The sequence below is a fragment of the Vidua chalybeata genome, chromosome Z (assembly GCF_026979565.1).
Source record: "Vidua chalybeata isolate OUT-0048 chromosome Z, bVidCha1 merged haplotype, whole genome shotgun sequence".
NCBI classification, from domain to species: domain Eukaryota; kingdom Metazoa; phylum Chordata; class Aves; order Passeriformes; family Viduidae; genus Vidua; species Vidua chalybeata.
In genome coordinates this window covers 35497635-35569723 of record NC_071570.1, presented here as the reverse complement: position 1 = coordinate 35569723, position 72089 = coordinate 35497635, and the positions used below count along the sequence as shown (strand labels likewise).

General features: G+C 38.1%; 1 protein-coding gene across 2 annotated transcripts; it reads right to left on the bottom strand.

Annotated features, from left to right (window-relative positions):
• Nucleotides 1-34334: 34334 nt before the first annotated feature.
• EMB (embigin) lies at nt 34335-61813 on the bottom strand. Of its 2 annotated transcripts, none has more exons than XM_053932693.1 (10): nt 61303-61813; nt 55534-55614; nt 52487-52567; nt 49757-49916; nt 48431-48519; nt 44872-44996; nt 43657-43933; nt 42950-42983; nt 41211-41278; nt 34335-38623 (listed from the first exon to the last, which is right to left on the bottom strand). In XM_053932693.1, exons 1-9 carry the CDS (start codon nt 61382-61384, stop codon nt 41242-41244), a joined length of 966 nt encoding a protein of 321 aa, XP_053788668.1. In that variant the 5' UTR covers nt 61385-61813; the 3' UTR covers nt 34335-38623; nt 41211-41241. The 2 variants fall into 2 exon arrangements, with proteins under 2 accessions (XP_053788668.1, XP_053788667.1); XM_053932692.1 differs by lacking the exon at nt 61303-61813 and adding an exon at nt 60885-61099.
• Between the last annotated feature and the right edge of the window lie 10276 nt (nt 61814-72089).

Here is a 72089-nt window from a genome sequence, read left to right as displayed (position 1 = left end):
AAACCCCCACAAATTACTGTAAGATGCAGATGTGACAAATCTTTTGGGGCTTGAACACTGCACATGCATGGATGTCTTGTACAACACTACTGAGGTTTTTCCTTACTTAACAAGAAAAAAAGTGATAATAATATTTGAGAAAAATCTCTAGTATCAAGGCAATGGGAAAATGTCTTGGGAAATCTTTAAAAGAAGTTCCAGGCTGTGAATGAAAGAATACTGGAGATAATGTTAAGCCTTTAAATTGAAATCTCTAACACCTTGATAGATACAGCAAGGTGGGTAAATCTTTACTTTGAGTAAATCTACATAAGCACACAAATATGACATGCTTCAAGTAGATGTCACAAATCTATTTTTCTTTTATCCTGTCTTCCAAATCAGTAAATAAAATGTCCTTATGATCTCCACAGAGTAGAAAAGAAATAAAAGGGTGAATGAACACTGTTCTAAAGAAAGTCCTGTTCCTTAGAGATTAAAGGCTAAGAGGTTACAGTGTAAGGCCTGAACAAAGCTTCTTTTTCTCTCTGGGTCCTAAGCTCTCCCAGTTAAATTATCTGGTATTTGATGAGTAACCTATCAGTTTTCCCTCTGTGGGAGTACTGAAATACTGTTTTTCACACAATTTTTGTGAGTTCAATACTGTTTCCATCAGCTGTGGCTGAACTGGACCAGCATGTTCAAAGGTTATCACAGGATCTTGGGTACACATTTCCACAAAATTCATTTGCAAAGGAAAATGAAACAGTAATTTTAATGAGTAAAGAGTCCATTGCACTAGCTGCAACACTCCTGGGTGATAGAAAACACTCAAAGAAAACACCCCCAAAACTCAAGTTAAAACACAACAGAATATCTATCTACATACCAGAATTATTCCAGATGAATTTACATCGGTACTCATAGTAGTTTACTTAAACCAGTTATTAAACATCCTTCTTTGGATTGCTAAACTGAACTAATACTATTGGTTATAACAGATTGCAACTGGCCAGGACTCAATCTACACAAAATCAGAATACTTCATTAAATGACAATCTATTTATTGGATAGTTCATACTGTATTCACAGTATGGGATTTTTGGTCAAGAATTTCCATCATGTTGGCAGTATATTTTTAACTCATCATATTCAGCCCTCTCCCTCCCCCAAAAAAATAAAAATATTAAATGTAACAATTAACTACAGAAAATTTAATATTAGACAAATTTTAAAGTCAGGTTAGAATGAAAGTCCTCTGGATCTAAGCTTAAAAGTGGTGAATTAAGTAACTGTAGATTTAAAAAAATCTAGAATGCGATATCAAGGGATGAACAAAAACAGTGCTTAGAAAAGTTGATGATTTGGGAGTCGTTGCTCTCAAAAGGAAAACTGAAACCCTGGGAATTATGCCAGACGTGAAGTAAGTGTAAGAGGAGACTGAATTCTGAGTGTCTGTACATACTGAGATGAAAGAGTTCACATAAACAAACCGTGGGTATATCTCTGTAGGACAGTTTTTCCACAGTACAAGTATTAGTACCTAATCCTGCAGTGAGTGAGATGATTATTTAATACTTTATTTCTTGCTGATATTTTCATTCTTTCTTTCTTCCTGCTTCCTTTTAAAGGGTCTCCCTATTTGTTAAAAGTAGGCTGTTATAAGATCTTTGGATTGTACCTGAGGAAATGTGGGTGTTTCTGAACCTGCAAGGATTGTGGAATGAGAGAAAAGATGCAATTCATCACCTGCCTGACTCTGGCAGAGTTAAATTTTAAGTGTTCTCTTTCAGCAAGAGCCACATGCTGGAGGCACAAATCTGGAGCTGACTCAGTGGACATAACTTGCCACAAGTCACTCTGATGGCAGCTAGAAAATAGCCTTTTTTTCTTGCTACAGCTCTTAATGTACAGATAACAACTGACCTCCTGCCACAGTTTGACTTGCCTGTGGATCATCTCTGTAGCTGATGGTTACTGCTATTCCTACCTACTTACTGTTTTGCTTAAAGACAGTGGAACAAAGGGAGGAGAACTGCCCCTAATTAGTATCAGAAAGGTCTGACCATGAAAATATTTTAGTTATTTTTTCTTAAATGGTTATATAAAATAGTATATGTAGATAACAATGTTTTGCAGGACTGAAACCTACCTGTTTCATTCAATTTTGATGTTGCTATCAATTTTGATGTCTGCCACTTTTAAGGAGCCAGTAGAGGTACAATGTTAATCAGGGAAATCAGTCTATTGGAGCATTTCATTCTCAGTCATCTTGTTTTCTTCAGGCTGCTTTGATCACTATGTCCTGTCACTATCACCAGGCCCAGATCTTCTTGCCAGAATCATTTTGTTGCTGATCTAATTCAGATTTGCTGGCATCTTTAAATATATAATTAAATTCTGTAGGTATGAAAACTGGATGTATTAAAAGAAGTCCCAATATAGATAAACATAGATACACCAAAACAAATGTAATTCAACAAAAACTTATTTTCAGACCACTATGAAGTGGTAAAATGGTCTAAAATGGGCATGTATTTGAAATTGGCATGATATAATTAGCAGGGCACTTCAACATAAGTGGTGTCCTTATGATTTTTGCTGATTTCATCATAATACTTTAAATTTTTAGAATCTCCAAGAGTAAATAGAAAAGTAAACCTAAAAATAATGATTAAATGCTTCTTGCTCTATTCTTGACCTTCAAAATGTTAAAGAGAGAAAAAAATATTAATTATATTAGGGAGGCTCTAGGACACCATGTATCTATCTGAACACTTGCAATATTTTTGCAGAAACATTTTTATAACAAGTTCCTTCTCTTTCTCTCTCTGAATACTTGCCTATGTGTTTCTTATATTCAGGGATTATTCAGAATTAATTCTATAGAGAAATTAGTGCTCTGGAAACTGGGTTTGTGCAAATCAGCTTTCAATTTTAAAGAAATTGAGACACTAACTACTTGTGACAGTACAGTAGCATGTGCTTGGGGCTTTACTAAGCCCTCTTGATGACCTTTTTAAAAGTACCAAGTGATTTTTCCTGAATGCATGATGAGCTTATCATAATTGTGTGGGAAATTACTGAACTACTCAACAAATATTTAAAATATTGTCCTGAAATTGACTGCAGAGAATGCTGATGGGCCCAATACTCTGACCCAATGTAAAAAATCCCCAGAAATAAAGCTTTTGAAGTTGTTGCTTTAAGAGTAGAGAAATTTGACAGCAAGTAAACCCCCTTGTATGTTGCTTGACCAAATTCTCTTCAAATGCATTTTTCTAGAGATTCTTAAGCAAGGAAATAACAAGAGTTCCAAATTAAGATAACTTATTCATTACAAGGAGGTAACATGCCCACTGGAAAACTGAAGGCTAAGAAAACCAAACATTTTTTGATGAGATATGGAAATAGAAGTCACCTCTAACTGAAAGTACTAGATACTCAGATACTGGATATTTTATTGATAAGACATCATACTGCATTCTAATTTCACAGAAAATCTGTTATTTCTTAAAATTTTGTATAAAACTGAATTTTAAAAATCGTGTTAAAACATCTGAGATATTCAAATGTAATTTATTTACATGATCACTTTTGGTATTACATAGAAGAATCCCTTTTTTAAAGGAGGCCTGAAATTCAAATGGAAGCAAGAATTTTAATAGCAAACCAAGAAATTTCATATTCATTGAAGGGATCTTGACTTACTTTGCCACTTTTAAGCTTTGAAGGAGATAGTAAAGTGTTTGTAAACAAAGTATTTCTGCAGTTTTTGTTTATATTTCCCCTTCTACCTGCTTTTAATAAAGTTTTGAGATTTCCATAACTTTTCACAGCAGCACTGGCTGATAACTGAATTTTTTTTTCCCTAGTGACAAGAAATTAATTAGCAAAAATTCTGTGCTGCTTTGAAATAATATTTCATTATATTTTCCTTTGCTGCTAATTGCATCTAATTGTATTGAAAAACAGATGTAAAACACTTCTTTTTCAATTCTCAGTTTTATGTAATTACTCTCATTTGAAGCAATGAAATGCAAATTAATTAATCTATATTTTGTTCTTCACAGACTACAAAGAGTAGATAATACATGCTTTATGCAGATATAGATGTGCAAATGAGAAGAATTCTGTAGACATGTGGAAAGATTACCTGTCCTTCCAATGAAATTTGCATTTACTCAGAAGTCTTGCCTGTGTGGTATACAGCTTAGCCTTTCTTATGGCTTTATGGTTCAGATATTCAAGCAATAGTATGAAAACTTTTACACAAATGCACATATGCAATCTTTTATTCTTCCTTTTTTTTTTGGTTTTGTGTTTTTTGTTTTGTTTTGGGTTTTTTGTTTTGTTTTGTTTTTGTTTTTGTTTAATCCTATAGCTCTGGGTCTGTAAACATGTTGTAGTAGAAATAGTCTCACAAAGGACATGTGAAGAAATGATGTTTTCCAAGTGAAATCATAGAATCAGTCAGGTTGGAAAAGAACTTTAAGATCATTCAAGTCCATAACTAATACTTTGAATTTGGAGAGCACAGATTTCTTTATAATTTTTTTTTTAATTCCTTAGGTTTTCATTTGAATCTAATTATCTTCACTAGAAAACTGCATTGGTATCTAACATACTTCTAATATGTGTCTGAGTGGAAACTGTATCAGGAAACCACAGATCTGAATAAAATTTAATTCCTGATTTTAATTTGTTATATTCCAACACTCTTCTTATCTATTCCTTTTCAGATTAACACCTATCTTGTTCATTTTGGGAAGAACAGAAGCTTTAACAAGATACTATGGCAAGCGATAATAGCACTTTCTTACATTTATTCATGTGCAGATTATCTGTTCCTCAGCCCCTAAGCTTTTTCGTGTTAGACCTGACATTTATGGATGAAAGGTTCCCCTTTCTTATTTTCAACTTTCTCTAGAACTGTTTTTCCCCTTAGGAATGCTAATATTCTGGTAACATCACTTCTGCTATCTGCCACACATTCTTTCACAGACATTTTTTAAATGCAGAAAGCATGGAAGGATATTTTTCTAACTCGAATAAGCAGATTATACAAATAATCATACTAGGAATTTCAACAGTGTTTTAAATTATTTCATTATTTCAGCAGACTGAATGTGAATTTTGCAAAATTATCTGTCACTTCAAAAACAAAGGTTTGAATGTCTATTTACACATTTGCAGACTAATATTGACAAAAGTGAAGCTCATTAATGTACTCCAATGCTATTTCTGGTGATGTGAACAGATAGCCACCTTCTTTGTGTTCTGCATTGCAAGATAATGGTTTATTATTCACAGAGAAGTGCTGTTTTCCAACAGTCTGATGGAGATTGAAGTTCTGAAGCTGGTGGATTAGACTGGACAGATGTTGCAAACTGCAATGTTTAATGTCTTCTAAGAGGACATGGCACAAAATCTGTGATACTTCTTTAATGTTTAGTTCAAAATTTCATTACTGTTTCTGTTCTGGGATAATAACATTTGGTTAGTCTATCAGCCAGGCTAACTAATTTGCTTTATATTATCTCTATAAATAGTTCCAGATTGTTTCAGGAGGTGCCAGAGAAGCTTTGTCTGTAAGCACTGGGCAAAAATACATCTACAGATTGCCAAGACTGTTTTTCAGGCACTTAGGGAAATGTCTGACATGGGTTGTTAAGAGTACTATGTGAAAAAATGCCTTGGTCTTTAAATGCGTATGTGTGAACTTGTTAAATACAACATGGATCTGAAAAATGAGGGATTCTGTACATTAATGGAGATAGAAGAGGAAATTATCCTATATCAGTGTAGTAATAAAGGAAGACAACTATGGCTCATAGAGAATGAGAGAGAGAGAGAGAGGAAAAAAAGTGTCAAAAGGTCAAATCTATCCCAACAAAACAGTGGTGATATGTAGAGTTGGTGCATAGCGTCTTCTATCCCCCAAAATATAATTTAGGTGAGAAATAGACTGAAGGAAACAACCCATCCTAGTAATCAAGGTGCATTCAAGGGAGAAAATTATTTTTTACTTCATTTGGAATATTCTATTTGCAACTTCTGCTTGGATAAAATCTGGGTTTTAGTGTAAAAACTTTTATTTTAAGGTTTAAATCATCTTCAGTTTTCTCAAGATGCTTTAAAAAAGGATGGAGGCACATCTGTCTCTAAGTTCTAGCTTGGACTTCTGACACTACTGTCACGCCAAAGAAATTTAGTGAAAAACAATAAATTACCCTCTAAGACAAGAGCAGGGGAGAAAAGATTCTGTTCTTGCTTTCCTGGTATCTCTGTATGTTTTCTGTCACTATGAGAAATAGTATAAGAATCACCTCAGACTTTCTAATCCCACTTTTTGAGACAAGTTATTGTCTGTTTCATAATAAACTGTTTCTGACCTGAGATGTAGCCTGACATTTATACTAAATGTCTTTTTTCCTTCAAACTTGACAGGATTTCAGGACAACAGTACAGATACTGAGAATCTGGTTCTATATGCTACCTTGTTTGAGAATATGGATTATTTCTGCTCCCACAGTTACAGAGACAATAGGTAAAGGAGGTGGAGTCCTCCTAAAAATGAAAGTACCTGCAGAGAACACAGATGAGACCATGAAGCTCTCTTTCCCCCTAAAAAACAAACAAACAAACAAACAAACAAAAACAAAAAGAACAAAAAAAAACACAAAAAAAAAAAGAAAGAAAAAGTACCATCTTTAGTATGTGGTGATGACTTGAATACATTTGAAACTTGCTTTATAGTTGGCAGAGGAAGACACATGTTGCACTAAGGTTCACATTCTGTTTTGTGAAAATATACATTTACTCCAAAGTTGATCCTTTAGAAGACACTGCTCCCAGACTGCTGGACTGCTAAATTAGAAACAGGTCTTATTGAATAGTAGGCAATAATCAAAGAGTAAGAGGTTTTATATCAATATAACAAACAACAGTGATAGCACCCATTGCAAGTATAGAGCAAAAAGTAAACCACGTCCTAACAGAAGACTCGTTCAGCTAATAAAGGTATAGATCAGCTATCACATGGAAGCAATAGATAAAATTGTGTTGTTATTAGATGATAAAAGGAGTAATTTTCCAAGAGGGAAAAAAAAAAAAAAAGGCTTCTGTTTGGAAACATGTTGCTGATGTTTGAAGCCCTTAGTGGGTTGCAAAGGAGAATGACCCAGGACAGAAGGCACTGAGAAAGGAATTCAAATTTCCCGGAAACATGAGAGACGTACAAGTAGATCTATGCTGTTGCTACATATCAAAATGGAAGATTTTTAGATGCTTTCTCTCTCAAAACCCTCCTCGGGTTAAGTTCATAAAAATTTAACAATATAAAAGGAAATAGATCAGCTCCTTGGTCTGTGTGTGTATATATAATGTGAAATACTATATTTCTAGCAGTTCTTATTCATGAAGCAACACTGTGTTATGGTGCCACAAAAAACAGTCCTGCTCACTGAAGGAGTCAACTGGTCTATACTGTTGTCTGACATGCAGTGTCAAGACATAATAACTTTGCACCTTTCAAACTGCATTGTGGAAGCAATATCTTTTCTTTGAGTGCTTTCTAAGGTGTTCTTTGAATATTATCTGATAGCCTTACAATAAACTAATAGATTTTTCTTCCTAATCTCCCAAAACAATTGGGAAGTGTCAATAATTTCCAGACCAAACCAAAGGTTAAAATGAGTTAATTCCCTCTGACTATGTCACAAGGTATCTCTGGACATCAGCAGACAATTCTCTGAACTGCTGAATCTCAGTCCAGTGCCTTAGTCGTTTTCTTTTCTAGGAGGAATTTAAACCTCAGAAAATCTGAGAAATTCTTGTCGATTCTACAGTCAAGAGAGTTTTCAATCTTATGGAAAAGTCACTTTTCTTTTTTGTGGAAAATTAAAAAAAAAAAAAAGAGGACAGACTAGCACTTTATAAAAAATTCAGAAAATATTCACAAAAGCAATTTTAAATCCTGATGTGACTGGATTTGGAGATGCCAGAAAAATCTGTCTTTTATCTACAAATTACCAGGTGCTTGAGCTGAGATAGCAACATCTGAGAAAACTGGCCTAAATATATTTGCACGTTGTGTCCAATCTCATACAGTCAACAGTGCTATGAGATAGATCTGCCTCTATGTTCTTCTAATGACCTCCCCAAAGAAAATGAACAGACATAAAAAAGCAGACAACCTTTATTCGATCATAAATTAAATTCATTAGCTTTTGTTATAGAGATGGCATAAAGAAAATTCAAAGGGAGTAAATGAGAAAAGAAATCAAAAGAGGTTATAAATAACTTCCCCACTGCCCATTCTGTCCTTGCAGGGCAAATACTTGATCTCTGTCAAGGTTTTAAAAACGCAGTGGCTTTCTTTTTTTCCAAGTTCTGCTCTTTTCTCTCTGGTTGTGGACAACTTCCTCCCATGAGGTCTGGCTATTTGCAGTCTACTCCATAGTCCATAGGGTCTGCACCAGCTGCAGGCTCACTTGACTTTACAAATGTTCTTGTTTTACTTCTTCTGTTCTATCACCATCTGAAAAAGAACTATTTCCTTCCATCATTTAGGAGGCTCTGTGATAAACTGACCAACTCTGTGGTAAACATTAGTTCTGTGTAAGAGGAATGGAAACCATTGCTACCGCTCTCTTCTTCATAGTGGTAGCAATGCTGGACAGACATTTGAATGAACCTCTTCAGAGTAATTTCTTACAGAGATCATAACATCCTGGTCCCTCCTGGTGCAAAACACAGACTCCTGAGAGCTGCTAATCAAACCTATCTATTCCATGCTTTAGGCCTGTGAAATAAAATGTGCTTTGCTTGAACAGCATCCAGGACAATTGAAAAAGACTGAAGCTGTCTTTCTTTGACAGGGTAAAGGGCTCAATCAAATAACGGAATGGATTTTAGGGGCCAGTGATGAGACTAGGTGTTTGAGGAATGGGCCCTGCTGTTGTAGAGAAGTGTCACAGAAAGGCTCAGAGTGGTGTGTGTGGAGGATGGCAGGGGCTGTTTGAGTGCAAGGAATCAGCTGGAGGATCCAGCAGGGCAAGGGCTATGAGCTGGACATTCTTGTGGCCTCTGGATAAAAAGGATTTCAGGACCCTCAGCCCAGCTGCTGTTCAAAGGGCTTGGATTATGTGGCCCTGGTACATAGAAAGGGGAGGATGACAGCAGAAATGCCTGCTCTCCTTGACCGCTAACTTTGATGAACATGAAAAAACACTCTGTGAAGAGCTACACTGTATTTATTAGGCTCTCAGGAAACCTGGATGTGCAGTGGAGGCAGTACCAACATACACCAAAGTGGACATGTGCTCTGCCCGCAGGGACAACCACAGGTTCCCCTGTGCTTGGGGGGTTTTGAGCTAGGAAATCCCAGGCACAAATGCCTGCTGGGCAGAGGTGCTTGAGGGGCTTGCACTTCTGACACCACTCAATGCCCGGTTGCTCCTCCCAGGCCTTCTCCCCCAAGCTGGGATGCTGTTCCTCGTGACATACCTGGACAGCACCCAGTGCTGCTGAGGGGATCTGGTCTGGGACCTCTCCCTGGCCTCATTTCTCTGGTGGCATGTGGAAGAGCAAGCTCTGTCCTCTTCTTCCATGCCACCTGATGGCAGCACATGCCAGATATGATCAAAAGACAGTCTGCAGAGAGGGCATGCAGCTCTCATCATAGGCCATCACTGGACAGAGCCAAGGCAGAAGTGATGGAAGCACGAGGCCAAGCAGGCTGTGTTGGTCCTTTCTCCTGGACAGATGGGTTATGGGTCATCTTCTGATGCCTCTTACTGCCCTGCCTGCTCCAGCTGGCTCCTGCTGGCCATCATGGCAGAGCACACTCCTCCAGATCTTCCTCAGCCACTGGCATAAAGTCTTGCAAGGACAGACATGCCATATATTAAGCTTACATGATGCTGAAGGGGAAAGTAGGAAGAACCAAAGCAAGAGGTGGGACAGGGGAGTTCCAGGTCTCCCAAAGACTCCTTCCTTCTTGAGAGCTGACAAGCAGCCACAGCAGCTTGTCACAGGACTCTTTCTGTGGGGCAGTCAACACCAAGGGCTGCTCCCCTCATCTGCCCCTTTGGCTCCCCCAGATAAGCTGAAAACCAATCCAGTTCCCCAGCCTCATTCCCCAGCTTCCAGACAACCACCACAACTTTACCTAGCAGGACCCTTCCTGAAGGAGAAGGTACTCTGTGAAGGCAGAGAAATTTGTTGTCTGCCTTCAATAGGGCTTGTAGCCCTGGGACAGCCACTGTGTGGGACCCACAGCAGGAAGGGGTGGCCTTAACTCAGCATCCAGAGCTGCTATCTCCCCAAAGCTGAGACTCAAGCCCAAGACCAGGGTCTTGGTCAGGTGTGCCCACAGGAGCCCTGAGGAAAATGTGCCAGGACAGTGGCAGGGGCTGCTAAAGAGCTGTGAGGCCATAGGCAGTCACAGGCATTCCGTGGTGACATCCCACAGGGGCTGCCTCTCAGCTGCTGCCCTTTGCTGGTCACAATGGCTCCAAGGGGAATAAGTCCCTGTTTCCCATGACTTCTGCTATTGTAACATGGCACTCATCACCTTAGCTTGTGTGAGAGACTTCAAACCTGAAAGGGTTATTGTAGTCTCAGACACCTGTCAGGGGAGAACAGGAATGTTACTATGCCAGTGAGGGGAAAGTGCAGTTAGAAAAGATGGTCTTGGAGAGGCAGGATAGCACTTTTCTGGGACAGAATTCCTTACTGGGTAACTATCTCAAAAAACAAGTTTGAAACAGGCTTGCACTTATGTATCTGACCAGGGGAAAGGAACTGAAACCAAGAGACTCCCAACCTCCTTTTGAACTGTTCCAGAATAACAAAATGTGTGTGGGTAAGGACTGTTCTACAAGTAGCGCAACTGAGAGGGGCTGTTTGTGCACCCACCATCCATGCACCTATCATCCAGACGAACCATGCCAGAGATGATGCTGGTACCCTGGGTGGTGACCCAGGTCTTTTTATCTCTGTTTTTCTATTTTTCCTTCTTTTTTTCCTTAGAGTTTAAATCACTGCTGCCATGGGCTGTTCAGCCTAATTCATATAAAGTTCAAAGTTTGAACTGCTGCTGCTACAGGCTCTTCCAAAATCATTGTTGTCATGTGCTTGTTCAGAAAAGTTTAAACCTCTGCTGCCACAGGCTGTTCAAAAATGCAAATAATTTCTGCCAGAGGCTGTTCAACCTATCATAAGATTTAAAAGTTGAAGTCATTGCTGCCATAAATAAAACTTTCTAAGTGGTTGTTTGGCATGATTCTGCCATAACTTCACCCAAAGGTATCCTGAAGGTCAGCTTCAGAAAATGCAGCCCTGGACTGTCCTCTCCAGACCCAACATTTTGGATTGGTATCAGACACAGGATACTATTTTTTGTGCTAATAACAGTAGAGGGCACCAGGTTCCTTAGCATAACCCCTTCTCCAAGAGAATCTCCCAGGGAGCAAGAGTACATGTAGGTTTTCCTAGGGCCTCCCCAGGAGGTTCCCTATAGTGACAGGCTTTGCACTCCCCTCCTGCAGAGATCAGAGGCTTACAGTGCCTGGCCTTCTCCCCTTGTCACGACTCTGGCCCACAGCAACTGCTATGATTTACAGTCAGTGGCTGAATTACCATCTTAGCTACTGAGTGAAGGCTGAGATGGGGAAAAGGAAAACCTTCAGCCTCTGTGGTATTGGAGACTGCCTTAGTCACCAGAAAAAGCTCATGAGCAGGCAGAACAGGCAGAAAGTGGAATGATTGAGTCATCAACCAGACATGGCTAAGGCTTTACAGGAATTACTAGGAAATGAGACAGCCTTTCCCTTTGGCTTACTGCTTAACTGGTATCTAAGGGGTTAGGGGACTGTGGGCCACCTTGGTGGAATCATTGGACAGGGAAAAAATACAAAGTTGGAGAGGGCTCATTTCCTCTTTGAAGAGGAGAGAAGAGGGGGTTTAACTTAGCCTATCCATCCAATGACTTACAAAATATGAAGGAATTACAAGCCATGGTGGAAGAGGGGGCCATGATAGGGCCTGATTGAGACAGTGACTGTCACTAACAACCTAGGAGGGGTTCAGCAAGCCACCACATGCACCATCCCTTATTCCTCTAGAGATCTAGCTACAATACAGGAAAAATATTCCCAGGGCCTCCCACGAATCTGAAACCGAATACGTGTGGATGATGCCTCTCACGGTAGGAGAACATCCTAGCGAGGCAGGGCTTGGCAGGATGATTAGACCTCGTGGAGAAGGTCTATTCAATCACCCGCGGCAGGCCATCCCCTGGGAAGTGTGCAGAGAGCAGGTCCTTGAGCTGATAGTGACCGAATGTGTGTTCCGCCACAAGGCTGTTTCGGAGCAGGGTCCCGTCCCGCAGGCAGGCACTCACTGCACGCCGCCCCCCACGCCGCTCGCACGGCGAGTTCAAGGCGGCTCCGCCGGGGAGGCGCGGGGAGCTCCGCCGCTCGCCTCGCCCAAACCGCGGCTGTGTCGGTGTGGGCAGCACCCGAGGGGTGCTGGTGCTCCTCGGCAGCCCCGCGTGGGGTTGTCCGGCAGCCCTTCGAGCCGCGACGGCCGCAGTCCGGGCAGGGGATGCGGCCGCAGTCCGGGCAGGGGATGCGGCCGCAGCTCCCGCCGGCGGGAGAGAGTGGGGACAGGAGCGCACGGCGGGCGCAGCGAATTAAAAATGCCGAGCTTCCAGTCCAAAGGTCGCCACAGCCTCTTCGGAACCATCTGCTCGATGATAATTAATTCATGGAAGACGCGGTCTTTGATTTGAAAGCACTCACAATACCTTTTGCTGATTCACTTCCACAAATCAGAATAAATTGCTATGAAAACCTGTTGCTTGATGAACAGTTTCTTTAGTGGTGAAAAACATGTCATGTAGTGTATGTACAGTCCCCAGATAAATGGAGGCTTTTTCATTCAAATCCATACAAATCAATTGTATCAAGCACGCACATATTCCTGCATCTTCCAAGGGATGTGTGTAAAATGAAACAAAAATAAATAAATTCACATATAATATTTGGATGCAGTTCCTATACCATATTGTTTTAATGATTTAAAAACCAAGTATTTTGGTGGAGACTTCAAACACATCTGATTCAGTGCATAAACACCAGCTAGGGCTCCCAGACCTGGGAATCTCGTGTTCCCAGGATTCATTACTCTCATCAGGAGATCCTTCAGCTCTGTGCTGCACTTCCAATTCATCTCTGTCTCCTGATTTCTGCCCTGGCTGTGACCTTCACCTTCCCCCATCCTGGTATTCCCCATAATGCAGGTTTTAGATGCACAGCACCACAGACTTCTCTCTTCCTTACTATTTGTCTTGCAGGTGAATGTGAAAGAAGTCAGAAGGAAGTTAAGTAGGAGTACCATAATGCTGAACACTGTTAATGAATGCCATCCATCAGCAATTGTCTCTATAAACCAGGTGTCAGAAACAGTTCTCTGTCCCTCATTGCCCTGATTTTTCAATGTCCAAAACTCTCTCTGAAGTCTGAGAATCAATCAGATGATACATTCAGCATCATTACACTGTTCACTAAATGTAAGGATTTCATTACTCCAGCCCATAAATGGGACTTTGTGACAGACTCAGGTATGAACTGATCTTTGCTGTCTAACAGTACTTCAAGTAGTCACAACCCTAACTAAACTGCAAGCAAAATATTAAAGATGGAGCAACTGTGGTCAAGGAGAGAGAGCATGGCTGGCTCTGAGAGATGTCTCTGAATAAGGTCAGAGGAGGTCTGTGTTTCCTCAAATATGGAATCACAGAATCACGAAACAGTTGAGATCAAAAGGGGTGGACAGTTTATAACTCATGATGATGGTTTGTAAGGGAGACATGTTTGGATAGTTTGCGGATTGATTTTTCTGAAACTGCTAAGAATATTTATGCTTAGGGCATAAATACCCCTGCAGCTGCATGCAAGTTCTGGTGACGACATGACTACTACAGCTGCTTCCTCTGAATTTGCCACTGAATACACCTTCAAATTTGGATTTTTAGGCTTTCCCTTGAACACAAGATTACAGGTGCTGCACCTGTCTCCTTCACAGCTCCAGCCCGTGGCACAAAGCTGTTATACTTCCATGGCAGTCTTCATTCCAGCATACAGTCCAATTTCTGGGCTCTGAAGCTTTGCTACACAGAATGGACAAGATAAGGTTGGAAGTCATTAAGTCTTGACTCCCTGCTCAAGCAGGATCCCCTAGAGCATTGGATCAGCATAATTCAGGATTGGATCCAGGCAGCTTTTTAATAGCTCCAATGAGGGATACTCTGTTACTGCTCTGGGCAACCTGTTCCAGCGTGTGTTCATCCACACAGTAAAGTTCTGTGTTGTTTTCAGGTGGGACTTCCTCTGTTCCAGCTTCTGCCTGTTGCCTCTTGTCCCATTACTTGGCACAACCAAGCAGAGCGTGGCTCCATCCTTTTGACATAATCTTTTCAGATACATATAGGCATTGATGAGGTTCCCTCTCAGCCTCAGTCTCTTATGGAGGCTGAGCAGATGCAAAAACTCAGCCTTTCCTTACAAATGAAATGTTCCAGTCTCTTATCAACCTGTGAGGAATCCACAGAGCCAGCACACTCTCAGCCTGCCAGCTACTCACTTTTGTACACTTCAAACAGTAAGACACCAACAGTGAATAAGAGGCCAGTGCAGCCTACGGGGATGTATCTTACTAAGCTAAGGACTAAAGGTTAGCACAAAAGTTCAAGCAGTTCTTCTTTGGCCTTCTCAACCATTTGTTGTTGTTATTTCCTTGTCTGGCGAATTTGTGGTGTCATTCTCCTCTCTTCTCACTTGTTTGATGGATTTATGATGCCATCTTGTTCTCGCTTGTCCTCCCCGAGGCCTTGATTCTTAGTTCCTGCTGGCTATCCTGCAGAGATAGGGTGTATTATGCATATAACAGAGGGGTTGGGGCACCTCTCTTGGCACTAATTCCAAGATCTTGCTGGTTTAGGAATGCTCGCAACAGTACCTTGGCGTTACAGAAGTTCATCTTAGAGTCTTCCGAGACAGCTTGTTTGGATAGCTTTTAAGGACTTTCAGGGAAGAATTTGTGAACACAACCTTCCTGAGCACAAACTGTTTCCATGCTCCTTCATGCTCTCAGAGAAAAACTTATTTCCTTCTGTTCAGGAGAAACCTCCTGTGTTTCAGTTTGTGTCCACTACGTCTTAATGCATAGCAGGGGAAAGAGTCTGGATCTGTTGTCTTTGCACCCTTTGCACTTCAGTTCCATGGAATTCTCCCGAAATTTCTAGGCTGAGCAGTCTGAGCTCTCTCAGCCTTTTCTATTATGAGAGATTTTCCATTCCTTTTACCATCTTAGTGGCCATCCTTCAGACTCCATCTCCAAAATATACATTTCTCTCTTGTACTGGATTTCCCAAAACTGGACATGGTGCCCTCAGCAATACCAATGAAACCTTCAGTCTGCTGGCAACATTCATCCTAATCCATTCCAGGATACTGATAGCCTTGTTTGAGGCAAAAGCACATTGCTGCCTTATGTTCAACTTGGGATCTACCAGGATCTGAACATCCTTTTCTTCAGAACCAGGACGAGTAAGCCACAAAAATTCTGTGCAGGGCTATTGTTGGCTGACAGGGGTCACTGCCTCCAGATCTAGGGGAGACTTTGCAGGATGTGAAGCAAGAGTTGGAGTTGCACAAATGTTCTGAAAATTAGTGACAGTCATCCACTAAAATGTTTGGGGAAGGCCTGAAGGCAAGAGGAATGGGAAGGGCCAATTTGGACAGGAAAGAAAACAGTGTTGGAAGAGAGGAGTAATCATAGATTCATAGGAAATTTTGGTCTGGAAATGACATCAGGAGGTTGCACCCAGTGCAACTGTCTGCTCAAAGCAACATCACTGAGGAGGCCACACCATGTGGCTTGGGGATTTTTCAAGTCTGGTGCTGAAAATCTCCAAAGAGACAAATTGCACAGCCTCTGGGCAGCCTGCACTACTCTGGGCTGTCCCCATGGGAAAAAAAATAGTTTTCCTTTATGTCCAATCTCAAGCTGTGTTGTTTCAACATTTGCCCACTGTCGCTCATGTTGAGAGTTTGGCCTTACCTTCCCAACATGCAAGGTTATAGGTAGGAGATGGCTAATCTGAAGTTCCACCAAAGCCCTTCATTTCCAGGCAGAACAGGCTCCAATCCTTTGGCTCTCCTTGCAGAGCAGGTGGTCTAGTTCCCTCAGCATCCTGGTGGGCCTCTGCTGCACTCCCTTAATCCTGGCACTGTCTTGCCTGAATTGGAGACCCCAGATCAGAGGACACAGTATCTACATCTGCCTTAAAATATGTGGAATTGAGGGGGATCATCATGTCCCTCCTGGAGGCTGTGCTCCTATTCCTCCAGTGTTGGATACTGCTGGCCCTTTCTGCTGGCAGTTTTGCAATGGCTCCTCTGCCACTCACTCTCTCCAGGGTTCTGGCACCATTTGCAGAACTGTTATGCAGACTGACAGTGGTCAGTGCTTTACACAAAATAAGCTTATATTGTTGAAGTGTTTGAGGAGTTATTTCAAGACCTGGCAATTTTCTCAACAATATCTTTTAATAAAGGTTTGACCAGAATAATCTTCAGATCTTAACTTTTTTTTATGTGTGTCTGTGCTATGATATCATGTACACCTTATAATGATCAGATAACTGAGGGATCATTCATAGCCATTTAATCCAGCCCTGGCTTATTACAGCAAGATGTACTTCTTCATCTTACTATGTATCTTACTAAGGGCCTTGTTCAGATGTGTTTCAGCTATCTCTAATGATGAATTGTCTTTAGTCTTTCCTCTTTTTAAATTTTTTTTCTAAGTTTCATCTATCATTGTCTGTTCTGTGCTGCATCAGAAGCAGCATGGCTGAAAGGTTGAAGGAGGTAATTCTGTCTCTCTCCTCTGCTCCCATGAGACATCGCCTGGATTAATGCATCCAGCTCTTGGCCCTCCAGCATAAGAAGGATGTAGAGCTTTAGAGTGGGTCCAGAGGAAGTCAGAATTCACCAGAGGGCTGGAACACCTCTCCTCTGATGAAAGGCTGAGAAAGTTGGGGTTTTCAGCTTGGAAAGGAGAAGGCTCCAGGGAAACCTCACTGTGGCCTTTCAATACTTAAAGGCTGCTGATAAGAAAGATGAGGACACATATCTTATCAGGGTCTGTCTAAATAGGACAAAGAGTAGTGGGTTTGAGTTAAAGGGTCACCTCCTTTCACCTGCTAGCCATGCTCCTTTTGATGTAGCCCAGGCTTTCTGGGCTGCAAGTGCACCTTGCAAGCTCATGTTGAGTTTTTCATCAACATCACTGCCAAATCTTTCTCTGCAGGGTACCTCTCCTTCTAACATGTAGTTGTGACTGGGATTGCTGCAAATTCTTTATCCTGTTTGAAAAATGACTATTGGAAACTTACTCGTTTCTTTTTTGAGGGTTTTTTTTTTTTTTTTTTAATTTTTCTTGCTTTGAGAAAATAAGAAGCATAAGTTAGAAACACGGCCAGTGAAGACATACTGCCCCCAGGTGTCCATATAGGGATTCATTTGATTAGGAGGGAGCAGCAATATCCCTCACCAAAATATCTTTCTTTTTCTGCCCAAGAAATCAGATTTTATGCTTTTATCATAGGTGTCCAAAGACTTTCACTTTATTTTAGGATGTAAGGTATCACCACAAGGACTAGAAATAGATAAGATCAGGTTTTGGGCACTGACCAAATACAAAAGCTGATTTTTCTCAGGAAAATTTTACTTTCTATTTTAAGTTGAACCAGGCAAACTTTTAATAAATAATTTTCATACAGCTAATGGTTTTGGAAAAATCAAATTAGAATCTTATCTAGCTTACTTTCAGTAGCTAACACAACAAAATTGGGGGTTATTCTCAGAGGAGAGACAAGGTGAAACATAAAAACAGCAGTGAAGGAAGCATGGTTTCCATCCCTTGAATGACCATAATAAAAAAAAAAAAAAAAACCAAAAAAAAACAAAAACAAAACAAAACAAAAAAAAACAAACAAACAAACAAAAAAAAACAACCAAAAAAACCCCGAAAGAACTAACTAACTAACAAAACCCCACAGAAACATTGAAAATAAGATATTCTCTAGAAGCTAGAACGGTGATGTTCCTTAATCTGCATATCCATTGACTTAATTCTCTGGACATGACATTTCACACATTTCCTGTGAGACACAGTGGTCACGGAGTAAGGAAGTACTACTGTGTGACTGAAGCAGATAGACTCCTGGTGGGATCCTGTGCTCTTTGGAAAGCCCATTAAAATTTGATTTTAATGGCAGCTGCCCTTTAGTACCTCAAGACTCTTTCATCTTCCTGATATGTGTTCTGTTAAAATTCAGTAAGCTGAAGTGCCTTTGCTTGGTCTTATGCAAACTTTTAAAAATTGCTTGAATATTTATGGCTTCTGTTCAACTTTGTACCACCAGGATTCCCAGGTACCTTCCTGAAAAGTCATTTCCTAGCCATTAGGTCTCTATCATATAGGAGTGTAGGGAAAGAAAACAAAGAGCTTTTAGTTAGAAAAGAAAGGACTATTCAGTCAAGGCAGGAAAGATGTAATAATGTTTCTAAAATGTAACAAGTAGCAGAAGCACAGTAGTTTGTGGAAGAAATTGTTATACAAGCACTTGGCTTAGGGGAAAAAAAGCTGATGTTGCTATTAGGGAATCTATCATGTATATTATTAGTTAGCAGACAGCTGAACGTACCAAGCCATTTGTCCTTGGTATCTTTCCATCAGGAAGCTTGGAAAATGCCCAGTATGCAGTGCATGATTGAGGTTTTTGCCCTCTGTACAGAGGTAATAAGTTTTTATATTTGGCATGCGTCTTCTGCATTTTTATGAGTAAATCAGCACAGTTTTTCCGACTGAATTAGAGATTTGCTGGTGATTTTTATGTGTCTGTGTTTGTGTGAGCACTCACATGTGACGTTTTCATAACCTGTACATGCAAAAGTTAAAAATTATTCTCTGTGCTTTGGCAATTGCTTTGATATGTTAAGGAATCTTGATGTCAGAATTACATAATCTATTGATATTTTTGTGAAATGGTTTAGAGGACAAACTTGATCCCAGCATGATAGCTGAGTAGATTACTAAAAATCTTATTTCAGTGATACAGAAAAATGTAGATAGATTAAAATATGTATATTTAATTATATTTTTACATATTAAATTTATATTGTCCTTTGTTGTAAACAAATAGCCTATTCAGTTATGAAAAGGGAGTTAGAGATGAAACAGATAAATAATACACTTATAAAACAATTCATACACTTATTAAATACATAATCTTAACTTGATCATTTCCTTGTTTAACACAATTATGTCTGCAACAAATACTTCTCTTACAGAGTTTGCCTCCAGGACCAATTGCTTGTTGCAATATGTAACACTTTAAGCATAGTTTTGTAAGAATTTTTGTTTTCCTTTCGAATGATTTTAAAATATCTGTATTCTTAGAAAATATGACTGTGAGATAAATATCCGTATCCTTGGAAAATATGTGAGATAAAGATGAGTAGTATCTAGAAACTATGTGAATTTGAGACCAAAGCTCTGTTAATATTTAAGGTGGATATTTCAGAATACTCATGAAACTATGAAACTAGATTGAATCTAACCTGGATTATTCAGAGTTGATCTCTGGCTTTTCTACAGCTTTTTTGTCACCTAATCTGACATCTTTCCTCCTCTTTCTTACATATTTAAGTCCCTATGTGTTCATCTTCACACTTAATATTATAACATTTACGTTACTGCATTTCAAAAGTTCACACAGTTTTTCTGTATTTCAGAAATATTTCTGGTTATGCTGTCTTTCCAGAGAAAGCCTTCAGCCTTCAAAGTCTATTTCAGTATTGCTGCTTTTAGCAGAAGCTTCAGCCTGTTTATGTTTGACCATTAATCTGTTCAGTGTAAATCATGGTCATTTTATTTCAGTCTGTTAATGGGATAAATTGAAAACTAATTATATTGTAATTATATTTTCTCCTATCAGACAGACCCTTTCAATATAAATTGTATTGTATATTAATATTTTTTCTTTAAATAAATAAATAATGGCAGTGGTCACACTTAGATTATTTACCTATTGCTGACCCCTGAGAAACTATGGGAGAAGAATTCTTAATTTGATATGGCACAATTTATTTGTCATTTAGCCAAAATTATTTCTGAAATGGCCTTCTCTTTGCATTATTTTCATGGTAAGACTATACATGTCTTTGCAAGGTCATTTAATCATTAGTAATCTTCCTCTCAGATTTCTTACCTCATCATCTTATAGTTCCCAATAAAAGAGAATTTAATGGGAGAATCATATTAAAATACTTAGTTCTGCAGAACTGCCAGACGTGTTTGTAGTACACTCTATCTGTTCCTCAAAAGCAAGACAAAAAATATGACTCTATAAATCATCATCCTTTAAACAGGTCTTTCATTTGAAGTAGTTTGCTTCTGCTTTTGAGCTTGAGTCACACAGTAATTCTAAAAGAAAGACAGAAAAAATAAAAATGTATAGACAATTTGCTGTCCTAGTTGCAGAACTGTAAAGAAAGATAAAATTAAAATTTACCTTTCTTTGTTGTTTTTACAAATAACATCAAAATACTTTCTGCCCCTCAAAGTCTAACCTTCATGCTGAAAGGAATTAAAATTGACAAAAATAAACTGAAAAAAAGACTTAAAGGTTATGTTTACAATCCTTATTATATAACTTGCCACTACCTTTCAATCTGTAAGAACTATCTGGTCACCCAATGATTCAGTAGCAATATATAAAAAGAAAGCTCTGACATAAACCTTTCTAGGAAGGAAAGATCTCCCTCTTACTGAGATAAACTTTATAAGACACAATGTAGACTGTAGATATAACATTTTCAACTTATTTGCATTATTATTTCAACTTTATTGATGTTTTTGCCTACCATTCTCAAAAACAAGCAAGAAAATGATGATGCATTAGGATCTGACGTTTATGGCCCTTGATAAATTAACCAGTGCTTTTGCTCCATGCCTGTCTTGGTTTAGTATATTTTAGTTAAGGAAAGCAAGAAAAAAACAGTCAAAATTAGTTATTATTTACTAAACTCATATGAGTTGTTCAGAATTATTTGAGGGCCCAAAGAGCCCATAACTCTGAAACACAGAGTTTCATCAAAAACATCAAAAGGTTTTTCTTTCTTGAAAGAAATAACTGAGAGAATGAGACAGACAAATAACCACAGAACATACAAGTTTATCTTTCTGTCTCAGCAACTTCTTCATCTTTTGACAAAGCAATAAATCCTGGCAAATCCAGAGGAGAGTGAAGGAGAAAGGAATGAAGACTGTGTAGCAATTCGCTAGGGTGTACTCCCAATGTTCATAACTAAAGGTCCATCTGTTTCAGATATATCATCTTCATGTATTTTTCTTGGACAAATATTTGTTCACCTCTTACAGATCCTGCATAGGCTTTTAATATCTGCAGTATCCTGAATCAAGAAATTTGAAAGCTCAACTGCAATTGCCTAAAGTGACCCTGGAAGAAACTACACACAGTCGTTCTGTGTTTGTCTTCTTTGTGCCACTCATAATTCAACTTTCACATATAGGCTGGCAGCAAATCCTACTACCAGCCACTGGTGGGCTGAAGTGTAAATACCTCTCCTGAAAATACTTTCTTACTGGTAGAAATCCAGAATGAGTGTACCAGGAAACAGCTAAGTAGCCTGAAATTTTCCAGCCTATGGAGAGCGTATGGTGGGTTTGTGAAATCAAGAGAGAGGGTGAATTGTGTGGAAATGAGTACATATTTTCCAATGTACGTGCTAGAAAGCATTGGATGAAGCTATTGTGGAAAGGCTGAGAACAAACCAAATGTGGAGGTATTTTACATGATGTTCAATTAAGCTATGGGACTTTGCTGCCATGAGCTGCTATCGAGAGAGAAAATTTGCATGGATTCAATAAGTCTATGATCAAAGCTATGGGAAGAAAATAATCTGCAAGTTATTAGTACAGAGGCATTGCATTCAGTCAGTAAGCCCTACACCTGCATGTTTTTGAAGGTTATTTGAAAGGGTATTTGAAAAATCTACATTATGCTCATTCTGTTCTAATTTTCCTACATAGGCATCTACTACGGCCAGGTATTAGAGCGTGTATAATGCGTTAGATGGACCACCGATCTATGCAGCCCTTGGGATCTGCACTCTTGTGGGTTGGCTTTGTCATTTTAGTTTCTCTGTCTTTACTTTCTGTAAGATATTGCAAAAATAAAGAAAACATAAAAACTGAGATTATCATCATAGTCTTTTATCAGGGACATCTTGGATGATGATTGCCTTCTAAAGGCTGCAGAATTTTTTTGACTGTTGACCCCTAATAGCTGATATAGGAGCTGCCAGCACAGTTAATTTGAGATCTTTTAACTGAAAAATCCCTTGAGCAACATGTGCTCCTCTCTCTGCCAGGTCACTTGCCTGTGAAGCATAGATGCTGACAGTAATGTCTTTGAAAAAAACTGCCCTTTGGAATTACTGCAGCAAGCATTGTTTTTCTAATAATGAGAATTTTCCACAGTAGAATGTCTCTTCTGGCAAATACAGCTTGCCATTAGTATTATTTCTTCCAAGATTTTGAAGTTAATGGTAACATTTTAACCTATCTGTAAGTCTAGCAAGAACTAGAATATGTACAAATCCAAATACAGATATTGTTTCTCCATATACAGAAAAATCCCTTTTCTTTCTACCCACCTAATTGTGCTATTTCTTAGGTTTTGCTAGATATTTTTGTAGGCATTTGTCCTTTCTTCAGCTTTACCTTTCTACAGAATTATTTGCCTAGCATTTACAATTCCAGCTTTTCAGGTAGAAAATTACATTCATAAAATGCTGTGAAGACATCTCATTGACAGCCTATGGAGAGTTTAGCACTCACAGCACTGGATGTTGCAATGTCTCCTTTTTTGTTACATGCCTCAAAGAAACTTACAGAAAAATCCATCATGGTGTGTTAGGAGCCACCTACACTTCCACAGGGCACATTAAGATTTCTACTAGGAAATTACTGAAGACAGTGATACCTGGAAACTTGCTGCTATCGTATTCAATATGCATAAGTGCAAGAGCTGTCAATGAGATGAACTCAGACATCTATTTAAACTAAGTTAATCTGTTTAATTTGGGCGGAAGCAAATAAGGAAAAAGGAGCCTCTGCCTTTGGGAATTGACTCTATCCACAGTCTAATTCTTCTTCCTGATGTGTAATAAGATCTGTTCTTACTGCCCTATCTACACTGAAATAATACAATGTTTCCCATGAAGACAAATTCCATTTGTCATGGACTGGAAAAGATAATGGTGAAATGTAAGTACAAACAGCGAAAACACAGACAGACAACTTGATCAACTTGACATTTAGAAGTATTTTATCTGAACTCTTTTTAATGAAGCAAATCTCTCTCAGCTGATCATATTTCTTTGATTCTGCAGTCATAAAATAATGTCCTTGATATTTCAACTTCCTGTCACAGCTCATCCTTTTCAGATTCATTTGGATTGAGGAAGTTATCAATCTTGTGGTGTAATTGATGTACCTACTCCTTGCAGCTGTCACTGCTACCTGAAGTGAGTCTCATGCATATTAATGCTGAAATTTTATTAAAGCTTTTGTACAGATAATATGATACCTGGTGGGACGGTAAGGAAGAGAATACAAGACATCAGGACTTATAAGTGAGAGTGGTGCAAATGACAGAATGATGGTGAAAATCCTTTATTTGTTGCTCAATTTCTGTTTCTTAATGGAGAAACAACAGTACCAAAAAAAAAAAATCCCCAAAAAACCAAAATCCAAAAAACCCCAAAACCTCAAGTCGGTGAATAATTTCAGCTTCTCTTCAATAAATGATTACCGGTTTGATATTTCCCTCTTTAATTGCTAATGAATCATATAAAATATTAATTACTCCTCTTGTATATTAGGCTGGACATCTGTGAGTCAGTTACATACATACTGCTGCAATATTTGATATTGCTGTAAGATTAGGGTAATTTTGAAAAGTGGTTTCTAGGGATGAGGAGTTTTTATGAACTACTGGTAAATTGGAGAAGACAGTAGAAATTAGAGTGATTTCATTGGTTAGTTCAGTAGAGAGAGGTGGCTTGCAGGCTGCACCCTAATGTCTACGCTTCCTTCAGGTCTGTCAGATAAAATTAATGATTCACTGCAAACTAGAAAGGACTGTTTTCTGTGAGCTGCTGGGGGACAAAACAGCTTTGCAAGGTCACATTCTGTGCGCACTGTTCCTCATTAACCTTCGCCTGGCCTGATCACCAGTGAAAAACAAAATCCCCATGTAGACATATGATAAAAGGCAGTAATATCTGATTATATTTGGGAGACCAACAGGAGGTCAGAAAGCTTTTTTTCTATGAACAACGTATTTAGCAAGGTAAGACCTGGCAGAGCAAACCTGGGTTTTAGTGGAATTAATGGAAACAAAATATTAATATATTTCATATCTAAGAACAGAGTATGGTCCTACAATAGTCACTTTATAATATGCATTTCTTTATTAAAAATACATATTTCATATGCATTTCAGCTTGCTTTCTTAATTTTCCACTGTTCACCAATATTAGCTACAAATAAATATTTTCTGTATCTAAAGTGATAGACATCTAAATTATCTAAATCATTAAAGCTACCACTTTTATTTTTGTTCTACTGAGATTGCTAAAAAAGAGTTTGTAGTATGAAGGAGGAGAGGAAAAGACGCTGGCAGAGACTTTCAATTCTTTGCTAGAAAAGAGTATATTTTGACCTTTATCCAGGATACTCATCCCAAACCAAATAAAAAGCTGTATTCAAAAAAATAGACATGTTATGTCTTAATTTCTTCCATGTCTATGGTGTTAAAGATCTTCAGATAGCAAAGGAATTGTGTTTCTCTCAAGGGACTGAGAAGAAAGCACATAAAGCAAACTTTAGAAAAAAATCCATAAATATTTTAGAACTAGAGATGTCGAAGCCTAAAAAAATCCCAAATAAAGCTAAAATAATGAAGAATTATTTCAAATACACATGCTTAGTAGAAAATATATTCTGTTCACACAACATAGATTGACATAATGATATTTCAAATACCACATTCTTAGCCAACAAACTAGAAAATGTATATAGTTCACATGATATACATTGGTATAACAATGTTGCCCAGTTGTCAACAAATTAAGCCAGGCACTGAACGCACAGTAACAGCTCATTTTCCAGTGAACTCAGACAGCTGCAAAGCAGCAATGTTTTGGCAGCCCCTTGGAGCTGCTATCTTTCCCAGAAAGGAAGAACTTCCTGAGAGCTCATCAGGAACTTCTGGCTTTCTCAGTTTACAGCCTCCCTAGTGGGATGCTCTGGGCTCTAAATACATTTTGAGTATGCTGATGGGATTTTTCAATTTGACCTATTGTACCTTGTAAAATAGATGACCTCATTGTCTCTAGAAAAGTAATGAGAATCTGATATTTAGTATGATGCGTAAGAGCAATGCTTTCCTTTTACTTTTTTACACACTTTTTAAAATTTCCATAAAGAACTATTTAAAATAAATAGTGAATTACAAGAGGTCCCTGATATCTTTTTAATACAAGTATGAGTAAGAGAAAGAATCTGCCACTCTATCACAATAAAAAGGATGAAGGATACTAAAAGAACTTTATTGTTGTTCCTAAAATGAAATATAGGGAGCCATTTTGTTGTGATGTATCATAAGTGAAAACATACCAAGCAGTGATTTTCTGCATCTATTATATACGTTACATATTTCTGCTTTTATAGAATTATTGTGATTGCCTAATGCTTCATTAACTCCATTCTAGAAGGTCATGTCTTTTGTACTGGCACAGCACATTATGAACTAACATAGTTGATGACAGTGAGTTATAATGTTGGGATAACACGGCAGTGTTATTCACAGTGATTCTAATAGGATCTAACAGGGAGAGTGTGTGAAGGCTGTGCAGAAGGTGATTATCTAAAAACTGCTACTCCGCAGAACATTTGCAAGGATGTATGCATAGATCTGCTACTCACAGAGTGTTTCTTTTGAATAAAATCTGTGATGCTGGAAAACAGTTCTGGAAACAAGTAGAGGCTTGCCAGGGGAAAAGAGATCTATACTTTTTACAATTGATATAAATCAATGTTTCAAGCATTGCATCCTTGTCCTTCCTTGTTGAAAAAGGGCAGTGAAGAAGAGGTGGCCCAGATTCATCATGGTGCTCTATTCCAGCATTTTACTGTGATGCTGAACTAAGGGGAGTCCTTTAGCCCAGGTTTCTTTACAGACAGGGGGTAGCTTTATGGCTACATTAACTCTGAGTTGCTACTGGACACATCTCTCTCTGCATCTTCATGAAATCCAAATGGACTAGGAGAAATAGATGTCTAAGTTGGGAGGCTGACTGATGGGCCCCACATTAGGAAAGAAAATAGCAGGTCTGAGAATCCACTGCTGTTCTTCCCTACCCTCCCACTCACTTCTCAGTAACATTGCTGCCTTTGGTCTCACGCTTCCCTATCATCTGTTAGTTGTCAGAAGCAGCACTGTCTCTTGTAGTTTAAAACAAGACAAAATAGTTCAGAAATTTAAGTAACTTAATTCTTTGAACAGAAGGCAGTCCTAGCTCCTGTGATTTACATGTTGCCAAATGCTGGCAGAAAGAAAACTAATAAAATGGGCGCAGAAATTCAGGGATCTTGCCTAATTCTAAGATAGAAAACAGTAACATTCCTTAAAAGTATCATGAATGAGAATGATGGGCACACTTACAGTATGAGTGCTATTTTGTCTTTGCTGTTGGGAGGCCCAGCTGAGTACCTCAGGTTGGTGGCTGCAGCCATAGTGCTCAGGGCATCCCTGTGCTCAGGATATTCCTATGTTCAGGACATCCCTGTGCTCAGGGTATCCCTATGCCCAGGGTATCCCTGCGCCCAGGGTATCCCTGTGCTCAGGGTATCTCTGTGCTCAGAGTATCCCTGTGCTCAGGACATCTCTGTGCTCAGAGCAACCCTGTGCCCAGGACATCCCTGTGCGGCTCTCGAGTCGCGGGGTTCTGGGCACTGCGGGGCTCCGACGCCAGTTCGTCCCAAACCTGCAAACAACGGTGACAAAGTGACACCTTCCGGCCAAAGGGAAGAGTTGCAAAACTCCCCAAACACTCTCCTCTCCTCTAACTCGGGTGGTGCAGGCGTGGAGAGAGACCAATTATTGTCTCTCGTGCAGTCTCTGTTTTCTTTTAAAATATTGCTAGCTAATCGCTTTCTACCGATACCTTTCAACAGCCCAGTGCTGGCAATCATAGTACTCTACGGCTGGTATTTGGCCAATGATGTCTTCGAATTGCACAGAGCTAAATAAATAAACGCCATTTAAAAAATATCTTATGAATATTCATTTAAAACCTGGTGGATATTCATTAGTTAAGGGATGTGGTAATGGTATCATCATTACCTTGTCCTAATGCTATGTCGCAGGCAGAGAAGTGTTCCATGTGACACACACTGAACTTCTCAAGCAATGTGAGGTTCCACAGGTTGTGATGCAGGTGCCAAACACCAGCATGCAATTTCTTTCACAGTCTGAAAATGGAAGGACAGGTAAGGCTGCTGAGTGTCTGAAGCATTCCAGGATTAGCTAGTTAATAAAAACCTTATATTATTCTTTCTATGTACGGAATTTACTAGAAGTCTTTAGAAAGTCTACCCTTAATTGAAATGCTGCCTATTATCATGGCCACTGATGAATAAAACTGGCGTTGAGAGCAGGGGTAATAGAGCAAGACAGGGTTTTGGTTGGTTGACTCAACTGTGTCAGTTCTGTACCTTTAGACCAACTGAGAATTTATGAACTACTGTAATGGAAAAAATACTATTCTTTTAAACATGATCTGAAACTTTATAACTCAGCCAAATGGCTTAAACTTGACTTGATTGAGTCAAGGGGGGAAATGAAATAGACTAGAACCTCATTTTCTCCTAATTTGTGTGGTTGGGCAGGTCAATAGTTAAAAATATTCCCCAAAAGAAAGCAATCAGTGTTAGTATATTGATAACCAAATGAAACCATGGTCATGTTCTGACTGAATATGTTGGTGCTTTGCCCTTGCCCATAATTTCATCCAGGTATACCTTATAGATCTTTCCCTTTGGGGATCTCCAATTATTCACCAAACCACTGTATGCAAATCTCACTTTCACCTACAGGATTTTTTTCAAATGCTATGTTAATATCACCTGCTTTCAGGAATCTTTTCTGCTGTATTCTTTTCAGCAACAATCTCTGTCTGCAGTCATTTAGTAAAACCACTGCACTATGTCTCATCCTAGGCTGCATTTTTGCCTTCTAATCATGTTTCTGTGACCCCTTCCATTCAGTGATGATAATGAATAACTCTTTATAACCATTGATACTGGATGGTTTCAGTAAGAAATTGAATGACTGGATGTGCTTTCAGCTATTTCTTCATTGTCTTTAGAGCTACATCACTGAGAAGGAAGCAGTATTTTTACTTCAGTTAACAAGTTTTGATAAACAGGATGTAGAATTTCTTTCATTGGTACTTTTTGTTTGATTGCCCAGTAGTTTAAATAAATAATTTCCTGACAAATTCACATCAAGTGTGATATAATATTTCCTGACTGGCTTCCCACTGTTAAAATAACTTCCTAGCTGCCTCACTTGGTCCCTTCATTTTGGTGCACAGAGTTTAACATGTACCCTTCTGTAACTTTCAGTATTTTGCTGCAAGAATTTTCTTTTCAGAGGTTGGGAGTCGTCTGTTACTCAGGCTCCTGGTGAGCAGGGGAAATGAATTTTTGTGACCTTTTTACTATTGCAGAAACAGTTCTTCCATTTCTCCTTAAGAACAACATCAATTTTTTTTTTTCCTGCGTAAAATATTTTAAAGATAGGCTACATTGGTCAGTGAAATCATTGGATTCACAAATGAGTCAACAGAATTACACTACCAGATTCAAGCCTGAATCAATTTTTTCATGTCCAGGTTCTAGTCAGCAATGACCAAACATGTTGCACCAATGCCTTTAGGTACCTTTACTCTGATCTAACTCTAATCAGATAGGGCATAAATACATACCTAGTTACAAGATATGCCTTCAAAGCACTGTGCAATGTGAGGTAATTTGCTTTTATGAATAATTTTATTAAAGGAAATTATAATCTTGAATTTCCATTTGTGAAGTACAAAATTATGATAAGTTTATTTTGCTTTATTTTCTCCCACATACAAAGATAATTATTTAGCTCTTTTTTGTGCAGATTTAGCTCTTTTTTGATTAATAGAGAGGTAATTGTGAAATTTTACACTATTTGATGGACCAAGGATCAATCTCCCAGCTTGACCTTAAAGTAGAAAATTAGATTTCATCTTCTGCTAAGATTTGTGGAAGAGAGATGAAAAGCAAATAACAGCCTTGAATCTGACTATATTGTTGCTTCATCTTCCGTGAAAAGTACTTCCAGAAACACCCCAAATCTTGGAAATTACCAGTGGCAAATAAGGATTATTTGAAAAACTGTAAAATTCCCAAAGAAGTATATTGGCCTTACCTATTGCCAACTATTGAAGGACATATGCTTTAATGAATGATGTATTTTACATTCTATGTTTTCAGCAAAAGGGGAGGAATTGTATTGCTTAAACAGTTGTTCTCATTACTTAGGCCTTTGCCTTTTTGACTCCTGCTAGAAATTTACAGTCAATTAATTTAGTGGGCAAGAAGCTTGATAAGTTTATGACAGTTGTATAGGAAAAAAAAAAAAAAAAAAAAAAAAAAAAAAAAAAAAAAAAAAAGATATTTTTGCCTGTTTTTATTTTTTCCAGGCCAGTGTTGGAAAGGAGACTCAGCCTTGTAAAATGTTGGTGTACTGGTCTGGATGGGATGAGTTAATGTCGTTCACTGTAGCCCATACAGTGCTTGCTTCAAAATTGTGGCTGAGAGGCAGAATAGTGTTGAAAACACAGCAGTGTTTTGGGCACAGCTGAACAAAACTTGCACAATGTCAAGGGTTTATCTTTTGTGCTCTGACTCCCCAGAGACTAAGGCCAGGGTGGGCAGGCATTAGAATGCCACCTGATCAGGACAACTCTAGCTGACCAAAGGAATTTTCCACCCCAGAGAGCATCCTCTACTCCGATAAAGATTCAGAGAAAGTATATGAGATATAACAGAAGACATGATATTTGCCCTCTCAAGCAGCCGTTACACATGCTAAGGCCCTGGTTCCCAGGAAGAATTTGGACATCTGCCTACCAAAGGCAGGCCTTCCCCTATCAGAGTGTCACTGTCCTGATGCTAGAGTGATTTTGCCTGCCTTCCATTTCCTCCATGTCTCACAGGGAAGCAGAGGGAGAGAGCAGCTGTGTGGGTTTTTGGCTGTTGGCCAGGGTCAAACCACTCCCACAGCCAGCTACCCAACAACAGGGAAAGCATAGACTTGGGGCATGTACCCCTAATACTGCTCTTCCAATATAAAAAATATAATTGAGGAAAAGAAAAGCCTGTCAATTGTCTCTTCTGAAATATTTATTACTTCTTCTCATATGAAAAACCCAAAGTACAAAGCGATATGTGTGAAGAACCACACTTAGACTAGCAAAAACATTGGTGTCTTATTATATAAATGGTTTCTAGATGGTATTTTTCACTGGGAAAAATTAAAAATTTGACAAATTGTACCTTAGTTTTTCTTGATCTAAATAGTCTTTTAGTCCTAAGTGGTGACAATCTTGAAAAAAAAACAATCTGTATTATGCAAATTTTCTGTAGTTATTGCAGCATTAACCCTGAAGTAAGGAAACAAGCAAAAATTCAGTATGTTTCTGCTGCCCTTAGCATATTGTCTGAAAGGGTATGAGAGTAGGGCAGGCATACAGTGATATGCTTCAGGGATATCTGCCAGTTTGACCCATCCTTGGATGAAACTGTCCTTGAGACAAAAGCTCTAATCAGTACTTAATATTGTCAGACTTTTCATTTGTGAATTTACATTACTTTTTAAGCTTGTCTAAGCTTTGATATTCATAATATGCTGCACCAGTTAGTTCTCAGTTTAATGACATCTCATGGGAAAACTACAACCTAAAAATCCATACATAAACTTTGTTATCTGCCACCTAATCTTGCTTAAAATGTTTTTCTTCTACAACTCTGAGAACTCATTTTCCGATTCATAACTATCAGTGGTCTACCAACTCACTAAGCACCCTTCTTGCTTTTATTACTATGTTGAACATCATGGATCTTGGTGTTGATCCCTGCACTTTATTTAAATATTTCTGTTTCTTGTTAAATCAACTGTTGTTCTACAATAGGTCTGTTCCTTTTTCCCCATGTATTTTCAGACACTGCTAGTATGGGACCTTGTAAAAAAAATTGAAAGTCAAATACACCATTTCATTCTTTCCATGAGTTTATGGTTTCCTTGGAATAACTCCTATATATTTGTGTGATGACACTACTCCTATACTGACTCCTTCTCAGTGTACCATCATGTCTGCTGATTTTATTTTTTACTGATGTATCAAAAAATTATGGAAAAAGCCTGCTTGATCTAGAAACCATTTATATACCTTAATAAGGCACCAATGTTTTTATTAGTCTAAGTGTGGTTCTTCACACATAATCGCTTTGTACTTTGGGTTTTTCATATGAGAAGAAGTAATAAATATTTCAGAAGAGACAATTGACAGGCTTTTCTTTTCCTCAATTATATTTTTTATGTTGGAAGAGCAGTATTAGGGGTACATGCCCCAAGTCTATGCTTTCCCTGTTGTTGGGTAGCTGGCTGTGGGAGTGGTTTGACCCTGGCCAACAGCCAAAAACCCACACAGCTGCTCTCTCCCTCTGCTTCCCTGTGAGACATGGAGGAAATGGAAGGCAGGCAAAATCACTCTAGCATCAGGACAGTGACACTCTGATAGGGGAAGCAAAAGCTGTGCATGCAAGCAAAGCAAAAGCAGAGATTCATTCACTGCCTCTTTTCAACGCCTGCTCTTTCCTTCTTTGCACATTTTTCTTACTAGCCATGCCAGAAAGCCAGAAGTAATGTAAAATGCTTCCAAAGGTATGGAACTCTGAAGGGTGCCAGGAAACAATATTCAGAATATTCACTAGTTCGTATGTCTGCACTGTCAAAATCTGAGGCAAGGTAGAATGAAAATCACCTGAACAGCTTTTAAGTATCGTATCTTATTTCCTCATGATGACATCTCAGAGCATACAGATATGTGCAGATCCTTCTGTCTAGGCTGATGGAACAAACTGATCCCACAGCTCATTTTCTCAAGTTAACTAATCTGACAGAAATGCTTTTATTTACTTCTCCAAAAGCAGGCTGTGCTTTTGCATTGCATTGTCTAGGTAGTGTCTATATATACATGGATGCAAAAAATTCAGGCAGCAGGGCACCTTCACTGTCTGCTAGGATGAGCTGAGCATGATGGGGACTGTGTCCTGCTTTTTGTCAGCCATTTAATGGTTGTCCTTGAGTATTTGCTTGTGTCGATTCACACACTCAGCTTTTCTGAATGTCTGGTTTTATCTTCTGGGATTTGTATTTCTTTCTTACCAATTATTTCCTTCATTCCTGAAGATAAAAGTTAGTGGTCGCAGATTTGTGTGAACTCTCTGAGCAGAACCACTGCACCTGAACCCATAAGTTCTGACAAAACAATTGCATGCAATGGCTGAACTATGTGGCAAATTGAGATCAGATCACCCAGAGAAATTACCACTATAAAACATGATCTTAATTCTCAAGTTTCAAAGAGTAACAGCATGACCTTATTTTGTCTGACAGTCTTAGAGGGAACTATAAGCAATGTATAGGTTAATGTTTTTTAAAATGTCAGACATGATTACCAGCTCTTTATACACAGAAACAGAATTAAAGTCAGTAAGCAACAGTTGTTCTGCAATGTGGAAAGGCTATTGCTGTTTTACTTGCACTGGGGAGATGTTTTCTTTCCAATCCATAATATGTGTTTGAACTGTCAGTTGTTTGGCATTTTAAAACAATACTGTTCTACATTTTTTCCTTTATGGTTTTTTGAAGTATTCATGCATTTAGAAGACTCATGACCCTTAACAGCAAAGGATACAAATTCCCTTATTCCCCTCTTTTGGAAGAACTCCAAACTTTGTCTCCCTCTGCTATTATTCTCCATTCTACATGGTGCCTTTTAAATAGTAGATTTTTTAAAAAGACAATATAGAAGTATTTGGTACTACAAACACATAGATTCACTTTTACTCTACTGCAGTAACTTGTCCACCAAGTGCTCTTGGCTGCACATTCTACCTCTGCTTAGAATTTGACCATTTATTCATAGGGGTTAGCTTTAGTCTCTCCTATTTTTGTACAGACTCATCCTTCCATACAGCAAACTCCAAGTGGCAGAAATACAGGTAATGGTACTTCATTCTTGTCCAAAGATCTGCTAGCCTGATAACTGCCTTCTGCTGGGGGAGGGGAACAAGCTCACATTCAAAACAGCTGCCAAAAGAGGGACCAAATATACACTTCCTGCTGTGCAGTTTATTTATCTCATTTGAGCTCTTCTGGGAAAGATAGCAATGAGAAAGAATGTGTTACTTCACACAGCACAAATAGTGTATGTACTAACAAAATGTCATATTATGCCTTGGAGATCATAGAAGGTGGGAACCTTATGAAACACCCTTAGGTCTTCCTTCAACTGATAACTGGGAGGATAAAAACAGTGTTTAATTCAAATTGCAAGTCCAGAGATTTATCTTCATGGTAGACAAACACCATGTAAATGTGTTTTGAGATCTTGTGCTTTATTTAAAAAAAAAAAAAAAAAAAAAAAAAAGTAGGGCTGATACATGGCAATATTCACCCTGCTTAATGCAGATTCTATTTAGGGTGCTATTTTCTGCTGGAAGACTCCCTTTAGTACCACCTCCCATTAACAGTGAAACACTAGATGCAACTTGTATATCCAAGTTACAAAGGATGAATCTAGGCCAGATGCAGTGTATGCATTTAAAAAGGAATTACTTGGATTTTATTTTATCTTTGGGAATTTCTATCTAGAAGGTTACAGATCTAAAGTAAAGACAGTTGGGTAATTAAGCAAATGCACAGTCTGGGTCTAAAGATCTGAGGGTAGGGAAAAATAAATAAACTTAAAAAAAAAAATTAAAAGAGGGAGTTTGATTTTGTTTCTCTACAACACCAGGCATAAGATCACAACCACTTTATGATTAAATTTATTGAAATTATTTCTAAGTACACATATCAATTCACACTATTCATAACTACCATCCTCATTATGTGACAAATCAAACAAACAGAAGGTATTTCCATTTGCTTAAGTAATAAATTGGAACAGTTGTGTGAGCACAGAATAAAATCAGAATTAAAATAAGGCAAGCGTGAAAAAAGCATTAGGCTTAGTAGTCTTTTACTAGACAAACAGATTTTGCTGTCAAGTTTCAGAGGAAAACTTTTAACAGACATATTGTGAAAGAGAAAAACAAAATTAACTACATTAAACAAATGTCTTCCTTCAAGGCACTGTTAATGTTTAATGTCAATCTGAAAATAATTCAGCAGATCAGTTGATAGAAATACCATAAATAATAAAAAACCCTAAAATCTCTTTGGTTAAATATAAAGGTGAATGCAAAAACAAAGCAGATGAAGTTTCTGTAAGGAAGTAATTTTGGGTATGACAGAACAAAGATTATACAACTACATAAATGAACTCAACTGCCAACAGTAAATTTTAACAAATCAAGACCTTACGTTAGAAGTTGTAAAGTCTGGAACTTGCTTTTTCACAAAGAATTATGTATGCACATTCTAGCACAATGAAGTAACAAGACTACGAAACTGTTAAACTAGCAGAGAAGTATTTTCTAAGCATGTAACTTCTAGTTTTCTTATGAGACATCTCATTTAGCTTTGTGCTTTCATCTGTCCAAGTGTTCAGCAATGGCAGATTTTCAGCTGCCGTACAAAACTTCCTGCACAGTCTGAGTGGTACAACTGAAAACATGTTTTCTCCTACAGATTTGCATTCAGTCTTCCCTGTACATGTCTAATTGTAGGTCACCTCAGCTTCCGCTCTCTGTCCCTCAGGACCCCTACACAACACTAAAATGCAGTTCCTTCCCATGTCCCTACAACGTTCTCATCTGGTTGCTTCATCACGATCCCCCACCTTCCTGTTTCGGGGGAGCTTCCAGCTAGAACTGAATCATCATGCAGCTAACTGTGGTCAGACAACACGTGCTGGGTAGCTCAACACTTAGGGTACCACTCATCTCAAAAACCTCTGCTGCCCTTAAGGCACCAATCAGTTTCTTTTCAAATTTCATTGCTTAGCAGTCAACTGTTCAAAGGTTCTGAGGCACAATTTAAAGAATATAAACCTCACTTTTCCTGGCTGAAAAAGAGTTAGAGGCACACAGATGCTGATTCTAGTAGCAACATCAGTACTGATGAGTTGTCCCTCTCTTCCCCAGGATTATGTGTGTCGAAGGACCTACAGCTAATCAATTTTGCTGAACAAGTATTTCTTTACTAAAGAAATATTAATGCAATTCTATTTGAACCCCCAGTTTGGAAGCTCTTCTAATATTCATCCATCTTCACTAGGAATTTGGTCTCACAGCTGCCTGTGTCTACTTTGGACCTAAGGGCAGGAAGAATTTGCAGTATAGCAGCTTGAATTTTAGGAAACACCCCTTCAGGATTCTTTTGCAGATTTCAACCTTTTCCTCTATGAAACTGGTAAGGCTTTTGCTGGTCTAAAATCCAGTAACATATCCCTTCTTGCAAGAAAAGGTTTAAATCTTGGAAGATAAAATTTGACAAACAGTTGTAAAGATTTGGTCTACCCATGCGAATCAGTTAATATTCAGTTATTAAAACTAATTTTGTGGATCCTTACACTTCGCTCCAACTACTGTTTGAAAGAAATTTAGCAATTGTTTTGGATCTTATTTGGTATCTCCTGGCTTGAATGAAGTAGAAAAAAAAAAATAACTGCCTAGAGTTTTAAGGTTTTTTTAGTTACAAAGTTTTGTTCTATTCAATGCTAAGATCATAAAGTGACTGCAATGGGAATGTTTTGAACATACACAACACATACTTCTCAAAAGATAAATTTCAAGATTTCCAGAGCTTCTTGCGGTGCTTGGAGCAAGAAAAGCAGAGTTTATGCCTTTGAAGTTGAACATTAATTATGCCAATTACTTAATAGTTACCATTTAATATTATTTGTAATTCCCCTCCATAGGGCAGCCCAAAAGGGTTTAAATCTAGGAGAATATGCATAGAATAAAACCTCTTATAATGACAAAAAACTACTCACCAACCTAAAAATAAACACCAAACCCCTCAGAAAAAGAAGCAGAACATGCTGCAAGTAGGTCAAGGCAAAGCTATAGTTTCAGCAGCCAATCTGACCAAGCTAATATAGTCCTAAAAGATCTAAGATGTGCTGCTTCTGAAGTCCATGCTTAATCCAGGTATTCCCTGCTAATGCCAAAAACTATCTGTCTGTGTAACTTGCCTATGTTAGCCAAGACTTTTCAGCCCAACTACAAGATCAGGTAGGAATGCTATGTAAAGGCAGAAAGATTGTTACCATTTCTGATTAACTGGCAGGTTTTTTCCCCAGACAGCATCTAGCCTCATTTCCATTGCAAAACATATTAATGCTGCTTTATTCAGAATGTAATTCTTAGCTTTCTAAGTAAGACTTCCCTTTTTATTATTTAACTGCCTGCAAGAAACAAATTACTACGAACTCCGAAATGTGTCAATTTACAAATGTTTACAGAAGTAAACGTTTTGAAACTGCCCACATTTACTTCCTACAATAAAAATATCAATTATATCAATGAGAAATTCATATAAAAAACTGTAGATGCATTCTGGTTTTAATAGTGCATAGAAACTCCACGGCAAAGTACAATAAATACAGTATCTAAGCAAGAGGAACCTTTATCAGTGTTCACTCCTTACAGTCAATCACCCAATGCTTTTATATATTTATCATTGTGTCTTATTTGGACCTTAACTTGTAGTTCTTCAAACTGGAAAATGAATTATGGAAACCAAAAAAAGCATACATCAGACTGGATTTTATCTCCCATTTCCAACAAAGCAGCTAAGGCTAGGATTTCTGGTATTTTTCAAACCCATAAGAACAATAAAATCGAAAAAAATTAAGGAAGGAAATTCAATCTGTTTTATCTATTTATTTTTACCTTCCTTTATATTCAAAAGAAAAATGACCAGTACAAAGAAGTTCCATGTATTTTTCTTTTTTCACTTTCTTATGGAGTCTGCAAATGCTGCCTTTTTCCTTACATTTTTATGGAGAAAAGGTGTTTTTCTGAAGATTTTACTTCTTCCTCTCAAAATTGAAGCTTTAATTATTTCAAGCAAAGGCAAATGACGAAACCAATTGTTTTCTTATTAGCTAAACATTTTCAATTGCTGCATGCATGATGTAACTAAACAGTATTATGGCAACTCACTCTTCAAAAGCAATACTGTAAGTCATTAACAGCAGTGTTAAATTTTTTGTGTAAGAGTAGTAGTGATGTTCAATGCTGCTTCATCCTATTGCCCTGAAAATTTTAGCTGATCAAGATAAACTCCTTGCAAAGCACAGAGTGGAAGAAACAACAATTTGCTGAAAGAAGCAGAAGTACCAATTAGACAGTATGTATGATCAGAAGCATATATAGGTATATTCCTGAAAATTCAGCACTCCATATAAATTATAATAACCAAACTGGTTTTGCAGCCCCAGAGAGTGCAGTAATTTTTTCAAGCATAAGAAATTATTGCAGTTTTAGTCTGAGAAGGTACCGTATCCCCAATACTTCTTTCATCTACTCTGAAATATCTGAGCTGTATGGTAGCTAAATGTTTAGCCTACTAAGGACTACAATCTACAATATAGTTGAACTAAGAATTAAGCTAAGAAAAGTTAGAATGAAGACAATTTACTATTCAGAATAAATCACAACTCTCTTAATGTTTCATTTAAGTCCTGATAAAGATTCCCCTTTCACCATTTCTTTGGTAGAAACAGCTGCATTACTTTTGCTTCATCAGCTAGTAAAATGCATTTTCTTTGGTGGAAATACTTTTTTGATCATACGTATCCAGTTTTATAACACTTAGATAATATGACCACTCAATATTAACCATTTTTTCAGTGAATATAACACTAGTTCCAATTTGGGAGATAAAAATCAAACAGCTCAATCATAAACCAACAGTAAGCCTAATCACATAAAAAACATCCTGCTAGTAGTAAAATATTACAGATAAACAATATATCATATTATCATCTGTATAAAATGAGTAGTTTCAGAGCTATTTTAAAAGCATCTTATTTCTCAGATGTAGAGGACTTTATTTCAAAACATAGTGAATATTTAAGTAGCTGCATACATCTTCTATAGCTTTGTGATGATTTCCACTTCTATTGCCTTAAATCTCCTGCAATAAAAAAGAATAAACACATTTCATTATAATAGGAGTTCTGTTATTTTGCTGCTTAGTATTTTCCCATATTTGTTTGAAAATAAACTTCATTCTAATCAATACATCACATTTTTTTGAATGGTCCAATTTGCAAATCAAATCATAGAATTCTTTAGGTTACAAAAAACCTCTAAGATCATCAAGTCCAACCATTAATTCAGCACCACCATATTTAGCAGAAAACCATAACCCTAAGTTCCACATCCACACACCTTCTGAGCATGCCCAGGGTTGAAGATTTCATCACTTCCCTGGGCAACCAGTTCTGGTGCCTGACCACCCTGTCAAGTGAATAAAGCTTTCCTAATACCCAAACTAAACCTCCCCTGATACAACCTGGTATTTCTCGTGTACTACCACTTGGTACTTGGACAAAGAGACTGATCCCCACCTTGCTACAACCTATATTCAGGAAATATAGAGAGAACTGGCATTTATCATGTTAAGACATTAAAACTTTTGACACTGTATATGAAGACAAAGCAGGTGATTCTCTGAGAAGAATCCTTATTTATCTACTCAGTGCTGTATGTCAAAAGAACTTTGTAAGAATGGAACCTCAAATCCAACATAAGAAAAATCCTTGTGAGCTGGAATAATTTTTTTCCCAGCACATGGTACAAGGCTAGGTTTGGATCTGTGCTGGAAAGAGTGTAGATAGCACAGTAATATTTCAGGTATTGCTCTTAAGTCCTTACACTGTCACAAGGCCTTGTCTTCTCCCTTGCCAGCAAGGAGGCTGGGGGAATACAAGGAGGTGGGAAGTGACACAGCCAGAGAACCTGCCCCAGCTGATCACTGGGATTCTCCATCCCAAGGGCATCACGCTCAGTATGTAAAGCTGGTGGAAGGAGGAGAAATGGGGAAGGGACACACATTCAGAGTCACAGCATTTGTTTTTCTGATTAACCCAAGCAGCTATTACACACGTTCGAACATGATGAAGCCCTTCTTCTCTTCTTTCCTGGAGAGAGCTGAACGCCTGCCTGCCCATAAGGAAGTGTGAATGCGTTCTTTCTTTTGCTTCTGTGTTCAGCTTCTGCTTTCTTCTACCCAGCTGTCTGTATCTCAGCCCCTAAGCTCACCCATTTTTACTCATCTGACTCTCTCCCCCATCCCACCAGAGAATAAAATCAAATGGCTGCATTGGGCTGAGTCGCTAGCTGGAGTGAAACCTACGAGGAACAGAGACCACATAATCTTGGAAAGTATTTGTTCTGGATCATTTTCTGAGTTGTTACTCTTTTTATGTGAACTCTACCTGACATGTTTCATTCTGTTCTTTAAAACAAAGGGTATGGCAACAATCTTTACTCAGGTAGATGACTTGTGGTGAGGATGAACCAGCAGTCACATGAATGCAAACTCATTCACACCTCTCATCTATAGATCAGAGGTTGAGGTGCCAGATGCAGAAGAGAAGTGTGTAGGATTGGTCCTCAACTGACAGACTGCTCTAACAAGCATTTCCAGATGGCATAAGTAGAAACAGCCTATAATCAGACTGTGAAGAGGGTAGAGAATCAGGAAATTCATTATATAGCTTTCATGGAACTATACATGTGGAGGCCCATGAGACTACCAGGGTCATGCCCTGAAATGGTACACCATAGGCTCTGGGCATTCCCCACAAATTAGGGTGAGAAGAAAGGAATGATGGGAGCAGGTATGCATATTAAATTATTCCATATAAGGTTATGTTATAAACCTTGCTTTCTGATTAGTCTTGTGTTCTATGTAAGGTATGGTTTCTGCTTTTCTTTGTTCATTGGTTCTCTGCCCTCTATATTTGTGCTTACATAATTTTATGATTATCTGGAGTAGCTCCCTACAGTGTATAGCTCATGTTTTTATTGAGCACTTATTGTTAGCACGCCTTTTATTTTTCCTTTATTAAACTTTGATTTTTGAGCACTCCAGTCGTACCTGTCCCTATTTTATTTACTGCCACGCTCACAGTCGATCCCTTTCCGGGGCTGCACTTGCTGCCAGAAACAAAGGTTTGTCCAGCATGTGTGATGCAACATACACTAACTCTGCTTCCTTATTCTACAGCGAGTCCTTTCAATCACTGTCTATTAAGTCCAGTCTTCTTTCCAAGACTCCTCTACATCTCTCCAGAACCTTCATACTCCCCACGTGCTATTACAGAAGATCCTTCCATCATAAACTCACTTTATACCCAAAATACAGATAGAGAGAGTAGGTTTTTGAACACAGCAGCACCTCTTATGCATTTCAGCACCTACCCTGGCATTTACTGGATTCTTTCATGATCATATCAAGCAGGTTAACCTAGGTCCCAATTTAAAGACTGCATGAATTAATAGAACTAGTAAATCACAATGACAACACAATTGAGTTTAAGTGATTTGGACTTGATTTCTTGTTTAACTGTATCTTACTTTACCTAAACAACGATTTAATTACTATGTTGCTCCAACATTAAAAAAAAGGATTGGGATGGCAAAGCGGACTTCTTTGTCCTAGTATTAGGCTGCTCAAGAGAAAAGGAAACTCTGGTCTCTCATCTCTTACTCACCTTTAAAGGAACCTTCCCTCTCTGTGTAGAACTACTTGCGTCTCCCAGTTATGTTGTCTTCTGACTTTCTACAAGAAGAGAAGGGTAAATTCCAAAACTGAGCAGTAAGACAGCACAATCATTCCCAGTCTCCTTCTGGAATAACTGCAACTAGCTATTATGCTGTGCATCACAAAAAAAGACTTGAATTAAAAGTTCTCTCGCTAAAAAAAAAAACTAGGTTCCCACCTAAATACACTGCTGGATGTGACATTTAATTATAGACTCATCAACCAAATACAGCTGTATTAGTCATCCTCTGACATAACAGACCAGACATGCTCCTTTGGAGCCACTCTCCGGTACACAAATCCATCTTTTCAACAGCCAATAGTTGAAATAACTTTCAGTTCTTGAATCAGGGAAGTACATAGTTAAATAAAATTTTCCTTGTACGTGTTTATGTAAGAATTATACAAAGATTAAGCAGCTGTACAGAAGCACATCCCCCAGGGACAAAAATGTTATTTTAGTAAACTATTCTGTTACCATCCTCGTATTTTCAGCATGTTTATGAGAAGCAGGCTGTGCAATAAAGACAATTTCTCAATTTTCAACTCAAGACATATCCCCAAACATTCAGCAGTGCAATAGAATACTATATTCCCAAGACATACTCCCACTTTATACTGTAATTGAATTAGAGCTTTAAGTCTGCTCAGATAAGTGGAAAAGCACCAAAATATATTTTCAGCACTGAAAAAAAGGAATAAGAAAGTGAATACTATAAAGGACAATACAAAGATCATTGCAGAAAAAAAAAATCAAACAGGGAAAGAGAAGAAAGGGTCAGAAGAAAAAAGGAGACAAACAGCAGGAGAGAAGGGATCAAGATGACAAAAACTAGAGTAGACTGGACACATCTAAAATGACCTGTTAGGCAACTTTCCTCTTGTTTTAAGAAGTAAACAGGCTAGATAAGGGAACCAGGCTTCAGGGGACAGGCAGAGAGACAAGTACAGCATACTTTAGCAAACAAGCCTGAAGAAATATAAGATCCTAATGACAGGGGAGCCAGCATGGGAGCACAGACTCTGGAACAGCAGAACAGCAAGAACTGCCTACACCTGCTCCTTTGGTTACAGCAGCGCAGCCCAGGAAGCCCAAGCTACCAGCACAGTGTGAAATCTCCTGAGAGGTTGCATTTGCACCCAAAGCAGCCAACAATACCAGCTTCCAACAGCCCAGCAACTACAGGCTTAGATATGAGAGTTAGGGCTTTGACTACATGCAAAGTGGAGAAATGTGTGTTAACATGGACAAATACACTTTGAGGAAAAAAAAAAAAAAAACACAAAAAAAACCACCACCCAAAAAAACCAAAACAGAGTCACTTCTGTTATACTTTCACCTGGAAAGTGTAGTTTCCATGCAGTTATAATCTTCTAGAATGAGCTTATAATCAGGACACATTGTGTTCTCACAAAAAGAAACAAGAAAAACCCAAAACCAACACAAAACAAACAAACAAAAAACCACCACCAAAAAAAGATACTGGAATTTCAAAATCAAGTTCCAGGTAGAAAATAGTGTCCTGCTCACTCTGAAATTAGGAATTCTTAAGGAAAAGAATAAACCCTTCTTTCACATTGACCACCATCCCCCTTACCAACGGGACCAAAAACAAGGTATAATTTTGTACAATGCAAATGCACATAAGAACAAATATCAAACTACAGTATAGAAACTTTTTTGCTTACAGTTCCTCAATTTGGTCAAACTCTTTTTCACCTCCTGCAGAACAAAAGAAGTACTATATAGAGGTATCCATTTAATAAGCAACAAAATTTCTTGTTTAGTACATTTAAGTAATTGTTTAATCAGAACAAAATGTTATTTTCTTATTTTGTTAGTTTTCTTAAATATGTATTTCAAATTACCTTGTATATCTATTCAAGGGAATTACCTCCCAAGTGGTGAAAAAGCTTATTTTGCTAAGGTTTTATTAGTCTGATTTTAATACAAATCATCTTATATATAGGTTTATATATTTCTGTATATCATAATATAGACAACATGCATTTATGTCTGTATTAGACACATGCATTTCTCCTTCTTACAAAATGTCTTCAAAGAAACTTCTCCCATCAAGGCTACCAAGAATTGCTTCCATTCCTAAGCATTCCCCCAAAAATTACAGCCTCAAAATTTCCTTGCATTGTAAGGGAAAAAAAAAACCCAGCACTCTATCAAAACTGTTACAGATAGTATTGCTTAATGGAAGCTCTTTTCATAGCAGTGTTTCAGATGAAAGAATTTTATCAGAAATACAGATGTGAAAATGACTCAACTTCATATATGCTGCACTTTAGGTCTTTTCTACCTTTGGCTGTAATTTCAATAGAAAGCTAGAAATTAATTTAAAAAACCCAAACCAACCAACCAAAAACCCCTCACCAAAACTTACCTTTTGCTTTACTTTTTGAATACACCTCATAGAGGACAATAGTAGTTACAAGAATAGCAACTTCAGCCACAACTGCTATAAAGGGTTTGAGAGGTGCTGTGATGGACAGAACTCTAAGTTCAAACCTCGATTTACTGGGCCCTAATTCAAAAACAGCTTCACACCAATATACACCACAATCTTCCTTGGTGAGCTTGACTATCTCCAAACGGTTTAGACTGACAGATGGAATCTTAATTTGAAACTTGTCCATAGGGAAAACCTTATCAATGGGAACCTAGAAAAAATACATTGCAAGTCTTAATAATGTAATGAGGAGGTATTTAATCAAACAGTATCACATCAACATTCAGTTCTGTATAGATACGTACAATGAACTAGGAACAAAAGGCATTCATGAAGTACAATAACCCCACATTAAAGGGAAGGGCTTATTTTAGCTGGACATCCTAATTCCTTCTAAACTCACTGGAAGAAAATACGAAGTTTCAGTGGGCAAACTGTTTGACCTGTTTTAGTTTTTTTAAGACCGGATAAAAGACACCTTTGGCGATATCGACTGTCCAATGACAAAGGCACCCTTGGCTGCCAGATCTAAACCATGAGTTTCACCACAGCATAAAACATGCACTTTCAAGAAGCGCAAGAGGGAGCTCTCCTTCACTGGGAAATATATTGATACTCTTAAAAAAGTCACTGCTGGTCTCCAGCCATATAGAGGAGACAGATCTCTTTACCTTCTCTCAGTTCACAGCACTGGCCTCAGAAGAGGGCTAAAAGAAAGTATTTTAGGATCCTGTGCTTTCTAGATAGGTCATAAGCCTAAGAAATAGACTTCTACCTGGAGGAAGTAAAGAGTCCTACAACATCTTAAGAGGTGAAAGCAAGTCCCGCTGTAAGATTATTTTGTATCCAGTAGCAAGATTTGAGTAGTATTACCAGTATAAATACAGTAAAAACAAGTCTCTCAAGACTCACCTTGTTTTGGAGTATGGTAGGGCCTTTTTGAGAAAGAAACATACAAACCAGATCAAAAAACTTCATGCCTATAACAATGAATACTTGCAAATAGTACAGATATTTTTTTCCATTTCCATAAAGATTTCTGCTAAAGTTAACGGAAACAGGATTTGTAGAGCTTGCAGTGAAGTACAAAGTATATGTACTTTTTTTTTGGTCACACTGTTTTGCTTGCCCAACAGAGGGAGATCTTACCAGCTCCGTTCCATTGGTCATATACCAGGTCCAAGCCTTGGGATTATACTCAGTTTTACAAACCATTACAGCTCTATCTCCTTCATAAGAGATTATGGGTTTTTCTCTTCCATCAATATTTGGTACTAAGAACAAGGAGAAAAAAAATCATCAAGTGAGAGATACAGGTTTTCATTAGTGTTACAAAGAATATATTTAGGCATTCATTTATAGTACTCCATTCACTTTTTCTATTTAAAACCCACATGATTCTATCATTTATGACATGAGGAGTTATTTTGGGCCGTTATTTCAGATATATAATTTGTGCAGAAGGCTAGTAGAATCGTGTTTTCAGCTGCTGTGTGACCTTGGAAGTTGCCAATTAATACCAAATGTCAAGTGAAAAAAAAAAAAAAAAAAAAAATCAGACTGTGATTTCTACCCTTGCCCATTTCCTCTTTCCCTTCCTTGGCAGCTGCAAGCTACATGCGTCAGTTCTAGTACACTAGAAACAAACGATTTTCCTGCAATTTCATTCTATCTGCAGAAACTGCTAGAAGTCTATTTCAGTCACAATGTGACTACATAATGGTATCTGACATGGTGTACATACAGAGAATGGCTCTGTAACTGAGAAAAAAATGCAGATTGATAGAGATTTGTAGTTAAACATTTTCTAAGCTGAAGCAATGACTTTTGGTTGCATGCCAATAAAAAGGACTTTTGGTCCTATCTTGCTGAGGACAGAATACAGTCAACAAGAAATCAGTCTAACTTTAGAGCTACTTGTCCTAGCCATTGTAACTGCTTGTGCACCACAAACTTCCAAAAGCATGTAGTACCCACAAAGCTTATTGAATATATTGAGACTATCCTATAAATACAGTGAGAGCTTAGCAAATGCATTATGGTGAAGTATGTACGTCCCCTTTCTTTCCCTCTTTATTAGGATGTTTACCAATATGTCTTCCTCAGATCCACTAATTTTATATTTTACTTCAAGTTTCATTGCTCTACTTTTTAAGCACAGATCCAGTACATACTTTAGATTTTACTGATCACAGTAGATAAACAGGCCAAGTATTTGCTTTCAGCAGTTATGATGAACAATTTGATACAAGCTAGGATTGTTCTTGTCCTCACCCCTTCTTGACTGGTAAGCACGAATTATTTTTCCCCAAAAAAAAGTCTGCTTCTCATATGTATTCAAACTTAAGTTTCCTATACAGAAATATATATGAAACCAATTTGTTAGTAAGAACACTGTTTTCAGTCTCAGAATTTGCAGCACCAGATATCAAGACTCTTTACTAGTGAAGTTCTCTCAATGTATATATTTTAATCATCAAACACCATCCTTTTAAAGAGTACTGGCAGTGTATCTTTTCTGCTGCCATTAAAAGGGATGACCTCACTAATTACCGCTGCAATCTCCCTTGCAATTTAGAGCAGAAGACACACAAGCAGGTTAGGATAAAACAACTCTGTACATCCAGCACAACAAGCTTATGTGGCAGTCAAAGAGTGAGTGACAAAGCTCAGCTATAAGCATGTCAGCAATACATGTGATATACATCAGCTATGATTAAGGATATGAATACCCATTACAAGCTCTGGGATCTGGCTCTGAACAGCTAATCCCTGAACACATGCAAGGCTTGGCACAGGTATTTTTGCAAGTGGATCACACCAAATTTGATGATAAAATACTTCTGCTGCACGGACAAAGCCAACTTCTGAAGAAACAGACAGGTGTCAGCACCAGCATGTACACCAGTCTAATTTCCACACAGTTTTAAAAACCAGAGATATTTCATGGTGCACATACCTTAACTGCTGCTTAAAGGTCCCTCAACAAAGGGCAAAGAAATTAATCTATTCTACCCTTTTAGAGGCTAGCAGCACTTCACAACATTTTGTAACACCCATTATTGTCCTCTGTGTTTATTAACTTGAACCTCCTGTTTTCTCATTGTTTTCTGCAAACCTGAGTAAGAACATGACTCCTCAAAATCTCAGGGGTTATGCCAGGCCAGGAATTGGGGAGAAGAAGAAGAGAGGTAACACATGCAATAATCCAGAACTGTCTTGTAGAAAAGATATTGCCTTTAGTTACAGCAGTGATGACTTAAGCCACTGAGTCTATACCAACACATTACTCATCTTTCAGTTTGAAAATTGTTCTCCCTGCATTACTGACTGTAAGATTCAAAGACTTCTCTCTCCCATTTCCTTCACTCTTGCATTAATCTTAAAAAGCATCAAGCCAGTACTTTTTATGGCATCAGAAGTGGCAGCATTCAACCATCATGCAGCAATTCTCTGATCTTCCTATAATAAACTAACTGTCCTATGCACTGTTCTGGAAAAGATGACTTTTCTATTGAGTCATTGCTGCCCTTACTATAATAGTTATTGTGTACTTAAAAAAAAGGTAAGGTCTCCTTGGACTTTTTTCCATCTACACCAATTTGGTTAGCTATTCAACTAAACCTTACCCACATGCTGACAAGTAAAATACAGAATTATTTTTTAGAGATTAAAAGGCCTGAATAAACTACAACTTTGTCTTTATTCAGCACTGAAAGCTAGTCTCGCCTAATTGAAGGTCTGAAAGCAGGTATCAATATTCCGATATTTGAACCCCTGCAAGTTTCCTCAAGTCCTATTATTGGATATCCCACTGAACAAAGGCAGCTTGGCAGCTGAAGAATTAGAGACCCCCACTGCTTAATTTAGCTAAGGTTAGGGTAATGGTTTGAATAGTTAGGTTTTCTCAGAGCCTATGTTTAGGGAAAATCTCTCCTATATCCGCCTTCACAGATGAAATGCATGCTTTCCTCTTCGCAAAATTTGGATGGTAGGAACAGAGAAAGGAGTAACTCCCACTAGAGATACTCATCAGTTCAGCAACTTGTATTATCATTTCCACCTATCTTCCATGCATCTGAATTTCACCTCCTACTTCCAGGGTAACATTATTGGAGAAGAGAACAAAACAGAAGAAAGGGCACTCATACTGCTCAATGAAGCACACTAATTGTTCATCTAAGTACTATTCTTGTAATATTACAGAATAAAAGAAGCACTAAAGCAATAATTTTATGTTTCAGAAATACAAACAAAATTTTAAAAACCCTGCCTCCATTTTACCAATCACTACTTCACTTTTAACACCTAACCTCAGACTCAAATTTCAAATTATTGGCTCAGCTTTTTGAAGGAATTTATCCAAGACACCATCCTTTGATCCCATACCCCAGAAAGTGAAGTGTATTCACATCTGCTTCAGAGATGAAGAGGGAAGGGGAAATCACTTAGTCAAGAAGGGTAGAAGACAGACTTGTATGCTCTTTTGGTTATTAGAATTTTTTTTAAAGGCTTTTAGTTTTTGGTTCAAAAATTCTTCAATCCATGCTACCAAAATTACTTCGATAGTTATTCTCACTTAGCCTGACTGTACTAGCCATTACTTATCAAATTACATTGCAATTTCCATACTATCCAGAAAGAATATTAACACAGCTTGCAGTAGTCAGCTGAAACAAAAATTTTAAATGTCAATCAATTAAATTACCGTGCAAATGAAACGTAGCACTGACTTCTTTTTCAGCCTTCAGAATACAAGTGTAACTTCCCAGCTCACGGCTCCCAGAGATGGTCAATCTTAAAAAAAAAAAAAAAAACAAAACACCAAAACAAAACCAAAGCAAAAAAAAAAAAAGAAAACAAACAAACAAAAAAAAAACCACACACCATGAATTTGAAGGCTTTTTATATTTTCTTTTCGGACCACCACAACTGACTGCTAGTTATCATTCTAAAGAAAACAGTATGGATTAGTAATGGAGCAGAGAACATACCACCACTGAAACATTAGGATTCAGGTTTAGTGCAATGCAGAAATGGCATAAAGTTTTTAAGAAAACAGAAAAACACAAGCACACTTTGGATCATAAACAACATTTTCACCTTTCATGCTGACAGAAGGCCACCTTTAAGTAGCATTATCTACAGATTACTGAATTAGACAGTAGTTCACCAGGTGAACTACGAAGCATATCCTACATAGGGTTTTAGGAAAACAAACCATTTACATAATCTCTTCAACATAAAATAAATAAATAGTTTTAAAGTGCTTTTATCTAATGAAGTCCAGCATCTCCTCCACCAGCAAACTATACATTTTACTGTCACTCTGAAAAAGATTTATGTGTCTGTGTACATGGAGTATCAAGAAAGTGACAGTTATAGTCTCATATGTTCTACAGTAGAAATTTTATGTAAGTATTACTGCTCTTAAAGCTATACAGAAATCAAACAGAGACCGATCAGTTAAAGTGTTTAACTGGCCTAATTCTAAAGAACAATAAATTGTATCAATTGTAGAAAGGCTTCTACAACATTTTTTGAGCTTCTGTAGAGGTCTGAAAGACTTAAAAAAAACTTCAAAATATCTTTACTGTAAATCTCACTTCTACCTTTTGTTACCTAAGAAGGAAAGAAAATGATCATTGATGCCTTCCAGATCCTTGCAAAGCAGCAAGGAGGTGAAAAAGAGCATGTGGAAAATAAGGGAGTGGAAAGAGAAATTGGTAAAATATTTTCGTCTCAGACTGATTATTATTTCACTTACTGAACAGAAATATGAGACTTCAAGAAACTGTTTTGTTATTCTATGTTCTTTTTTTAAAAAAAAACCCTTGTTTTTCATGCACTAGAGAAAAAACAGGAGCTCATCCTCCATGCTTGAGGTATCTTCAACCTTTCTGACTGTTTCAGTATGTTGATTCATCTCTGCATTTTTCCCTTTTGTAATATACACATTACTAGTATTGGGCACTGCATGTAACATGGTAATTCATTAGAATCTGCAAATCACAACATAAACAATGCTACTTACTCAATGGTCCAGCTGTTCTGAGTTTTACTGGTGTGACTGATTGTTTCACTTCCTCTTTTCCAAGTCACTTGAGGATTTTTCAAATTGGAATTCTCATCTAATTTGCATGTAAGTTCAACTTTAGTTGGATTGGCCAAAGTGATATTTTTTTCAGACACACCTATAAGAAGTTTAAAAGCATTTAATGAAAAAATGTATTTCCTCATTCTGGGTGAAGAAACTTCAGAGACTGTGTTTACGTATACAGGGTTACAGGTGACAAAGGTGGTCTTTATATTGTCCAGGGCAAAAAATCCCCTGCAAAATCAGAGTTTCACAGCAATTTTCTTAAGTAACAACCGAGTTAAAACACATATCCCTTTACAAAAATAACACACTTCTATTTTGTACGTAAACTTCCTAGAGGGCTCTAATATAGAAGCATAGATGCTCATTTCACTACAATCGAGACCGACTTACGAGACTGACTTAATTTGGATTAAATAAATTTGGACTGACTGGTTTGGATTAAATAATGTAAAAGCTTAAGTACTTAATATGTATATAGAAAATTATATTATTAACATCAAGAAGAGTTAAGACGTAAGTATCTGTAACTATTTGGATTTTAGCCAGTTGCAGACATGATACTGTGAGATCACAGGTATATGCTATTGCTAGGGAAGCTATTGATAAAATCTGCAACCTTAATATTGTTGGATCAGGCCTTTCATACCTACAGTTACTCAAGTGGACCTCAAATCCTCTTCAAGCACATTGAGGGCCACCTTTGCTTTCCTGGCAAGTCAGTAGAATTACAGTGAGAAAATATTCCAATATAGTATGAAAAACCTGCCAGTTTTTTGCTTTTTATGACTATAGGTTCCTGAGCATAAAAGAAGCACATCCAAAAAGCAGATATCAACAGCAAATATCTTCTTTAGATGTTTTATCCATTAGTACTGACATTTCATAACTGGCCTTTTCATTCATGCCTTCTGGATAGAAGTGTGCTTAGTCATCTAAATACTCCAAGAAAATGTATGCATGTCCCACTTCAATTCTAGATATATCCTGTAGTATTTGGTAGTCAAAAAACTATAGGTGCATTGCACAGCCCACATTCTTTCCAGGAAAAAAAAGAAGTTCTAAAGTACAGTGTAGCATCCCATGAACACTCCGCTCTCAGTCAATTCCCAAGTCCTCTGCCCTGGCCACGGCAGTGACTAACTACCACAGAGTAGTCCTCCTGGGGGGAAAAGACAGACTCCCTCATGGACTTCCCCTAGTTTCTCCTTCCCTGTTCCCTCATTGGTTGGATACCCCTCGTGGCTGTGCCCTTTCCCCTGGAGACTGGTCCCCTCTGCCCAGCCCTTAGCCCCACCCCCCACCCCTTCCCCTTCTTAAGCTGCCTGCACCACGTGGTGGTTCTCTTTCTTGCCAGGTTCCCTTTAGCCTCATGTGACCTCGCTGGAATAAAACCTTGCAAAAAGAGCTTTTCTTGCCTCTCTCAGATGTGGTGAGTGTGGTGTGAGGGTCTGACTGCATTGCCTGAATGTTAACTCCACCTGCTTTTCTACAGGAGAGGCTTGTTGGGAACAGGTAACAGGCAGCAGCACCCACCATCCATCTCCTGCATTTTAGTACAGCTCACTGACTTAGTAATGCAAGTCATACCTATGCAGCAGCAAAGTCTCACTGGAGTGATAGCACCAGATCCAGAGTAAGTGAACTGTACTGGGTCTGGCAGAGACAGGTACAACCTGAAGAACAGCATATCCAGAATTTTGAGTCCCAGCCAAAACACTCCAGATCTGTTGAACTGGAGAGAAACTTAGAAGTGCAACACCTCAGTCTTCCATTGCAGAGCAACATCAGTTACCAAAACTCATTTATTAGGGCAATTAGGCTGAATAAATGAGCCAACCATAACTCAGCTTGTTGAGGTTGTTTATGATCAAAGTAATTTTACGACTGGAATTGGTTTCACAGCAGCAAAAGTTTCACAGTCAGACTAATTACACAAGCTGAAAACAGTATCTGTCTCTTAGAAAATTATTTTAAAATTTGAATGAATGAAACATAAAAACTGATGATGCTGAAGATCAACCAATTGCAAGACTGATGTCTGAGGCATCCCTGTACTAAGAGTGCAGATACCAGAACAGGAAACAATACTTTAAGTTTCCTGATAGAAGAAAATCCAGCATAAATGCTGCAAAATTACATCCTTAAAATGTCACGCCAATACTTTGCAAATCTTCCAGAGATACTTCAGTTAGATCACTTTCTTCAGCTATCCAAGAAATTAATTCTAGAATATTATCTGGCAACTTCATATGTACTTTAGGAACAGGTTTATTTTTGCGGTTCTCCACACTTTAACTCCTGCAATGTTGCTAAGTTAACACCTGCTACTCAACAAGTACTCTAGTTTACGTAGTCTCTCCAAGTGGATTCACTATTGCAAAAAAACTATCAATTCAAATGATTTGGAGGAAGAGTTATGAATTAGTTTTACTTTTAGTTTCAATAAATTAGGATAATAATTCTCCACTGCAAAATAGTTATTACCAGAACAGAGAAGTTAGTAACACAAATGTACTTACCTTTCACTGGGCTCATCATATGCTCACTGTGAACACCTTCACTTTATCACGAACATGCCATTCTAGATGCTTCTCATATGAAAGTTCGTGTGTACTCACATTCAATAGAAAATAATTGGAAGACAAAAAGTAACACACTCACCAGGTATGATGATCTCATACTCTGAGACATCAGTGTTCTGCTTGCTTGCTGGCTTGAGCTGTTGTGTGGCAGCATCAGGACCTAACAAGGTTTGGGTGGAAACACAGTTAAATTACCTACATAAACAATTGCACAGTGGTGTCAATATGGTTTGGCAATTATTAGTTGTAACAACCTTGAAAGGAGAAAATGGACCTTGCCAAGTGCTGACTACTGAGGCGATCCTTTTATAAGCCTGTGTTAGCAGCCATAATCTTAAAGCAGCAGTTTTGTGGGGTTGCTATTATAGCAATTACGCTGTTAGATACAGGTTTCTAGCTTTATTGTAATGTTGCAATTGTGAATGTCAGTATCTAAAATGTCATCGCTGTTTTACAGCTTGACTCAAAAAGTCAAGCTTACATACAGGACTACATCAATGTTTAAATGGTTCTTGAAGAAGTATTAAGCTTTAGAAAAAATTTAAAAACCCAAACAAACAAACCAATCAACAAAACTCACCCAACAAAAATACCCAGAACAACAGAGTGCTGCCATTCCCAAAACCAACACAGCCAGGAAGTCAGAGGTAGACAATTTAATCGAAGTGCTGCTTTAATGGATTCAGAGGCAAGAACACCTTGTGGTCCACTACAAAATGGTCAAAAGACTGTCACTGCTTCTCAAAACATCTAATATAGAGCAGGCAATGCCCTTCTACAAAGAAAGGATCCAGTATTAACCATCATATGGCTGACCTAAAAATATTCTCCTTTTGTTAGGAAGGCCTACATTTACAAGGTGCATGGTCACCAAAATTCCTTTTTGGTGGGGCTGTGGATCACATTCCCTACAGAGTATAAGGTCTTTTACAAAGCTCTACCAAGCTTGATAAAGCAACTCAAAGCATAGTCTGTTCCCATCACTTGTTCTCACACATTTCAAGAAGAGAGAAAGAAAGCAAATTAATAAGCTGCAGCTCTAATAGATGTAGCCCAGCTACAATAATCTTCTTTTAAGTAAGTTGATGAAAAGAAATAAATAAATTTCACCACCACCCCAAAATATAAACTAAATGTTTTATGCCACACATGCTTTTACATGCTTGGAAAGTCAAATTATTGTCAAATATTTCATAATGCATTGCAGAAATGTATGAACAGTAGTTAAGAGACTGATTCTGCCTAGTCATGCAGCATTGTAAGTGAAAATAATTCTATTTTTTTTAGAAGGAAAGGCACTTGATTACATCTGCTGTTCATGGATTTTAAAGATTCCCTATCACAATTAGAAGATAGAGGAACTGGACTACACCTTTAGCCTTGCCACTGAGAAATGCATTGGGTGGCTAAATTGACCATTGTAAAGTAGAAATAACATCTCTAAAAGCCTACATCTCATCAGAATTACTCCTTCTCTTCCTTTCTATAAAATACCAACCTCTCAGGTAAAGATCTTAAATGCATGCCTCTGAGCTACAGCCGAGAGGACCTGGCTGTGCTGAAGGAAGTCCCCACTAGTGGTTTGCATCTAAAGGCGTAAGTAGAGGTACACCTGCCTTTTCAAGTTGTTGGCCAGTTTAAGAAAACATCCTGTCAAGCTCACAGCACAAGGAATTCTGTGGCACTGGCAATCAACCTTCTCCTGGCTCGCTCCATCTGCATTTTCATACCTTCCCTCAAGCTTCAATCAATTTAAGTAAAAATAAACCTGTATATTAAGGTGTTTGGTACGGAAGAACAGAACTTCAGGCTATTTCATTTGGTTGACAGTAGGTTGTTGTCAATCTTAACTGATAGTACAAAATGGCTTTTTAAGTAGAGAAATCAAAGCTGTCTTTAGCAGTAGACAATAGTCCTGTTGGCTCTAGACAAGAACACAACAAGCCTTGATCTCTGCCCCATGGAGAAGGAAACTAGTCCAAGTGTTTACCCAGGAAATAATACCAAGGCTGGAAAGTTCTGGCATATCTTAGCCTGCCTGTGTGCACTCAGACAGCATGTCAAGGTTGTCATAGATCAGCTGAGTTTATGTCACTGCAGTACACGCATCACCTGCTTTTTCACCGAAGTCTCTTGCAATAACACATTCAGAAGGCACCAGAGCTAGTTCATATGGTAGATCCAGCCAGAAAAAATTAGACAGCCTTAAAAGTGTCTTGCAACGAACAGGATTTTCAAACTGACCTTCCTCAATTCACATATCAAATGAAAATATTCAGATGAGGTCATACTATATTAAACATTTTCTATATTTTATGTATGTCTACATGTGTTTATGTATGTAAAGAGTTATTGAATCTATTAGCTATTGCACTCTTAGTTCTCACATTGTACTAAAAAGCTCCAAAGACGAACACCAGATAAATATCATTATCTCGTAAAAAACCCCAACTGTAGGTGAAATAACTTGCCAGAAATTGAGTTCACATAGAAATACACCTTAGCTCATGTTTGACTTGCACGAATCAACATGAGCTTTAGGACAGTGCTGAAATTCTGATTCTCTGATCTTTATGGACAAAGGAGAAGTAGAACCAACAATCATTGGTCTTCTGTCCTGCCTGAATTTATTCTTAGCTCCCTGTTAAGAATACCATCAAAGTATTAGGGACAACAGTTTTGACACAGCCATAATTAAGAAAGATGAAGCTATAGCAGGCACATGATGCAAGGGCATTTTTTATACCTTTCACTAACACACAGGCATAAGGAGCTCTCATATTAAAAATTATCATGGTTTAAGGCTAAAATACAACCTCTCTGCAGTGGCACTAGCTGGGCCTAACCTCCAGGGTCATTGCCTGCTTTTAAGCCATATATGCCTAAGGGCAACAGGACATGAAACTGGCAGTTGCATAGCTTTTTCCAGTTCTGGAGATACTTATGACACTTAAGCTCTTGCAGTGGCTTTAAAAGACCTAGGTGCTGTATCTGTTACTATTTCTTCCAGAAAGTCACAATCTTATTTCAAGAGACTTCAGTGTGAAAATGTTCACTCAGTATGATAAACGAATATCAAAAGGAAAAAGGACTATAGTTTTGAGTGTACTGAAATAAAGCAATTACCAGATGAGTCATGTCCAGCTTGCATCTTAGTTACAGAATTCACCTGAGTCTGATTGGAATCTTGCGTTGTCGTAGCTGGATCTAAAAAAAAAAAAAAAACACCAAACAAAACAATGGAAAAAGTTTAAAGAAACTTTGAGCTAGAAAAAGATAGTTCACAAAAATAATTCTAGCAGAATATCCTCACCTCAGCCTTCCCTCCTCCATTTTTTCCCCAAGTTCTAAGCACACACATTAAAAAATGCACCAGAATTATTTCTTGTTAGTTATTTAACTCACTTTAGGCAAGAGAAGTTTAAAGAATGGAGCAGTATTTATTTGATCTCTAATTTCTGTATAGAGTTCTTTTCTTGCAGTTAGCTTCTGCAGTTAAGAGTGGTAAAGCCACTCCTCAGAAAGTTCCAGCAACTTTTTAAGCTGTACTCACATCCTTTTTGTTCATCAGCTTAAAACACCACTTACACCACTGACACTGGTCGATTACTTTTAATACAGATTAGCAGATTTTCCAATAGAGTACGGACTTCATTAAAACCTTACAATTCTAGTGTGATGAACAAGCAATGAACATACCTCCTCTGGTTCCACCAGCACCTCAGTAAACAAAAGAAAACATCTATATCAAACAGTAACTTCAGCATCTAATACTAGCAATTATTTTCAATTTTCCTCAGTACCATGGCAAATATTATCCTCCTCCTATGATACAGTTTTCACAAGAACCATTTAAGATTATCTGCTTTATGTTCTTGACTGGAAAAAGAACAGCAATGGAAGAGGCAAAGGGCTTTTTTCGTAGTTGTGTCACTCTTTTAATAAAATCAAGATATCTAGATGTTTTAGAAGAATGGAAATGTGTCCTCATTCCTGTATTTCCACCTTCGGGTGACAGAGTTAGTGTTTATTTTGTACTATTTTCACTGACAAAGGTATTGCAGGACATAGTGTATTGCCATAGCAATCAGAGAAAGTGATTCAGCCATACAAGGAAAAGACATGTAATTTGCATTTGTAAATAAAGTATTGGCAAGGGGGTGGAATTGGGATCGTGAACTCTTCTGGACATCCAAAACAGCAACAAACACTCACAGATCACAAAATCACAGAATATTCTGAATTGGAAGGGGCCCACAAGGATCCAGTTGAACTCCTAAGTGAATAGTGAAATGCTGCATCACATTGTAAGTACATTCAGAATTGAGAACCACATCTTTTGCAGAACATGAAGTCAGCACTCTGACATTTTCTACAAATGAACATTACTAACACTCCTACTCCATTTCAGCACCAATAAGCAGGCAACCTGTAGATTCTCCACTGGCACCTCCAGCACACAGTTACTCCATGCTGTCTCAATCCGCCCATCATACTTCAACTAGTTTGGACCAAGAGTAAAACACAGTAATCAAAAAACATTAAAAGAATTAAGCATTAGGGGTTCTTAACAGCAGCCTACTTTTTTATCAGTCCACTGGTCCCACAACCAGCTGTTCCCTCCCAGCCCTCCAGCTTAGAAAAGAACTTTAAAAGATCGGCTTTGAGAATGTGCTGGCTTATGAGCTGGACAGTAAAAAGACAGAGTCTTATTCTTTGCCAGACTGAGGTACTTAGTAGGGAGAGCTATTATTTTTCTGATATTCATAGGACAACTGAAGAAAGATCTCGGTGAATTTTTGTATCTGCAGCATCTTGAGGCATTCTAAGTATGTCATGGATCACCTGCATGTTAATTAAAATCCCCAAAGATGATAAATTTAGGAAGTGCCAGTGCCAAGCTGTACAGTGGCTCTGTTATCTCTCTGCAATGAAGGCAGAGAACCTGCAATGTGGTTTGCATTCTAACAGGGTTCTCATCTTGGCTTTCTTCCTTAATTCATGTAGGAAGTGAAAGAAGTAGTGTTATTTTTTTGTCACTCCTGCTTCTAGATCTTTCACCTTACCTGTCCACATGTCAAACTATAAAGAACAGAGATAAAATTGCACCACTTTTCCTCTCATATATACTTGCTGAGTAGCACTGGAGATCAAGATGGGCCAGCACTGCACCATGAATGTCATCCAGCCAGGCAATCATGTAAACAAGTCACACATAGTAACTTCACAAACTATTGAGTCTCGACTGCATGCCTTAGCCTATAATTGTTTTGCACTAGATTTAATCAATAGTGTGGTAGCTTGTAGAGTTCTCATTTCCTTGATTTTCATGCAGCAAGGAATAGGAAAGAGTATGATAGAATGAATTTCATTTTCTACATCTGCTTCATATGGCAGTCAGTATTTTGGGTCAAAAAAGTATGGATGTACCATGCTTACTATTTGTGGCAAACACATTTCTCTCTCTCTCAGGATTTTTCATAGAGGTACACAGAGAAAAAGAAAGAGAAAACAATTTCTATTTCTGCTCCTTGTTCTTCTCAAGTAGAATGTGCTTGGAGAATTGTTTACCTGGGGTGATTGCTTGATTGCATTCTGGCGAGAGTTGAATCTGGTGGCCAATTGGATCCACCTGTGTCTGGACTCTGGCAAACAGGGTCACGAGTTGTGGGTAGTTAGATATGGTATTTAGAGAACATAGCATGTAGTTTTTAGTATCCTCCTTTATATAGTATATTAATGTATTATAGCATAGTTATAATAAAGAAATCATTCAGCCTTCTGAACTGGAGTTAGACATCATCATTCTTCCCATTGGGTTCACCTGCATTTTACAACTATTACCAGAGTAATTTCAGGCTTAAAAATCTACTTGCTCTCTTTCAGCCAGGAAAGCAGCTGAATAAGAAATGGCTGAAATACAATTTGGTTTAATTTAGATGTAGGAATGTGCCCCCTGTTGACGGAGTAAACAAGTTACCCTTTCCCCTTAAAAAGGGAAAAAGCCCAGAAGCTTCTCTCCTCAATTTGGTTAAAAGACACCGCATAGGACCGTGGGGATTTCACCTCAAACTTAAGGGTAGCTAATTGGACAGGAGCCAAAAGTCCTGCCTGAGCAATTCACTAAAAAAAAGAAGAGAACAAAAGAAGTAAATGACTTTTGTGAAGTGTTTTAGCAGGAGCAAGATGCTCTTGCCCTTGCTCGATTTTTCTTGCAAAGAGCCTTGTCATTTTGCCTTTTATTATAACTTTTTGTTTCCAACGCTGTCACAGGAGCCATCCTGCTTCTTTATGCCACCTGGCTACCTGAGGTAGCTGAGCTATCAAGGGTATAATGCTTATCTCTGAGAGCTTATGAGACCCGGCTTGAAGAGAAAAAGCATTATTTAACATCTTTATTTTACTGTTTAATTTAATATCAGTCATATACTTTTTAAGTTCACATGCATTCAGTAGCATCCAAAACCAGCAACCAGAACCTCCTAATGCTCCAGAGACATCAGAGAATCAACATTAAGGCCTCCCAAGTACCCTGATAAAAACTGTTCCCTCAGGTCAAACCAGAAAAACCCAACTTGGAAGCGAAGTCTGTAAGGAATGAGATGTGTTCTACACTCATAGCTCCTTGAGTTCATCAGGAGCAGAAAGTGAAGAGATGAGATGCGGTGGGACTGCTTTACCTAAATCAATCTAGCAGCACTTGCTGCAACTAAATTATTTCAACCACAAAGGTAACCCAAACAAAGCAGCAAGCTCTGAACAACGTTGTTCTGACAGTTAGAAATTACCCTTAACTCAGTGCAAAGTAAAAGCAATAGTCTATATTTTTCCAAAACAAGTAACTAAACAGTTACATGACTAAGATAAGAATAACAAAATAAATATCTTCAAGATATAATCTCAGAATCAAAATCTAATAGGGCTTTTGGTTCATCTGCCTAACCAGTTTGCGGACTATGCAATCCACCTTTCTGCAACTCGGTCCTTGTGTGGCAAGTGCTGTCTCTGCTTATTTCTACTGCAAGCATTTCTTTTGTTTGAAGCACTCTCACATCTCCAAAACAAACACAGTTTCTGGACTTCACTTCTGGAAAACAACTTTAAGCTTTTCTCCCTTCAGGTGACATGAACTTCCCTTTGCTGCAGCTGTGTAGATAGTTCCTGTGCTCAACTAGCTTTATACACATTTTAGTTAATAACCAATGAAAGAGTAAACTACCATTTTTTCATTTAAATCATCATAGAAGTCAAAGTATGATGCCTCTCTATCTAGTTCATACAGCTGTAAAAACATTTAATTGAAGTCTGGAAAACAACACCTTCACTCTTCTACACATGAAAAGTACTAAACCTAGTGGCTTATTTCTGACCTCTGCTCTAAACCACACAATACCCACCAATTTAGGAAGATGGCAGATTTGCACAATTTTTGGAAACAAAGAAGGTTTGCTGTTTGATTCACTTGTTTTGTTTCTTCCTGTGACAGGCTATCATTTTACCAATGATTTTACATAAACTTAAAACTACTTCAGGCAGGTATGGTTTTTGGCATTAACAGCTATCAAAAATAACTATCTTGTGGCAATTAGCCACATGCCTACTCACACGTCCCTACAAATTTCAGGTAATTTGCACTCAAAAAACTCCTCAATTAAGTAAACTGCTAAAAAGGATTTCATGTTCTGTGTGTACATAAATACACATGTATTTTAAAGAAGACTTAAGAACTACAAAGTAGATCTTAGTCTGTGTATATACTTAAATATGCATTTCAAACAAGACTTGATAAGTGCAAAATATATTTCCTTTCACATTATGTGAAACCACAGAAATTTTACAGAAGGTACGATCACCTAGGGAGCAGTACTGGTCTTCTTGGTACTAGAAGTGCAACAGAGGCAGAAGAAAACATAACTGCTTGTATTTCACACGCTGAAAATGCAGCTAAACCACAGTGAATTCAAGTCACAGCACTGATGTTCACGTACAAATACATATATGCACACATACACAGGACAGAACTCCTGGCCTTGGCAAGATCTACTCCAAGAATCTCACCCTGCACAGCAAACACCAGCAATCCATTAACTCTTACTATAATAATTCTCTACTAATCTGCAATGCCTCAAAAAGAAGAAAAAAATAACAGAAATCCACTAGTTTTAGAAAGAAGATCGTATTTCCTGAGAAACAGCTGGCCAGCTTCTGAACTGCTGAAAGCCTCTACAAGAGGAACAGCGCCCAGAAGGCTCAAGTCCCTCTTTATTCATGGATTTTAAATACTACATTTAAAAACACAAAAACAAATCCGAAGGAGCAACCCTCGTAATCCATTAGGCACACTGATATCTCAGTAATGTAATCTATCGATCTGGGGTGGGGGGAGGGGGGGGTGGGCTAGTTGCTTTGCGTGTTTTTTCAGCATTTAAGCGCTTTACTCAGTAAGGACAGGACATAAACAAGACACAACACCATACCTTCCCAAAGCTGCACCTGTGAGCTAATAAACCCTTCTCTAAGTGAGGGAGAATGTGCTGAGGCTACGGGACAGGTGATCGCCGATACAGCGCTACCCATCTGCGGCCGTCCACCACATCGGTGCTGGGGGACAGCGAGAGCTGATTCCCACTGTCCCACGAGAACCCCGAACTCTGAAGGAGAAGGGCGCCACGGAGGGTCGGCGCCGCTAAGAAAAAGAAACGCCTCAGCCGCTCCCACAGGCAAGGCCGAAAGGCAGCTGCCGTGCCGGGGCAGCGCTACGTACCCCCTAGAGCCGGGGGGACGCTGCGGATCAAAGAGGACCTTTGCTCCCAGGCGGTGCTCGGGTCCACCTCGCTCCGGCCCGCCCGACACGGAGGGCGGAGGAGGCCCAGCCCGGGGAGAGTTTAGATTTACCTGCAGGGTTCCCGCCCGAGAAGCTGGTGCAGAAGAGCAGCAGCAAGCACACCAGGCAGCGCCCGGAGAAGGTGGCAGGCATGGTGCTGCCCCCGCCGCGCTCCTCTGGCTCGGCCCGGATCCGCACCCCGCGGGCTGTAACACCTGAGGAAGCCTCAAGCGGGCCGGAGCGGCTCTGCGGGAGAGAGCGAGCTACACCAACAACGACGGGGATCAAATGTAAAGCAAAGCTGCTCCAAATTCACAGGGACGGGAAAAAAGGCAAAAAACACCCCCCCCCCAAAAAAAAAAACAAACAAACAAAAAAAAAAAGGAAAAACAAACAAACAAACAAAAAAAAACAAACAAACACAAAAAACCTGCCGGGAAGGCACTGCTCCTACGACCGCTCTGCTTTGCGTGAGGATGTGCTCAGCGGAGGGCTCGCCACGCTTTAAGTGGCGGAGGAAGGGCGGGGGCGCGCCCCGGTGGCTAATTGGACCGAGGCCCGGGCGCCTGAGCCTCCCAGCAGCCCCCCGAGGCTGCCAGGTAGGGGCACAGGCGCAGCGCTTAGTTTTGGCTCAAAGGGTAGTGGCTGCAGCAGCACCTGGGCAGGAGCAACGCTTGGCGCCAAACGACTCCGGCAGGGCTTGGGCGGAGAAAATTGCCTCGGGCTGAGCCTGTTTGCCCCTGCCCTTTGGCTGGTGATCTTCTGGAGAGCCCAACTTCGAGGGTCACTGGCTCCGGGACAGCTGGGTTATACTGTATGGGAGCTGCAACTCTTTTGCATCCCTTTTTCTAAATCTCCCAGCTTGTACAGCAGTGCCCAGGGCACACAGTTTCTAGGAAAAGCTCCTCAGGTTTTCGATTATGGCTAAGTGAAATTGTTGACACTTTTCTTTATACATGTATGCTTACCTAGTAAGGCCACTCATATGTGTATATATATATTTATATATGTGTATTATATACATTTCTATTTATTGCTTGGTAAATAACTGAATTCTGATAGTACTAAGTGGATTCTAGCAAGGTGGCATTCTCTGAAAGAATAACTTTATGGTAGGGTACTTCCTGCTTCTTCCTTGTCAGCTTCAGCTAATGCAGAGGTTGAGTTGTGTAAGAGGTTTGTATCGATGCAAAAAAGTCGCTGCAAAAAAGCCTTTACATCATCTTAGCTCACCATGCTGACAGAGCTGTAAGAGTTTATGCTGCGTAAATACCCTGTGCATTGATATTCCAGCACTAGACATGTTCATGCTTCCATCCATATTCTGATAAATGAATATGATTTGTCCTAACCATTGTAACTATATCGATATTTTAGAAATATTTGTTAAAAAGTAATAGAGGAAAATGAGATGTAATTAGTGTCACAAAACAGATGTTTTCAGATGTTCATGAGAAAATAGGATACAGGATGTAGTTTGAGATAAGTAAAATCCCAAAACAGAATAGGCTTTGGGATAATAAAGGAGTTAGCCTTGAAATGGACACAATTGGGATGATTCTACATATCTATGAAATAATAAGGCTTATTTTTGGAATATAATACTGGCTTCTATAACACAAGACTTGGTGTGCATGTGCAACCTGTGGGGTTGTTCAAAGGACAGTGATGATGATGAGAAGCCTTCATTGGAAGCGACCACCGAAAAGCCAAAGAAGACCCCTTAGCAGCAAGTGGAGCATGTGCTCTGCAGTATAGTGACGTAAATTTCAAAAATTAAAAATAGGAGGAGATTTACAGAAAACATTGATGAATATGTATTAGCATACAGTATATAAGTTGTGCTTGGATTCTTTGATTTTTGTACGTGAGGCAGGGTGAAAAACCCTCCCAGACCCCTATCCTGATCAGTTTTGCTTATGCCTTATCAGAACCTTAATCAGACTTAATTAATCACTGCCAAATTTACTTTGTACATGCTTACTTGATTGAGTTCATTTTATGTAAAATTGCTGCTCAATTAAAATTGCTGCTAAATTCTAATTTTGTTGTTTATTAAATTAGACATATAGGACCTCATTCATAAAAACATTTTCCAATACTAGTACAGTGACCTTCAGAATAAAATTTTCTTTCATAAAAACTCCCAGTAAATACAGCCAATGGCAAAAGACTGGGAACACGGCTGTTTCATTAGGCCCTTTGCTGTGTGTTCAGGAGTACTCACAATGCAATGTGCTATGAGGAGAGATTGAACCCCCCCATGGTTGTTAATCTGCCAGCCTGCTAAAATGCACAGAATGATGGGATTCAGAGAGAGAATCCAATTCAGATAAAGCTGTTTAGGAATGGTAGAATAGCTTCAGCTTTTAATAGGAAAAAACTGGCTGGCACTTGAAAGCTGTTTTATCTGAACCAGTTAGGACTGAAGAGACTTATCTCCTGGTAGTGGGAGAGGGTGAGGGAAAGCAGAGGAGGGAGAAGGGGAATAAAAGAGAAGGAGAGGCAGAGGAGAGAGGAGAGACAACTGCCTAAAGATATGAAAGGATTGGTTTATAGTTCCAATCTTAGCTCTCCCTGGAATGGGTGAAAAGAAAACTTTATATTCACTTTATTTAGCAGTTGGGTATGAGGCATCTGTTGGTAAGACAGATTTTATCCGCCTGGAATCAACATGGATTGGTTGGTAGAAACATATGACTAAACACTGGGGGCTGGCATAAATGGATCTGCTTGGGCAGTCCTACCTAGAACATAGCTGTAACTTTGTCAGCTCTTGCTAAATGGAAACTGTGGAGGTTCTGATGGAGACAATTTGTTTTGAGTGACTTGGTCTTTAGTCCTGTATAAGACTGGCTTCTATCTTTTCCACCAAGTTAACTTTGGTGAGCAGTCAGAACACGTGATGAACATCTTTGCAGGGTTTCATCGCAGCTCTTGTCATCTGCTAATGGTACATCCCACACTTAATGCCGAATTGAAAGAAAACAATTGTCAAACTGATTCTGAGGGAGCTGTTTTTTCCTCTACTCATGGTATGAGATACAGAAGCCACCAATGAAACAGTAGGAGAATGGAACAGTAAAGAGAAAAGCAAAGGCAAGAGGAAAGATGGCAGAAGGGAGATGAAAAAAAAACAGAATTTAGAGGAACTGGTCAAGCAAACCAAACAGCCCTTTAAGGGTTTCCATGCTGCAATGTTTGTTTTAGCATTATAATATGCTAGATTAGATAACTTCCTTAGAACTACAGCTGTATTTGGTAAGATCATTGAAAGAGTGAGAGGTTTTGGAAATTATAAGGTTAGTGATTACAATGGTAAAGTAGAATATTTGGGATATTAAAAAAAAAAATCAACTGTTAGCTTGCATTTGGAAACATTGTCTGGCCAGTAATTAGAAATTTCAGGAAAAGTATTTAAATTTTACATACCAAGTCTAATCTATTCCATTTATTAATCTGCAGCATATTTTCCTCTTCTCTCACTTCCATAGAGAAACTTTGACTTATTCTCACATGGTAGTTACTTGGCAAATGTGACAATTGTTTTGGAGCAAGAATTTCTATGTTGCACCATACTCTGGCTTATAAAAAAGACCTTACATTTAATAAAACCTCTGATACAGGGTAACTGCTGGTTTGTTCAGCTGATTCAGGAAGATCTTTTCTAAAATTTTTCATGGCAAAAGGAAAGTAAATGAAACTCTGAATACTGATATGTGTTGATTATTGGCTGAATAAAAATGTGGATTGTAATTTATACTTTTAGAGCTCCTTTTCATTAATAACCAAATCCTGTGTTCTCAAAGCCCAGTCTTCGGCATTCATTTATTTCTGTTAAAAACTGAAACAGTAAAATAACCACAGGACATATGTGACCCAGGAGTTTTCTTGGTTGGAGGTTTGCTTTTTATAAAATCCACTCAGATTGTGCAAAGGTAACTGATGTGTACGTCAGAAGAACTGTGAAAAAGAAGGAAACAAGCAAAATGGACTTAAAACCACTTAAGGTGGAAGTTGACTTCAGGGATGGTGCTTAGCAGCTTTCAATATCTGAAGCTGAATCATCAAGACCTTATTAAGCTTTAGCTAGATTTTTTTTTTTTTAATGGGCATGATATTTTTAATTGTAAAAGCATGAAAATAAACAGTAGTAAATAGGAGACACAATTTAGAATTACATTAGAAATAAGTCTTGCAAGCTGTCCAGGAAATAATTTTGCATGGCCAGGAGATAATGTGTTACTAAACTGCAGATCACTATCAAAAGGATGTGCTGAAATAGATGTTATGCAACACAAGTATTGGGGAATTAGTTCTCCATTCTGTGCTAACAGTCAGTTTATAATAAATTTTTTAGAAAACAGTGCAAAATTTGCATGTTTCTAAGAGCCAAAGTAATATACTGAGTGCTAGTACAAAACTACAAGCAAAATTTGTCTCCTTCAAACATTTTTCTTTTGCTTGCTCTCTTTTAAGGATTTAACTAAACAGAAGTCTTGTCTAGATTTAAAATTACAGGCCAGTTTACGCAATCTTCACATGCTGCAGTTGCCTTCTCTGCACCGTCTGCATCCTGCTGAGTAACTGTAAATACAAATATCTTCTGCTACCTCCTTGAAGACAATTTGCAAGATTAAGCATATAATCTCTATTGAGAATTCTGCCATTTGTCAAGTGTTTAATGTTGTGTTCTAAGATCAGAGCTGTATGTGAAACAAAAAGTGGTGCTATAGTGCTTTAGGATCATATTTTTTGAAAATCCTAGGTTGCTGCCAGTACCAGTTACTGATATTGTTGATACTGATTATCGACACTCTCAATACTCAGTTGTTACTGTGCAGGGTTGCAGATTAGGCAGTAAAGGCTTTGTCCACATGGCAAACACACCATCATAAGGAACTGGCATCCAAAAATTCAAGCCAGATGTTTGGCAAAGAATTCTTTCTGCCCACCAGTCCCTTGCTTTCTGATATCTGAAAAAAATGTATTTTTAAAATGGAAAACATAATGAAAAAGCCAGTACTTTGTTGAAAATACAATTTAAATTGCAGCCGTATGTACAGACAAGAAATGTCTACAATCTGTTATTTTAATGTAGAATTAAAGTTCACTGTGATACAAGTGGATGCCACCTCATCACAGTGTTTGCTTTGCAAGCTGTGCTTCAAAATTTGCAGAAGATATTTTAAGTGACTCAAACGGGATCAGACTTCAAGGAAGGAAGGGAAGCAGTATCCTTCATTGCAGTAATATACCTGTAAAAAATAAGGCAGCCTCTAATCTGAATACAGTTGGAGAACAATTACTCTAAATCTGAAAGCAAATTGAGAACAATTACTCTAATTGTAATTATGATGAAGGTACACAGGTGAGGCTCACCTACTGCTTTAATATCAGCATGAAGATCACCTTTGATAAGTCTTTTTCACAAACTCTCCATTTTCTAACATTTCAGACTTTTAAAAACAGGTTTCTTCTGTGGCAACAATAAAAAATCATGAGAATTTTATATATAATATAAATTATAAATGAAGGTATCCTCCATTCTGCTGCAGTACTTGCTCAATTATCACCAATAAGCAGGAGCACTGAACTGTCTGAAGAGCCAGGCCTTACTTATGTGATTGAATTTGGGCTACTTGGGGCTCCTGCTCTGGGGTAATCAATGTATGAATGCTGTCTTTTTTTTTTTTTTTTTTTGTGGTTATGATGGAAGAGTGTAGACTTTTTCTCATCCAAATTATGTGTTTTATGGTTTTCCTGGGCTGGGGGGGGGGGGCTAGGGGGGGCTGTAATTTGTTTGGGGTTTTTTCGGGTAGTTGGCAGAAACTTTGTTTCTTTTCTTTTCTTTTTTTTTTTTTTTTAATTTGGAAATATGTTTGAAATGCTGAAGATAAAACGTGAAGATAAGGCAGCATAAAATAAGTAACAAGTCAAATGGCATAAGCCTTCCCTGGTGGAAGGAAGTAATCAAGTTAAATGCCACTCCATTTATTTATGAACAAACTTCAGTAAACTTTAGAAAGTCTGACAGCATCCTTTTATTGTGAACATTTTTTTCCCTTTAATTTTTATGCATTACTTTAGAAGGGGAAATGAGGGCTTCAGTGAAAAAAGAAGTGGAGAAAGCTATGTTACTAGAAGTGTTATTTGTAAATCCAAAACCCTGAGACTTTAATCAGCTTTTACTAGTCTTTCGCCATTTAAGTATTTTGTCTCTTAAATGAAAGTTAAACGTTTTGTTTTTTGCTTTAATGACAGGACTTCTACTCCCAGTAAGGGAGGAGAAATAAGAAATATGAAAAAGGTTTAAAAAACATAAGACAAACTTCAGCACTTTTACTGACTAAGAAGCCATCATAATCAAAACCAAAGAACTGAAGTCAAAACTTTTGCAGAAGGCAGTCAGATATGCGCCTATCCTCATCAGCACAGAGACAGACCTCAATCTCTGTGCATTGGACATACCTAATAGTGCAGAATCTGAATGAATGTGCATATTCACTCTCCTAAACTTCAAGAATACATATACATGTTGGTAGAACAACACTATCTAAGACAGCACAAGGAAATGTACCCTGGAATTTCCACGTTACAGGAATATATCTATGCTTGTTGGACCTTTCTCTTCCTGTTAAAGAGAAAGTTCACTTTCGAGGCTTACTAGAATGATAATTCAGCTAGTTTTTAATTCACCCAAATTCAACACTTATGTAACAGTTACAGAACTATTGAAATACTCACTGAAATGATGCATACTTAGAACTAAATAGCTTAGCACTTTAATTAAAAAGAAGTATATTAGTTCAGAGGGAGGTTGTCTTGGATAATTGTTTTCATGTGTGAAACTATTTCCACAATATTTTAAGCACTATTTTAACACAGAATAATCTGCAAACATTTCTAGTTCTTTGCATATGGAAGGGCTGTTTTCCAGTCTGCAAATATTTTGTTTGGAGAAGTGGAAAAATGTCACACAGCAGCATTCAGACAAAGGAAGGAAAGCCATCTCAGCCTTAATATTAAGGAAATTATTTGCCTTCTGCAAGAGTGATTATCAAAGCTCAGGTTTTGCATGCCAAGAATCTGTGAAATACTTAACTTTTCCCTTGTTTGCTTTTTCAGGCTAAATAGGCATCACAATCCTACTGTTTTTCTGGTGCCTAAAGTGATATGCACTCTGTACTTCTGCATGGGAATAATTTTCATCCAGAGATGTAAACCACTTCATTAGAAGCATCCACTGGGATCAATGAGAGGAGCTCCTGCACTATGAGTCAGTCATGTCATGTATCTTTTTAATCCTCTAAGTACATCAATTTTATTTGACATTGGTAATAATAGAGTTAAAATGGCTTTTTCAGCTGAGATTATGTCACACCAGAGGAGTTCAAAGATGAACTTCTGAGTGTGACTTTTTAACAGCAGATTTGTTCTGCAAGGTGTTTCCACAAAAGATTCATTAGGGTTATATTACAACTTGGGTAATATTTCCAGAGGCAAAACACATACATATATACATTTAGAAGTGAAAGTAGCCTAAAATATATTAATGATTAGAATGTGAATTTCAAAGTGAAAAAGAATAATCATAAGTAATTTTTAATTTTAGTTATGATTCAGCAATTGTTAATATATTTCCAAATACTTCTGTTCTTGGTAAGGTGTGGGAGAATTATATAAAGATAACTTATTCTAATTGAATTTTACCTTTCAATATAAAAATTAATTTAAAAATTATTAATGAGGAGAAGAATGTGCACAGCATATCAGTAGTGAAAAATCTACAGACCTAATACAGAGTTTTTCCAACAATAACTAATACCAGCTTATCCTGGCTGATCTATGAATTTTATTTCCAGTTTTGTAAACTTCAGAAATGCCAGGCAGAAAAAAAGGCATATTTTCATTTTTCCTTGTTCCAGCTTCCTCTGCAGTGTGTTTTGCCTTCTTTTGGTTGTGAGTTACTGGAACCAATAGTTAACTGTATTGTAGCATTTGAATTTCTAATGTAATAATTAATTTACTTTAATAATTGAATTTTGATTGATTTAGCCACAAATTAGAGTTAGTACCACCATGACAGTCTTTTATAAGAAAAAAATTTTTTGGTTTTTAAATAATTCATAAGAAGAACAATAAATTGTATCTGACAGTGGTAGGGCTTTAGAAAACATACTGCTAAGGGTTGCATTGTTACTTACTGGAAAATTATATTTCAGATAATGTTAAACATTCTACTTTGAGGATATTGGGTCATTCTGACTATTAAGTTTACTTATATTTCTCACATGGTTTGAAATAAGTCTGTCAGAGGGAAATGTGATCTCTCCATGTGGAGCCTATTCCCATGCTTGACAACATTTTGTGTGTTTATCCTTACATCAGCCTCATGGGTAGTGTTAAGTCCAGTGAAACACAAAGTGGCTCAACCAAGATAACCCAGGAAAAGGGTCACATTTAAGTATTCTTTTCTAGTTTTTTCTGCCCCGTGTCAGGTTATTTTTGATTCCAAGGATAAAGCTGAGTAGATAGAAAATGCTACTTAGGGTGCACTGAAAAAGTCAGAGGCATTACCTGCTGACCTTTATTACTCGTCTTTCTTTTAGGAGAGAGCACGCCCTTTGTACAGACAGCATGTTTGGACTTGGCTTGAGAAGAATGAGAGTTGCAGTCTCTAGCACACAGCGCAGATTGCCGGTGAGCATCTAAGGGAGCAGACAACTCTGTGAACACAGTCATTTTGATGAAAACAAATGTTTGAGCACTTTTATACACTGGCATTATTGGAAATTAGATTCCAAGTATAAGTGACCCAATAGCTGCTGTTCAATTTTTTTTATCCTCTAGGACTTCTGCAAAGAATTTTATTGTTTGTAGATCTCTAGGGGCTTTGTGTTTACAGATCTCTTGATTTGTAGCTAGTGTATCAACTGCAAAAACTCCTTTCCTTTTAAGGCAAAGCTTCTTACATAGGCATCTTTTCTAGGTTTACAAAAAATACTGGCCAGCTTTACTGTAAAAGTGGTGTGCTCACTTCTACATTTGAACTGCCTTGGGATTTTCAAACCAGAAATAAAATTTCAGTTATAGTGTCATATTGATACACACTTCTTTTAAACATGCGTGAAAGTTTCATAAAATTATTTCAATCTTTTCATAGAGTTGTAAAGATAAAGCTTATTAATTCTAAATTACGTTGAGTCTTTTTCTTCTTTCATTTACACACTCTTGAGGATGGTGGAGCTTCACTAGTATGATGCATCAAGCCAGGGGCAGTGCAGGTGTTAATTACATTTTTTTAAAGTAATAATTAAATAGTTTTTACTTCACACAAAGACCATGATCTCCATGCAATAAATTAATTGAATTTAGGAGTAGGAAGATAAGAGAATAAATCTGTATTGCAGAAGGCACGGCCAGAAATCTGTGACTAGAATGGTTGGAAAAAAAATGATACTCTTTTCACACACCTTTCTTAGTCACTGTTTCATTTAATCTTGATAAGGGAGGTTGGACTAAATGTCTTTTTAAAGTTCTCTTCCAAACCAACCCATTCTGTGATGATCCTGTATAGGCAAGGACAAGCCACCTGCATCATCTAGTACATACCAGTTTTATCAGTGCAGTATAATTGATCACTATTTCTACAGCTCCTCTGCAGCCTCATCCTTGAACAGTGAAAGAGAAAACAGTTCTCAGGCAGTTCTCATAACAGTACATTAATTTTCCCAGCTGTTATCTACTGCAGAAGTTGCTCTGCCCACTGAAACCCTGTGAATCATGTATTTCCCTCCTAGTAGGGAAAAAAAAAAACAAACAAGGCCCATCCACTGCCCATGAAAACCTTTGCACTATTTAACAGACCCTCAAAGCATGTTGTGTAATGTCTGAAGTAGAAGCAGTACAGGTGTTAGTTACTACTAGAGAAATAGAGAACCTTGCAAGGAAATGGTATCCCTATATGGGATTGTAGCAAGGAATATAATGTGGCAAGGAATATAAGACAGCATTGGCCAAATGAGTGATGAACGTGCTGGTTTTGACTATGATAAAGTTAAATTTTTTCACAGTAGCTGGGGTTGTGTTTCAGGTTTGCTGAAAACAGTATTGATAATACACAGATGTTTTAGTTGTTGCTGGGCAGTATCAAGGCCTTTTCTGCACCTTACCCCATGCCACCAGCCATCCTAGGGATGGCTGAATGACTGCCTGCCAATGGAAAGTGGTGAATGTTTTGCTTGTATGCATGGCTTTTGCTTTCCCTATTAAACTGCTTCTATCTTGAGTCATGAGTTTTCTCACTTGTATTCCTCTGATTCACTCCCCCATTCTGCTGTTGGGGGAGGAATGAGTGAGCAGCTCTGGAGCTAAGTTGCCAGGTGGGGTTAGACCATGACATGACATTTCAGCTACCTTATTTCACTTTTTTTTTTTTTTAATGAATCTCTTTTAATGTACTTTTTTTTACAACATGATGAGTTGCTACCAGAATAAAAGGGGAGGGTTTTACTATCTACTTTTTCCTAAAACACATATTGTGTAACATTGTGAACACTCAAAAAATCCACACTTGGAGATTTTCAGAGGAGAAACTTTCCAAAAAGAGACAGGATCTTATAATGGCAACCTGAAGCCAGAAGCATCATACTTTCCAATTCTTTGTCTGCCAAGTATGCAGCTTATCTGATTCACAGTATGACTGTCCACATTTAATCCTAAACAGAAATCCTCTGTAGTTCGAAAAAATTTAAATTCTGGGTTTTTAAAAAAGGAAGCAAAGTATGAAAGGGAGATCTCTCACAAAAGGGCTGAATTTCTCTGGGAACTGAGCAAGTATTTCTCCAGAAGATTT

What these genes read in the sequence shown, in the direction of transcription:
- EMB (XM_053932692.1), bottom strand. Translation starts at nt 60,984, where the DNA reads ATGGGTAGCGCTGTATCGGCGATCACCTGTCCCGTAGCCTCAGCACAT. An exon ending in GTATGAGATCATCATACCTG is followed by an intron (nt 49,917 to 52,486) that starts GTGAGTGTGTTA and finishes AACTTCTTATAG; the next exon opens with GTGTGTCTGAAAAAAATATC. An exon ending in TGACCAATGGAACGGAGCTG is followed by an intron (nt 43,934 to 44,871) that starts GTAAGATCTCCC and finishes TATTTTTTCTAG; the next exon opens with GTTCCCATTGATAAGGTTTT.